Raw genomic sequence first — 72,089 nt, 5'->3', positions numbered from 1 at the left:
CACATCCAAATAAAACCTAGCAACAACAAAACGGATAATTTGTTTGAGGTCACGAAATATTTTGTGTTACGATCAGAGATACCGTGAACAGGTGATACAATCCGTAAATAACAGTGTTCATGGGGATTTGAGTTGCACAAGAGGAAGAAGGAAAACGGCTTTTGGGTAAGATAATGGGCTTTGAATTCCAACATTTAATGCCTATTTCACCAGGCCCAACCCAAAATTACGGGATATGGATCAAACATGCTGAAAAACTGATTGCAATTTGCATTGATGCATCTTTGGGAGAAGAACTCGCATACAACTAACATGCTAAAGTGATGATGTTTTAAACTAATCATGAAATGTTATGTCAGTAAATTAAAGCACATGACGATGCATGAGGGATTGGGACACTGCCACTATGTAGTCCCATTTCTCTGAAGTTTTATGTTTTCATGAGTTTAATCTAATACTCCGAATGAGCAAAATGCTAAATCATACGTATAATAGTTATGATTTTATACATGCACCCGCAAATTATGGGCTGAAAATTTGCCACAAGACAAGACCGTAAATGATTGAGGTTGAACTGGGAGACACGATATGTTGAATTGTTGTTTTATTAATAACTGCATCCCCAAATTATCGAACCATCAACAAAAAAAGGTCACGACAGTTAAATTGAAATAGCAAGTCAAAACCAAGCCTTAACATGATGCCATCTTATTAATGGAAGGAAGATCAAAATTACACTAATACACACTCTCCTGCTACAAGTATGGGCTGAAAATGTGCCACCAGACAATCCCCCACCAAGTACTCACCTGAAATGCAGAAAACACCCAAAAAACATACAAACCTTCAACCTCATACAACCATGGTTGGACCACGAAGAAGCAAAACCCTAGATAAACCAAATCAGTAGAAGTCACCCGTTTTGCACCCAGGAAAATGGGCCCCTCCCACCCATATGTTTCCCTCGATCGATTTTCTCACGTTCAAACCAAACAATTTTGGATTGTCCCTCAAAAGATCAGCTGCTTCTTGATTCAAGGGGTCCTCATGGTTAGGTTCCTGCATGAAGAAATGCAGGATTTGAGTTCACAACAGGTACACATCCAAATAAAACCTAGAAAAAACAAAACGGATAGTTTGTTTGAGGTCACGAAATATTTTGTGTTGCGATCAAAGATACCGTGAATAGGTGATACAATCCGTAAATAACAGTGTTTATATTTAAGACAGGTTTCCAGTCTTCCCGAAGAATGTTAAGGCAAGTGTTTCCTTCTAAGTCGATGTTGGGATGGTAGATCTGCACATATGGTATGCATTATACAACACCAGATATATATTATGGTTTGGATCGTAACCAATATACACGAAAGTTAAGTTCTGATATAACTAAGGTTTCGTTACCTTGGTTTTGCACTTGACCTTCGGAGGCTCATGATGGTAGACTGCGGGAACTTTAAACGTGAAGACAAACCCACTACCCCTGCGACAAGAGGTACAAAATGTCGGTGTCAGCAAGATGACATCGAAGTTGCAAAATCCAAACAACGTATAGAGAGCCAAATGAAGCTTCAGATCAAAGGTTACTTACATATAATATCCCCGATAAGGTGTAATGGTAATCTCAAAGTCCATCAAATCAACCTTTCCATTGGGGAATGAAATCTTGCATTCTTCTGGCATGTTCAACTCACTTATATCTACAAGACAACATCATAATACAATTGAAGGACGACAACAACAACAACAAAGCCTTTTCTCACTAAATAGGATCGGCAATATGAATCCTAAAATGTCATTGCGTTGATTTCTGTGTCATAATACAATTGAAGGACTGGTTGAAGGAATTAAAATAAACACAGAAACCTTGCCTTTACGTACGTTGGAGTTAAACGTGTATTTAGGAACTTAATATGCATGTAAGCGTATAACTTTGTACCACATTGCAACAAATCATAACATATATACATCCTAAAATCATATTTACCTCTATGAAGACGCAATTCTCCTGCACTTTGCTTCTTTACGAGACCATTCTCCTTTGCGTTTTCAGCTGTTTCCTTTTGCTTTTCTTTCACTTTAAACAATCTGATCATGGTTTCTGTAATTAAAAGAAAAGCACAAATTTAAAACGGGTAATAAGATGAACCATACATGTCTGTTGTAAGTGTTAACAATTTGTGAACAAAAACATCAAAGAAAACCTGCTCGACGAAATGCCGCAGAAAAGCAAAAGGAAAGGAAATGGAATGGGAAAGCAAAGATAGGAGAGGCACAATGAAGACGGCCAAGGAATGAAACGGATTTATAATCTTCCTTTCTTCTCTATTCTTGTCTTCCTGCTACTGGTTCGTGCGGCCATAGGCTTCTCTTTCCAAAAATACAAATCATATCAACATGCAGTCGACTGTATTTGGAAATAAAAAATAAAAAATGTATTCGAAAACTAAAAATACAAATCATATCAACGACATGTCGTCGGCTGTATTTGAAAAAAAAATTCCAAAGTACAAATCATATCAATGACATGCCGTCAGTTGTATTTGAAAAAATAAAAATAAAAATGTGTTCAAAAATTAAAAATACAAATCATATCAACAACATATCCTTGACTGTATTTGATAAAAAAATAAAAATGTATTCGAAAACTAAAAATACAAATTATATCAACGACATAACATTCTAACTTCCGTTTACGGAGGTATTTTTCTGCTTTTTATCCTATATGCTTGTATTATTTACTTAGGACAACCTGCGGAGGAGGAGAATGACGCTCAAGGACAACCTCCGGAGGGGGAATGACGCTCAACTGAGCAGCATTCCCCCTCCGCAGGTTGTCATCCTCTGCAGGTTGTCCTAAGTAAACAATACAAGTATATAGAATAAAAAGCAGGATAATACCTCCGTAAACGAAAGGTAGAATGTTAGCCAACTCGGGATGTTCCATTTCAGAAAGGTGGAAGAGAGAAGAGGGAGAAAGAAGAAGGAGAGAGAGCGAGTTTACAGAGAAGAGGGAGAGAGGAAAGAGATAGAGGGAGCGAGTTTACAGAGACGAGGGACAGAGGAATGAGATAGAGGGAGTGAGTAAGAGAGAAGGGAGGGAGGGAGTGAGTGAGTGACTATAGCTGTAAATATAGGATTTCAAACGCAGCAGCTGGTAGGAATAGGTACTAAAAATTCCTTTGGACAAATAAAAAAGGAAAACAGAAAATCAAAAAACATGTAGCCATTGTGACCGCAACTGTATACTGGTGCAAAACCTCCTTAACCTAAAACTTAATCCCACCAACCACTATCCCTCTCAGTCCACTGATATCCAGAATACCATTATGCCATTTCATTCCTTTTGCAATTAACTTTATACATTTTATCGATACTATTACTGTTTTTGTCCATGTAGTCATGCAAGTATGTAAAGAAGCTAAATTTTTAAACCCGATCACTTATATACATTTTACGTAAAATGTTACTGTTTTTTTTCATGTATCGTACAAGAATCATAAGATCGGTCATGCAAGTTGAAATAACATATTTGGATATGTTCTAAATTCACTTAACTTGTGGAAAGAGAAACTTTAAGAAGTGGAGATAATTAGTAAGTGATAATCGTTTGACACAAACAATAATATTATATGTAAAACCTTTATTTGGATTCTGGCAATAACAAAATTCTTTGTTTCCACATTTTTTTTTTGGAAACGCCAGTTGAACCTATGAACTTATGAAAGATGTGACAAGCTATGACTGATTGACCGCAGGCTGAGGGAGGGATGACTGATTGACCGCAGGCTGAGGGAGGGCCACAACTTTCATTTACCTATGGTAAGGACTCTGTCACGCATTTTTCTCTGGTGAGGGTGGGAGTGGTTGGGTCATGGTGTTTAAGTGGGCTTGGGAGGGAAGGGAAGAGGCTGGCTTTTCTGCTGCTTCTGGTTTTGATGAATTTACCAAATTAGCCTTGTTTTTGGACTGGTGTGTAAGACCAAGCAACGACCAAGTTAATTTAAAATTATATATATACAATAATTTTGGTGACCCAGAAAATTACTGAAATATTGTGATGGTGTGTCGACAACACAGACCCAGCACTTCTCCCCTCAGTACACACCAAGCACGGCAACGCAGACCCTGTCTCATTCCAGACTGATTTTATCGTAGCACGATATTATCTGCTTTAGGCTCATCTTGCACGATTTTGTTTATGGAAAAACACAAAAACTTCTTAGTGGATCATCCATCTTTGGATTGTTCTCGCTCGAACTCATTTAACTTCGGTGTTCCGATGAACTTCGAAGCCAGTGAGGTTTCAAAAGGTCTCGTAGTAAATGGAGGAGAACATGTATATATAAGGAATATCACTTTCTCTCTGTTGATCGATGTGAGATGTTGCAGACCCAACATAGAACATATATACCCACTGAAATTTTTGGCCTTTTGCTGGGTTTTGGGTTGGAAGAGAAGTAAACAGAGCCTATGGGAGGAACCAATAAATTTGCAACTCGAAAACGAGTTTATCGAAATAATAAATATCATACTATTCTCATATAACAAGTTTGGGATGCAACTGTAACACAGAATACAGTCTATGACCCGTCAAGTCAGAGACAAAAATGGCGTCACTCGGATTAAGCTATGGTTGGATGCTCATTTACTCTGGTCTAGCTCACCCCGCCAGTTTCATAAAACAAGGTTGATGTTTTTCTTTTTTGTTAATAAAGTTACACGAGTGTAACAACGGGAACTAGTTTTTGAATTTGTCGTATCATTTTGTATTCAAAGCTATGGAACTAAAATTGTGAACCCATATTGTTCCAAGAATACATGAAGCATATAAGCTAATTAATAAACACTATTTTTACAAATAATTATCTATAAGCAACAATTAAGCTTAGACGGGCTTGGCCCCAATGGCCCGAAGACATAACAGTTCACCTAAATTCAAGCATTCAATTCAACCAACGATGGACTTGTAGCTTATTTAAGGGTACCCCTTATTTAATTAAGTATTCAACATCTTGAGTTTGATTCTCACCCTTAAATATCGCCCGTCTCGATCTCTATCTCTCCCTCTCATCCATGGCTGCTGAATAATTGCTGGAGGATATTGAGACGTAAAGTAAAGAGGGGAAGTGAAACATGCAGGAAACTTCCATCTAAAAGAAAAAAAATTATATTTTCAATTTTAACTTTGATCTTTATATTACGACCATGGGATTTTTATCAAACGGATAAGAACAGAAGCTCAGGTAAGTGTCCGAGGAAGATAATTAGGACTACACAATTCTTTCCCTATATGGTATTCGTTGACCACAATCAATCTTCAATGTTTCACACGGTAATGTCCTCTGTTCAATTTTTGACGCTTGTGCATACACAATAATGGCTATGGAGGCTAAAATGACTCGGTAAGTCTTTTTGGACTCCAAAAAAATAGACTACCTTGACGAAGCAACCAGATGCTTCTTAATTTGAAAAATAAAATAAAAATAGTGGAACTTTTTAATTTTCCTATTTATGTCCCATCCTCTAATATATGAATATATATTTACGCAAAATATCATTATACCCTTGCATTCCTTTTGCAATCAACTTTATACATTTTATGGATACTCTTACTGTTTTTGTCCATGTAGTCATGCAAGTATGTAGACTAGCTAGATTTTTAAACTCGGCCACAAATATACATTTTACGCAAAATGTTACTATTTTTATTCATGTAGCTAGTGTGCATCACAAGTTTGACTTTCACAATTGTACATGTGCACGCTTTTTTTGTGTCGTACAAGAATCATAAGACTGGTCATACAAGTTGAAACAACATATTTAGATATGCTCTAAATTCAATTAACTTGTGGAAAGAAAATTTTGAACTCGAACATTCCAGACTCATTTACATAAACAAATATCGTAAGACCGACCATACAAGTCGAAACAACATATTTTCGCAGGCAATATTAACACCAACATATCTACTATTCTTGCAAACCAAACACCAGCTTCTCCCTCACATTTGCCCGGCACCTTGCTCTTTCACAATACAAACCAAAACAGCGAAGCAGCCACCTATTGCTAGACCAAAATTGTTGGAGCAGGTTTGGTGTTGTTATTGAAAACAATTCCCAAAAAAAAAAAGCCGTATGAGGCGGCATTGAATCGGAACCCGAGATCGTCGTGTTTGTCATCTCCGGGCCATGACCTGTTTTGTACCCCTTTGGACAAACAGAAAATGAAAATAGAAAAACAAAAAACAAGTGGCCAACCTCCTCCTCACACCTCAGTTGGAAATTGGGATTTCAATTCAACTTTTTTTAAGTATATATGGTATTATTGTCTCGTCAAAAACATTCTTAAATTCAATCTCCGATTACGATTTTGACTGTTCTCCTATTACAATTTTATCCATCATAACACACATGATAACTTGTAGAGATTTTTGAAAATCTATCAGGAACAATGTTTGGTATAACAAAATGTAATAAAAGAAAACTAATGAAACAAGTTTAAAAATTTTGAGTTTTAATATAAAAATAAAACAAAGGGTATAATGAATAGTAACATGATTGACTTTTTAGTGTAAAAATGTGATTTTTCGTTAAAGTGAACAATACTGTAAGTTTTTCATTAAAGTTCCCATGTAATAACTTAATTAGTTGAAAAGTTAAAAAAAAAAATCTACAAATTGCATTAGAACATTTGGTGTAATGTGTGTTTGTGTATTATGCTAGACCTATTGTATCAGAGACATCAATCAATTCAAGAGCCTTCAATCTCTCTCTATATCATCTTCTTTTGAACTAATCTTTCATTTTTTGCAATGTAGCTAACAGTTCCACAATATAGATCGTGAGTACTGAATTCCATCTTCTAGTTTTAGCCTTTTAGGTTTGGTCTGTGACCGAGAGCTTGGTCTTGGAGACTTGTTAGGAGAACTCAACGAATTCTTCTCACATCTAGGTAAGACATTGGTTGGCATTTTGGCATTTTGGAGGAAGTGTTCGGTGTGCCCATTTCAAAGGAAGTGTTCAGTGTCAGGAAAATGACATGGTATACCAAGTGTTATAAGACAAATATTTGAATATTTTTTTAAGTATTCAACACTTGGTGTACCTGACATATTATCGGCACATTAAAAAATTTCTCAACAATTTGATGTTGTCTTGGTTTTTGCTCGGAGATTAGTTATTACTATAATGGTAAATCTTATTTATCTGTATTTTCATTTTTTAAGGCTTATCGAAAATTGCGACACAAGGAGACTTATAATCCATAGCGTTACTGAGCCTAGCATGGAGATTTCCAAGTGGAAGTTATGCTCAATAGGGTGGAACGATGTTCATGATCTAATGTGACAATTCTTAGGCTTCGCATAAAACATTATCCCAGTAGCCGTTTTTTCATGCAGTGTTTGATATGTCTTTGTTAGGAAAATGGACTATATGAAACGGGATTATCATTATATTGACGTCTTGCTACAATAATAAAAAGTTATTGAATCAAGACTCCACACGACATTAAATCTATTTTATATAATTTGATCCCAATGTAGTTATGTTCCGTTCATGAATGATTAAATGTAGTAATTATATTAAATATGCATGTTCACATGATTTATATATGTATTAAGTGCATATAAGTATGACTGTATGAGAAGTAAACAACTTTTATAAAAAAAAAAAAAAAGCAAATCTTTCCAACTAAAAAAGGGAAACAAAACAAAATTTAATTAAACTAACCTATCAAAGATTAGGTACGAACCATACAGGTGCAGTATGCAACTGGGATCAAGAACGACTCTTGGGGCAACTAAAATGCCTAATTCTCTTATTTGTGAAGGAAAATACTCCAAAATCACATCCGGTTGAGTCATAAATCAGGTAATCAAAGGTAAAATAAATATTGTTTCTCTCAACCTTCTGGCCATAGGATACTATATAACGGCGGAATGGTGATTAAAATGGAACTGGATCCTCTGAGGCAAACCCTAGGGATCATGCTGAGAGACAAACATGGGTCATTCAATTTCAATTCAACGGTTACAATTATTATAACTTTAAAAGGAACTCCCTGTTTGTAGTGTTTGTCGCTCAACAAGATCCCGAGGGTTTGCCTCGGAGAGAATCCAGGTCCGACTAAAATTACCTTTTTATCTTTTTGTAGTATCTTTCACTACGGCTTTATTTGTTTTTTTTTTCATTATTTTTTTTTTTTTTGAATTTTATTTTAATTTTTCTTATGAAAAATCATAAACAACTCCATAAATGCAGAATCCTTTGCTAGGTGAACGAAATCACAGCTATTGTAATGCTCTACTATTGATCCATCATAATCAATTAATTTGTACCGATTGGACGTCTCCACCCATCAGCCACAGACCTGAGGTCATAGTCTGTGGAGATAAGCTGCCTACATCGTACCAAAATCGTAGGAGATAAGCTGATCTTGTCCAGTCTTAGCTAGGGGGTACCTACCCCTCCACCCAATCAATAAATTCGGATCTTGAAATTTGATCAAACGGTTAAAAACTGGAGATTCCTTTAAAAGTTATAATAACTTTAACCGTTAAATCAAATTTCAAGGATCCAAATTTATTGATTTAGTGAAGTCGGTGAAAGAAATCCGGAGATGGTCAATTTCCCAAGTTTTACACCCATTGACAGGGTCACTAGGTACCACCTCCTCTTCACTCCTCAATTGGAAATCTGGAATTCAATTCAACCTTGTTCAAGTAGATATGGTATTATTGTCTCCTTAAAAACATTCTTAAATTCCATCTCCTATTATGATTTTGACTGTTCTCTTATTACGATTTTATCCGTTATAACACACGTGCTAACTTGGAGATATTATTGAAAATATAACGAGAACAATGTTCGTACATTACTCTAGCTACCTTAGCCACACCATGTTTCATAAAAAATAACATACAACTTAGATCAATCACTTGAGTTACAAACATGCATGTTGCATCTAATCCTAACTTTTTATTTTCTCAAGTACCGTTGTGTGAAAGCTTTGAGACAACCCACGTTGAGGCCCATCAACTTTTTACAAGATCCAGCCCAAGTCAAGAGACCTAGTGGGCAGTCATAGCTGACTAAACCTCTGGTTACCCACTGAGTTGAGAGTGCTGATGTGTCCACTTTTAGACGTGGGACTTCAGGTTCTTTCGTTTCATTTTTTTTTTTCTATGTCCTCTGGATTCATTTACGGAACCGCCATGTCACAAAAACGTAACCATGCCACATAAAATTTTCATTGTATCAAAAACACGGTCTGGCATACTAAATATCATATTATAAACAAACAAAAAATCATTTTGAAGTGCTCAATTACTTATATAATAACACTTGGTTATCAATTTATGTTTGCGGTACAATAAAGTATTCTCTATTCAACTATTCACACACCCTAAATATCCAAAAACCCATTTCCTGCCTCCCGGCTAAGTTGCAGGTTGTTCTATCTTGAATATCCAAAAAACCAGTATTATTTTCCCTAACTTAAGTAGGATGGTGCATGTAGTGTTACCGCACAAGACCTCCAATTTTCTAAAACCCTCAAGTTTTTAGTCTAACAGAGACAATGAATCTAAATCCAATGATGTATGTACAGTCTGTGAATGGTGTAACCATTTTTATTCATGTAGCTTGGGAGCATCAAAATTGACTTTAATACACAATTATACATGTACACTTTTTTATTTATGTCGCACAAGAATTATAAGACCGACCATGCAAGTTGGTGAATACTCCACTTTCATCTAACTTATGAGAAAAAAGATTTGAACTCGAACGCAAGTGACATAAGTGACATATCCCAAACCTACGACATGCTTGGGGATTCAAACCTGCGCATATAGATTTTCAAAGATTTAATTCACAAAACTGTAAATTCGAAAAGTGCAAAAGAACAATATAAGGAGCAAAAGTAAATTAATTGGTGCTATGTTCAATTAATATAGCGGATGCAATCTGCGATTATATTAATTAAAGCCCAAATAATGAGGAGTAAATATTAAAGGACATTTTTGTAACTATTCGAGATTTATTTGTTTAATACATAGTTCTATTATATTTAATTAAAGTGCTTTGTTAATTTTTATTTTTTCATAAATCAATGAAACATTATAATTAAATTCTATTTCTCAAATAAAAACGGGTACATCTTAAAAATCTAATAAGATAACCTGATAATTATATGTACCCAGACCAATTTGTGGTGCTAGGTTCGTCTTCACTAAGATTCGAGATGCCATGTCCGTCATCATGGAAAAGATTTCTTCTTCTTGTCACTTTCCTTCATTTGTGCGTTCAAAAAGCTTGTGTGTTTGGTGATGCTTTGTCGTCAACCTTCATGAACATAGCTTTTCGATCTTTTTTATCAATCTCAAGTTCCTTGCATACTCAACTTGACTTCTATAAAATGAACCACTCTCCCTGTCAGTCTCACCTCTTAGCGTCGTCTTTTGGGAACAACATTAGAAACAAGCTTAATAATTCAGTATTTTAGGCAAAATTTTCACAACTTTCCAACATTTGTGATGGTTGAACCTTGTGATGAATTTGGGCAAAATTAGGTACCAACTGTTTGCTTGCATCAACTAAAACAAATAAAGTGGGAAAAAATTAATTATTTCAAAAAAAATAAAAGTAGGTGCTAATAAAAAAATTAGAAATTTTTTTACCTCATCCCCAATATTTGTGTCCCCTTGATAAATTTTCACCGCTTTTGTCTGAGCATCTCTATATTTGCCTAATGCAAAACTCAAAATTTTTATCATATTAGTAACTAGTAAGTGCACTTTTCCTACGACTAGTTCCATACCGACTGCTATAATTTTCATGAAATTTCTTCCACACAAGAAAACATCTTTCAACGATTAACCATGCAGTTTCGGTTTCGACTCTACCGTCAACGGGATATGCCATTTTCGTAAGCACAAACAAAATAGGAATGTAATCAATAAAATAAGAATGTAATAAAAGATTGTACATAATTTCACGTGCTTGCTTTCATTTCTTGATCGAGCTATCATTAGTTGATGAAATTTTAGACTAATAAGATGACCTATTCCAACTAGTACTTAGAGATTATTTAATGACAGAGACTTAGATAATCAGTCCGTCTCAAAGCAATGCTGTTTATCTAAATTGAAAGTGCTCATTGGTCGGCTAATTCTATGACTTCAGTGTTGTTTATCGAAATTGAAGATATTGCCGGTTGCCAACACCCTCACAGATTTCAACTGGTGTTTAGTTACAAATTTTGATTACATCAAGTAAAATCCCTGATCTACTCAGGCCAAACCCTAAAAATCCTTGCAAGGTGGTTATTAAATCCTAGTCATGCGTCATAAAGAACTTGTGAGTTCAAATCCCATCATGCTTCTATCCTATGCATCGGATTCTTCAAAACCATTTTCGTACATTTATGGGAAGTATAGGTTACTTGTTTAATTTAAATAACAGTCAATCAGCCACTCAGTATTATGATTTGGTGATATTCATCATAAGTAAGATGTTTTAGGTTCGAATTGCGTGGATGGTGAATTTGATGCCAAATTAGGTTTATCATTGTGTGGTTTAGCCAAACTCCCCTCCATTTAGTATAAAAATAGAGTGCTACTAAACTCACCCCATTTCTCACCCACCTTGTAATCAAAATGTTATTGACATATATTCATTTTAGAAAAATACTTTTAAACCCTTGTTTATAATTGGGCAGCTGACATGTAAATACTGCGCCACCATCAACTACTATAACCACTTCAATGGAGAAACTTTTGAACACCCACAGATTTGAACCAAAAAAAAATTGTTGGGTTCTAGGGTTTAGGTTGGATGACATTCATTGAAATCCCAAATGAGGATAGGGGTTGGGGGCTATCTAGAGTAATTATTATGGGTTGGCCATGTAGTTGGAGAAGGATTTGGTTATGGCGTGAAAAGGGGGACAGGTTTCGGTGGCAGAGGGGTAGGTATCAGGAGAGAGTGTGGTGGTGGGTAGGGGACAAAGATATTGATTATTGAGAGGTGGTGGTGGATGGGTTGCGAGATGGGGATGAGTGGGCAGGCGGGTTGGGGCTTCGGCTGCACCGTGAATGTGGTGCTGCGATTAAGGATGGGATAGATTAAAAAAAATGTATAAAATTTTTAATATATATTAAAGGTTACTTTAGAAATAATAAAGGGTGAGAAAATAACATTTCAATTTTTTAATTTTTTAAGGTGAGTGAAATTAGAATGTTGCTGGAAAAATAGGACAATGAAGTTGGTCTATCAACACTCTAAAAATAAATCGATGTGCTAAAAAATAATAATAATAGCAGTCAACCATTCTAGATTTCATATTTGGGAGAGAAAAACTGAATATGGCACATGAGGAGGGAAAAATAATGAAAAAGAAATAAATAAAAAAATAGCATACAGATTTTGAAAGAAATAAAAAGAACGAGTAAGAAAGAGCTATAAATTAAAAATGTAAATTGTTATTAGCACTCCACAAATTATATTTTTCATTCCAAATTTTTTATGATTAAAAAAAAAAAATATATATATATATATATATATATATATTTGTGAAGAATGTAGAATAAGATTTTTGAAGTACTAATAACAGTTTTTATTCAATTCAAATTACGTGATTCTGTAATTTTGGTTATGTTTATGCATTTAATTATTTATTTTGGAGAAAAAAAAACTTACCATTTACTCTTTGTTTAATTTCCTATAATCGAGGGGAATCAATACCATTTTCTCCTTCTCTTGACATAGCTGCAAAATTTGGAAAATAGAGCTAATTCACCGGGAGCATAAAAATATCTTCCAATAAGTTGACGGTGTTAAACCATAGAGATACCTTCCAATAAATTAGAATACATATTCTCAAATATCTTCCAAATTGTTGAGGTCGTTAGTGTGAAACCAGTTGGCTAAATCCTAGGCTAGGCTGTTGACAAACGAGAATTAAATTTACAATTTTAATTACGCTTTGACACTAAAAAAAATGAAAGACAATAAGTAACTTAGCATTTTCAATGTGTAATGAAGAATGCTTATTATATTATTAGCCTGAAAACTGAAAAATTATAGGGAAAATTAGAAATAGGTCCAATTTTATAAACATATTTTTGAAATAGGTCTAATTTTTAGTGACTTTTGACTTTTGAAATAGGTCCAATTTTTAGTTACTTTGGACCCATATCAAAATACCCCAAAATTATAAGGAAAATATGATCAAGTAATTAACATATTTTGAAGACCGATTTGTATTCCCAACAATAAAAAGATTGAACCCAGATATAAGAGCTTTGATTTACTTTGCATTTCGGTTATGGATGGTCTAGAGATACATCTTGTTTCATTGATCTTAATGAAAAGAAATTTCAATCGAACATGTAATTAGTCATCAGTACGCGCTAATCACTAGTCCTCGATATGTTGATATACTGAGGTGGGTGCAAGCTCTGGGCACAAGAAAGAAGATGGACAGATATGAGATGACCTTCATCTACAAATCATTATTATTACTTTCCTTGTTGATCGAATGTTTAATTTCTTCCTAGAAAGCAATTGAGCAAGCAAACTGAAAAAATACAATGGATGTAGCTAGGTTACCAGAGAGGAAGAGAGAGGACAAAAAGTTGAATTGAATGGGCATGTCTATTGGGGGTTTGTATGCTATGCAACTTTCATGTGCCCCAGAAAGTGAAGGGCCTGTTTCTGGGATGGTGACAACTAACAAGGCCGAGCCCTCTCCTCTCTATCTTTCCAACCCGAAACGCATTGATGTGAATAATGCAGTAGATAAAAAAAACAACAAAATAGTACGTACTGAATAAGATATCCCCATTACTCTCACCTACCAACCTCACCTCTTTTCTTTTACCAAGGTATCCCCACTACTCATGCCAAATTATGCGATCACACAACATATTTTAGCGGATATTCATAGGTCATTACAAGGTTAATTTGGGAAGTGAGAGTCAGGTAATTTGAGACATGAAAACCCTAAAACCTTTCGCTTCTCTAACACTATATAATAACACTACCACCTTCCCAATTCCAAATCATTTCATACTTCCTTGAGACCCTCATCTTTTCCCAATTCATTCTGCAATCTTCACGCCTCACTCTCTCTCCCTTCTCAATTCCTCCTAACTCTCATCACTGCAAGGATATACTTCCTTCTGAAACACAAGAGGCTTTAGCATCATTTTCCAACTATGAAAATGTATTTTATCCCATATCTGAAATGTCGTAATTGCTTCTGTTGATCCTAGACTCAATAATTTGTAATTTATTTTAAGATTTATGTATAAGATTTGCTAGTGTGATAAGAAATTTAAAGTCGGTGAAAAAAAAAATGCAGAGCACAAAAATAACAGGATTAATGGTATGCGGACTCTTTCAGGATCCTTTATGATATGTCGACAACAGTGGTCAAGAAGGGGACCAATTGCTGAACAAGATATTGGCGGCAGTGGTCAAGAAGTGGGAGCTGTTGCTGAACCGGAAATCAAATTCACCACCGCAACAGTATGCTTCCATGTCTTTCAATGCTTCTTTATAGCACCATCTATTTTATTAATTCTAGCTTTCGCGGCCATCACGTCCCCTATAGATTACCTTTGTACCACAGTTCAATATGTGATTTGTGATATAATTATGGTGGAGATCATTTGTCGATTTAAGTAAAAAATCACCCCAAAGATTGTCAAGTTCTTAGGAATAAGATGCATCAGGGAAGCAATAGCGATATTTTTATAGGCTCTGGGTCTTTATTTACAAAATATTATAGATCCCGAATGCATAATTTGTGTTTTTACCCTAGCATGTTGTTCCTACTACCTGATTTCCTATGTCTTATTTTTGAGACATAGTGGAGCCCTAAGTTTTCTGGATTTTGCCCTAGGGATATATGCTGTAATTCCAGTGCGTTTTATAAAATTGATGGACGGTGGAAAAAATCTTTAAGGTTATGAATATGCATTATTCGTTCTTTCAATTACAACTTGCATTTCTCTATTTTTATTTAGAAGTCATTAGGAGAATGTAATTGAAGCGATTGTGAATCCACAAAACTTTGTTCTTCTTTTCATTTTTAGGTGTATCATAATGTTTTTATTTTTAATATGTACCATTTTAATTCGCAACCCTAATAATGAGAAAATATATGATACACCTAAAAATGAAAAAAGGTCTATGGATTCTCAATCCCTTCAATTACAGTCTCCTGATCACTTTTAAATAAAAGTAGAGACATGCAAGTTGTAATTGAAAGCCCGAATAATGCATATTCATAATCTTTCAGATTTTTTCCACTGTCCGTTAATTTTATAAAATGCATTAGAATTACAGCATTTATCCCTAGGGCAAAATCCAGAAAACTTAGGGCTCTACTATGTCTAAATAATAAGACAAAGGAAATCAGGTAGTAGGAACAACATACTAGGGTAAAAAAACGCACATTATGCATTCGAGATCTATAATAATATGTAAATAAATACCTAGAGCCCATAAAAATATCTCTGTTGCTTCCTTGATGCATCCTATTCCTAAGAACATGACTATTTTTTGGGATGATTTTTGACCTAAATCAATGAATGATTGCCCCCATAATTATATTAGAGATGGAGCTGTGTATGAAGGTATTCTATGGGGGACGTGATGGTTGCGGTAGCTGTAATTAGTAAAATAGACAATGCTATAAAGAAGCATTGAAAAACACTTAAACCCTAAACCATACTGTTGTTGTGGTGAATTTGATTTTCGGTTCAGCAACAACTCCCGCTTTTTGCCACCCTTGCCGACATCTTGTTGATCTCGTCTACGACGACCGCGTGCTTGTTGATGACGGCCACGGTCGCCCCGCCCCTGTTGATCGCGGCTTACTTGTTGACCTTGCTGACCATTCCCCTCCATATTCTCCAGTGGTTCTACGGTAAGAATAACAGGCGTACAAGACAAACAAGAGCAAAATAGCTCCGTAAATAGAATGGATAATGATAACTAACTTATGAATTGTTCGTGTCAAATGATTATCACTTACTAATTATCTCTATTTTTTTTTTATGTTCCAACCATGAATAGCTAATGGTGGATACAACATTCGGTTTGTGATAAAGATGAAATTATTTATTTCAGGTAAGCTAGAGTTCAACTCTTATGATATCTTTATGATTTAAATAATAAGATTCAACTAGGAGTTAAGTCGGAATGGATTTCTAATTTTCGACAATAAATTTTTTGAATCTGTACACAAATATTTTGAATCTGTACACAAATATTTTGAATATGTACACTGAAAATCGTAAGAGGGGTATATATTAAACAACATTAAATTAATTTAATGATTAAAATTTTAATCATTCTTACCTCTCTAACCGAACACCAACATATCTACTATTCTTGCAAACCAAGCTCCAGCTTCTCCATCACATTTGGCCGGCACCTTGCTCTCCCACAATACAAACCAAAACAACGAAGCAGCCACCTATTGCTAGACCAAAATTGTTGGAGCATGCTTGGTGTTGTTATTGAAAGCAATTCCTGAAAAAATAGAGAAAAAAAAAAAGAAAAAAAATAAGGCGTATGAGGCGGCATTGAACCGGGAGCCGAGAACGTCGTCTTTGTCCTCTCCAGGCCATGACCTGTTTTGTACCCCTTTGGATAAACAAAAAATGAAAATAGAAAAACAAAAAAACGTGTAGCCAACCTCCTCCTCCCACCTCCTCTTCACACCTCAATTGGAAATTTGGATTTCAATTCAACTTTGTTTAAGTATATATGGTATAATTGTCTCCTTAAATACATTGTTAAATTCAATCTCCAATTACGATTTTGACAGTTCTCCTATTACAATTTTATCCATCATAACACACATGATAATTTGGAGAGATTTTTGAAAATCTATCAGGAACAATGTTTGGTACAACAAAATGTAATAACTCAATTAGTTGGAAACTTAAAAAAAAAAAAAGAATCTACGAATTGCATTATAACATTTGGTGTAATGTGTGTTTGCATATTATGCTAGACCTATTGTATCATAAAGATCAATCAATTCAAGAGCTTTCATTTTTCCTTTTCAATCTCTCTCTTGTTTCTCTCTATATCATCTTCTTTTGAACTAATCTTTTATCTTTTGCAACGTAGTTAACAGTTCCATTAGATAGATTGTGTGTACTGAATTCCATCTTCTAGTTTTAGGTTTGGTATATGATCGGGGGTTTGGTCTTGGAGACTTGTTAGGAGAACTCAACGAGTTCTTCTCACGTCTAGGTAAGTCATTAGCTGGCATTTTGGAGGAAGTGTTCAATGTGCCCATTTCAGAGGAAGTGTTCAGTGTGTCACGAAAACGGCACAGGATGCAAAGTGTTATAATATAAATTGTTAAATTTTTTTTACGTATTCAACACTTAGTGTACTTGACATATTCTCATGACACTGAAAATTTTCTCGACAATTTGATGTTGTCTTGGTTTTTGTCTTTGAGCTCGGAGATTAGTTATTACTATAATGGTAAATCCTATTTATCTGTATTTTCGTACTTTTAGGCATATCGAAAACTGCGACAGAATGAGACCTATAATCCAAATGGTTACTGAGCCTAGCATGGCGATTTCCAGGTGCAAGTTACGCTCAATAGGTGAAACGATGTTTCATGATCTAATGTTACAATTGTTGGGCTTCGCATAAAATATTGTCCCAGTAGCCGTGTTTTCTTGCAGTGTTTGATATGTCTTTGTTAGGAAAATAGACTATATGAAACATGATTATCATTACATTTACACAAAACAGTAACATTATCCATCAAGGTTGCACTAGGTGTTAGTCAGACGGAGGCTAAGAAAAATTACACAAAAACAGTAACATTATCCATCAAGGTTGCACTATTTATACAAAATTGCAATTGTATATGAATATATACATGATCCTCAAAACAGCAAATAATGACTTCATCTCTCAATTATTTACACAAAATTGCAATTGCATATGAATATATATATATATATGCACATATATATGTGTGCGTGTGTGTTTGTGTGTATATATATATCAATGCATAATACATAACATTACTACAGGTACGCAAATTTAAATTGCCATGATCGATGTCGCTGTTGTGAGATCTCAAACCAATTATTTATTATCGTGAAGAAAAATTAAACAACAAAATAATATGTAATTAATTCAAAATACTATTATAACTAATGACATCTTAACGTTTAATATGCAAGTAAGTCTCTCTTCGCTCGGTATAAATAATGGCGAATGATGATCTCCTTATTTAGGTGTGAATTGGAATTTCTATTGCTTTATCATTTCTCTTTCAAAATTTAAGCTGTGCTTTAATTGGACAATGGGATGCATGCCTACTCGGTACTAAATCACACATATAATTATGTAAATGCGATCTCTATCCTGCCTAATACTTTCGTGGCTTTTTAGCCAAAATGGTCTATGAAATTTGTATAACTTCTCACTTTGGTCCTTGAAATTTGAAATCAATAAAAGTGGTCCATGAGTTTGTCTACCATCAATCATTTTGGTCATTTCATGAAAAAATTTCATTAAATAATGCTAAAATGACAAAAATACCCTTACTTTTTGTCAAATCATTTGGTCATTGTTATTAAATTGAGAGTATTTTTGTCATTTTGCTCCTTATTTAACACAATTTTTCATGGAATGACCAAAATGATTGCTTGTCGACAAACTCAAAGACCACTTCTATTGATTTCAAATCTTAGGTATCAAAGTGATGAGTTATGCAAATCTCAGTGATCATTTTAGCTAAAAAGCCTACTTTTGTTGGGATCTCATTAATTTAAGTCCATTTTTGTATGTTTGGCTGCTAGAAAAGAGTACAAAGACTACATCTCTCATGTACCTCATTTTATATATGAAATCAGGAATGGTTTTGCTAGAACAGAGTGCAAGGCTCTTTGACGTTTTTGCATTGTACTAAACGCTACTGTATTCTATATTTTAATCCGGTCACATATATACAGTTTGTCTAGAATTTTATTATTTTGTTTCATGTAGCTCGGGACCATCACAATTCGACTTCCACGATTGTACATATACACTTTTTATTTATACCGCACAAGGATTATAAGATCAACCATGCAAATTAATATAATATCTGGATGCTCTAAATTTTTCTAGCTTATAAAAGAGATTGTATTAAATACATATATTCACATTAGTTATATATGTATTAAGTGCATATAAGTATAAGAAGTAAACGATTTTCATAAGAATAAGAATAAAAAAGCAAATATTTCCAACTAAAAAAGGAAACAAAACAAAATTTAATTAAACTAGCCTATCAAAGATTGGGTACGAACCATAAAGATGTGGTATACAACTGCGACCAAGAACGACTTTTGGGGCAACTAAAATGCCTAATACTCTTATTTGTGAAGGAAAATATTCCAAAGTTACATCCGGTTGAGTCATAACACGAGTAATCAAAGTCAAAATAAATATTGTTTTTTTTTCTACCTTTTGACCATAGAGTACAATATACGGCGGAATGGTGGTTGCTCACAAATAATACCCGACCACCAAGTTCAACAACCTCCATCCATTGTGGACCAGCATCAATATCACACTCCAGTTTGAACACTCGAAATCCTTTAGTCTTAGGTGGCTCAGTGTAACTAAGGGCTGATTTGGTATTGTTGTGCTTTGACAAAAAGCTGCTGTGAGAATAAGCGGCTGTGAAATAAATCAGCCGAGTGTTTGGTAAATTTTTTTGTAAAAGTGCTTTTGGAAAAAAAAAGCAGTCTGATAGTGGGTATTTTCATTAAAGGAGCACTGTAACTCTGTGTGCTTTGAAAAAAAACTAGTTTTCCAAAGCTGTAAATAGCTGCTTCAGCTTTTTTCTTTGATTTCAGCTTATTCTCACAGCAGCTTCCAAAATAAGCCTTTTTTTTTAGTTTACCAAACACCTAAAACCCTTACAGCTTTTTTTCATGAGTGTTTTTTTTTTAAGCACCTCACTCCCAAACCACTCCTAAAGGTCTTTCCAAGCATGACCTTATGCCAAGGATCGGCTATTAAACATGTTTCTTGTTTAGGCTTGTAGTTTGGATTGAGGAGCCTCCAAATGTTATTCTGGACCTTCTCATTCAACAAACAATATAATTTTAGGAAAACTAATGAAAATGACTTGAAAACTTTGAGTTTTAACGATAAAGACAAAATAAAGGGTAAAATAAATAGTATCAAGTTTGACTTTTTAGTATAAAAATGTGAATTCTCGTTAAAATAAACAGTACTATGATCTTTTTGTTATAACTCTTTATAATTTTTCAAGTTAATGATGTCGACTTTTCCTTCCAAAAAATAAAAAAGCAACTCTATAGATGCAAAATCTTTTGGCAGGTGAACGAAATCACGGCCATTGTAATGCTCCACTCTTGATCCATCATAGTCAACGAATTTGTATCAATTGGACGTGTCCACCCATCAGCCACAGACCAAAGCAATGAGGTCATAGCCTACATCGTACCAAAATCGTAGGACAAAAGCTGATATTTTCCAGTCTTAGTCTTAGCTAGGGGGTGTCTACCCCTACCCCCAAACAACAAAAACAAACAAATTTTAGAGAAAACCTCTCGGTACTGTATATTTTAACGAAAAATTACATTTTTACACTAAAATATCAATTATGATATTATTTATTTTACCTTTTATTTTGTCTTTATGATTAAAACTCAAAGTTTTCAAACATTTCATTAGTTTTCTTAAAAAACAAAGCTCCAAAAAAAGGGTTTAGGACATCTATAGCCTGCAGCATGGCATATCTGAGGGATAAGGATTGTCTGCCCTCCACTTCTGATGCCCTCCCCGTGCTCTTCTGTTTTGTGTGGTCATGGTTAAGCCACGTCAACATTTTATATTGTTTTTTTTTATATATATAATAAGACAAAAAATGAATAGTAATATAAAATGTTGACGTGGCTTAACCGTGATTACACAAACAGGAGGGCACGGGGAGGGCACTGGAAATGGACGGCAGACAATCCTTGTCCATATCAGAGCCAGACACGCAGTCTGCGCCTGAGCCTATAAAACAAAGACAAGTCCGGCTTCTAAGCAGTCGGTGATCTGCCATCAACAATTGTTGTACAGGCGTGACATTTGCTGAGTCCAAGTTTTATGGAGTAGGAACTCCCCTCCTAATCTCTCACCCCTTCCATCACCTCTTATTTAAAGGGTTGCAATTACGCCATGTTTATATCTTGTTTTGAAAATTTTATATAGAAAATAAGGCAAAAAGAAGAGTGAGAGGAGGGGATGTAATGGGATGGTAATAGGAAGGGAGAAAATCCTATACCCATTGGCAGGGTCACTGGGACCCACCTCCTCCTTACTCCTCAATTGGAAATCTGGAAGTCAATTAACCCTATTCAAGTAGATATCGTATTATTGTCTCCTTGAAAACATTGTTAAATTCCATCTGCTATTACGATTTTATCCATCATAACACACGTGCTAACATGGAGAGATTTTTTAAAATATAACGAGAACAATGTTTGTACATTACTCTAGCTACCTTAAGCCACACCATAGTTCATAAAAAAAATAACATACAACCTAAATCAATCACTTGGGTTCCAAACCCGCATGTTGCATCTAATCCTAACATTTTATTTTCTCAAGTACTGTAGTGTGTAAAAGCTTTGACACAACCCACGTTGAGGCCCCATCAACTTTTACAAGATCCAGCCCAAGTCAAGAGGCCTAGTGGACCGAGTCATATAGCTGACTAAACCTCTGGTTACCCACTGAGTTGAAGTGCTGATGTGTCCAATTTTTTTTTTTTTTTTTGAGAAACTGGATAAATTCATAACCAGGGCCGGAGCTAAAACACAAGGAAGCCTACCAGGAGGCAACAACCAGAGGAGAAAAATAGAAAGCAGTGAAGATGGGAGTACAGACTAAAGACACAGCACCAAGTGCCAAGCGTCACCCCTTTCACTACCAAAATACAATTATGGGGGACAAGGGAGACCATCCTTGTTCAAAATATGAACCAACGACGATGGGGGACGGCTAATCCAAGTAGACCCGCACATCTCCGTGTTTCTTCTCGACGCCAAGCGGTTCGCCGCCAGATTGACCGATCTCGGAACCCAAGACCAGCGGCATGATTGGAATATATCCTTAAGCCTTAAGATTTTAGTCAACGTAGGATAAGCCTCCTAGCGGCCAGAGGACATATCATGAGCCAAAGCAGAAATGTTCTCTTTAGAATCTGATTCAACAATAATTCTATGCAAGCCCATAGACTTAGCAAACTCACAACCATACCAAATGGCAAGTGCCTTGAAGTGTTCATTTACTTATATAATAACACTTGGTTATCAATTTATGTGTGCGGTACAAGAAAGTATGGGATGTGCTATCCACACATCTCATTTTACTTCTCACACACCCATTGATAAATTATGTCAGTTGATATTCTTCAATTCATCCAATCTTACGGTTGAAAATTAAAAAGGTATGTGTGAGAAGTAAAATGGGGTGTGTGAATATCACACCCCTAAAGTATTCTCTGTCAACTATTCACACACCCTAAATATCCAAAAACCATTTCCCGCCCCCCGGCTGAGTTACGGGTGGTTTTATCCTGAATATCCAAAAAACCAGTAATACCTTTGCACTCCTTCTATAATCAACTTAAAGCAAGACCACCCATGAACCTCGAACCTACTTCATTAGGCTTAATCCAAAGGTATTAGTATTATTTTCCCTAACTTAAGTAGAATGGTGCACGTAGTGTTACCGCACAAGACCTCCAATTTTCTAAAACCCTCAAGTTTTTAGTCTAACAGAGACAATCTATGAATCTAAATCCGATCACTTATGTACAATCTATGAATAGTGTAACTATTTTTGTTCATGTATCTTGGGAGCATCAAAATCTCGACTTTAAAACACAACTGTACATGTACACTTTTTATTTATGTCGCACAAGGATTATAAGACCGACCATGTAAGTTGATGAATACTCCAAATTCATATAACTTACGAGAAAAAAGATTTGAACTCGAACGCATATACCAAACCTACGACACCATGCTTGGGGATTCAAACCGGGGCACATATATTTTCAAAGATTTAATTCACATAACTGTAAGTTCAGAAAGTGTAAAAGAACAATATAAAGAGCAAAACTTAATTAATTGGTGCTATGTTCAATTAATATAGCGGATGCAATCTGCAATTATATTAATTAAAGCCCAAGTAATGAGAAGTAAATATTAAACGGCATTGTTGTAACTATTCGAGATTTATTTGTTTAATATATAGTTCTATTATTTAATTAAAGTGCTTTGTTAAATTATGTTTTTTTCATAAATCAATGAAACATTATAATTAAATTTTATTTCTCAAATAAAGTGGGAAAAAAAATAATTATCTCAAAAAAATAAAAGTAGGTGCTGACAAAAAAAAAATAGAAAATTGTTACCTCATCCCCATTATTTGTGTCACCTTGATAATTTTTCACCGCTTTTGTCTGAGCATCTCAACAACTGCCTAATGCAAAACTCAAATCTTTTATCATACTAGTAACTGCACTTTTCCTACGACTAGTTCCATACCGATTGCTATAATTTCATGAAATTTCTTCCGCACAAGAAAACATCTTTTAGCGATTAACCATGCAGTTTCGGTTTCGACCCTACCTTCAACGGGATATGCCTTTTCGTAAGCACAAACAACATAGGAATGTAATCAATTAAATAAGAATGTAATAAAAGATTGTACATAATTTCGCATTCTTGCTTTCCTTTTTTATTTTATTTTTGAGACATAGTAGAGCTCTAAGTTTTCTGGATTTTGTCTAGGGATAAATGTTGTAATTCTAGTGCATTTTATAAAATTGATAGACAGTGGAAAAAACCTTAAAGGTTATGAATATGCATTATTTGGTCTTTCAATTACAACTTGCATCCTGTACTTTTATTTTAAAGTCATCAAGAGACTGTAATTGAAGGGATTGAGAATCCACGAACCTTCTTTTTTTTTTTTTTTACATTTTTGGGGTATCATACCTTTTTCATTTTATGTATGATACCCGAAAAATGAAGAAAAAAAAGTCCATGGATTCTCAATCCCTTCAATTACAGTCTCTTGATGACTTTAAAATAAAAGTACAAGATGCAAGTTGTAATTGAAAGACCAATAATGCATATTCATAACCTTTAAGATTTTTTCCACTGCCTATCAATTTCATAAAATGCACTAGAAATACAGCATTTATTCCTAGGGCAAAATCCAAAAAACTTAGGGCTATGTCTAATAAATAAGACAAAGGAAATCAGGAGGTAGGAACAGCATACAATGTAAAAATGCAAATTATGCATTCGGGATCTATAATCTTCGTTACATAAACCTAGAGGACATAAAAATATCTCTATGGCTTTCCCTGATGCATCATATTCCTAAGAACCTGACTATCTTTAGGGTGATTTTTGTCCTAAATTGACAATTGATCGCCACCATATCATCTCACAAATGGAATTAGAAAAATAAACGGTGCTATAAAGATGCATTGAAAGACATGGAAGCATACTGTGATGAATTTGATTTCGGTTCAGCAACAGCTCCCGCTTCTAAGTCGATGTTAGGTTCCTGCATGAAGAAATACAGGATTTGAGTTCACAACAGGTACACATCCAAATAAAACCTAGCAACAACAAAACGGATAATTTGTTTGAGGTCACGAAATATTTTGTGTTACGATCAGAGATACCGGGAACAGGTGATACAATCCGTAAATAACAGTGTTCATGGGGATTTGAGTTGCACAAGAGGAAGAAGGAAAACGGCTTTTGGGTAAGATAATGGGCTTTGAATTCCAACATTTAATGCCTATTTCACCAGGCCCAACCCAAAATTACAGGATATGGATCAAACATGCAGAAAAACTGATTGCAATTTGCATTGATGCATCTTTGGGAGAAGAACTCGCATACAACTAACATGCTAAAGTGATGATGTTTTAAACTAATCATGAAATGTTATGTCAGTAAATTAAAGCACATGACGATGCATGAGGGATTGGGACACCGCCACTATGTAGTCCCATTTCTCTGAAGTTTTATGTTTTCATGAGTTTAATCTAATACTCCGAATGAGCAAAATGCTAAATCATACGTATAATAGTTATGATTTTATACATGCACCCGCAAATTATGGGCTGAAAATTTGCCACAAGACAAGACCGTAAATGATTGAGGTTGAACTGGGAGACACGATATGTTGAATTGTTGTTTCATTAATAACTGCATCCCCAAATTATCGAACCATCAACAAAAAAAGGCCACGACAGTTAAATTGAAATAGCAAGTCAAAACCAAGCCTTAACATGATGCCATCTTATTAATGGAAGGAAGATCAAAATTACACTAATACACACTCTCCTGCTACAAGTATGGGCTGAAAATGTGCCACCAGACAATCCCCCACCAAGTACTCACCTGAAATGCAGAAAACACCCAAAAAACATACAAACCTTCAACCTCATACAACCATGGTTGGACCACGAAGAAGCAAAACCCTAGATAAACCAAATCAGTAGAAGTCACCCGTTTTGCACCCAGGAAAATGGGCCCCTCCCACCCATATGTTTCCCTCAATCGATTTTCTCACGTTCAAACCAAACAATTTTGGATTGTCCCTCAAAAGATCAGCTGCTTCTTGATTCAAGGGGTCCTCATGGTTAGGTTCCTGCATGAAGAAATGCAGGATTTGAGTTCACAACAGGTACACATCCAAATAAAACCTAGAAAAAACAAAACGGATAGTTTGTTTGAGGTCACAAAATATTTTGTGTTGCGATCAGAGATACCGTGAATAGGTGATACAATCCGTAAATAACAGTGTTTATATTTAAGACAGGTTTCCAGTCTTCCCGAAGAATGTTAAGGCAAGTGTTTCCTTCTAAGTCGATGTTGGGATGGTAGATCTGCACATATGGTATGCATTATACAACACCAGATATATATTATGGTTTGGATCGTAACCAATATACACGAAAGTTAAGTTCTGATATAACTAAGGTTTCGTTACCTTGGTTTTGCACTTGACCTTCGGAGGCTCATGAGGGTAGACTGCGGGAACTTTAAACGTGAAGACAAACCCATCACCCCTGCGACAAGAGGTACAAAATGTCGGTGTCAACAAGATGACATCGAAGTTGCAAAATCCAAACAACGTATAGAGAGCCAAATGAAGCTTCAGATCAAAGGTCACTTACATATAATATCCCCGATAAGGTGTAATGGTAATCTCAAAGTCCATCAAATCATCCTTTCCATTGGGGAATGAAATCTTGCATTCTTCTAGCATGTTCAACTCACTTATATCTACAAGACAACATCATAATACAATTGAAGGACGACAACAACAACAACAACAACAAAGCCTTTTCTCACTAAATAGGATCGGCAATATGAATCCTAAAACGTCATTGCGTTGATTTCTGTGTCATAATACAATTGAAGGACTGGTTGAAGGAATTAAAATAAACACAGAAACCTTGCCTTTACGTACGTTGGAGTTAAACGTGTATTTAGGAACTTAATATGCATGTAAGCGTATAACTTTGTACCACATTGCAACAAATCATAACATATATACATCCTAAAATCATATTTACCTCTATGAAGACGCAATTCTCCTGCACTTTGCTTCTTTACGAGACCATTCTCCTTTGCTTTTTCAGATGTTTCCTTTTGCTTTTCTTTCACTTTAAACTATCTGATCATGGTTTCTGTAATTAAAAGAAAAGCACAAATTTAAAACGGGTAATAAGATGAACCATACATGTCTGTTGTAAGTGTTAACAATTTGTGAACAAAAACATCGAAGAAAATCTGCTCGACGAAATGCCGCAGAAAAGCAAAAGGAAAGGAAATGGAATGGGAAAGCAAAGATAGGAGAGGCACAATGAAGACGGCCAAGGAATGAAACGGATTTATAATCTTCCTTTCTTCTCTATTCTTGTCTTCCTGCTACTGGTTCGTGCGGCCATAAGCGTCTCTTTCCAAAAATACAAATCATATCAACATGCAGTCGACTGTATTTGGAAAAAAAAATAAAAAATGTATTCGAAAACTAAAAATACAAATCATATCAACGACATGTCGTCGGCTGTATTTGAAAAAAAAATTCCAACGTACAAATCATATCAATGACATGCCGTCAGTTGTATTTGAAAAAATAAAAATAAAAATGTGTTCAAAAATTAAAAATACAAATCATATCAACAACATATCCTCGACTGTATTTGAAAAAAAAATAAAAATGTATTCGAAAACTAAAAATACAAATTATATCAACGACATAACATTCTAACTTCCGTTTACGGAGGTATTTTTCTGCTTTTTATCCTATATGCTTGTATTATTTACTTAGGACAACCTGCAGAGGAGGAGAATGACGCTCAAGGACAACCTCCGGAGGGGAAATGACGCTCAGCTGAGCAGCATTCCCCCTCCGGAGGTTGTCATCCTCCGCAGGTTGTCCTAAGTAAACAATACAAGTATATAGAATAAAAAGCAGGAAAATACCTCCGTAAACGAAAGGTAGAATGTTAGCCAACTCGGGATGTTCCATTTCAGAAAGGTGGAAGAGAGAAGAGGGAGAAAGACGAAGGAGAGAGAGCGAGTTTACAGAGAAGAGGGAGAGAGGAAGGAGATAGAGGGAGCGAGTTTACAGAGACGAGGGACAGAGGAATGAGATAGAGGGAGTGAGTAAGAGAGAAGGGAGGGAGGGAGTGAGTGAGTGACTATAGCTGTAAATATAGGATTTCAAACGCAGCAGCTGGTAGGAATGGGTACTAAAAATTCCTTTGGACAAATAAAAAAGGAAAACAGAAAATCAAAAAACATGTAGCCATTGTGACCGCAACTGTATACTGGTGCAAAACCTCCTTAACCTAAAACTTAATCCCACCAACCACTATCCCTCTCAGTCCACTGATATCCAGAATACCATTATGCCCTTTCATTCCTTTTGCAATTAACTTTATACATTTTATCGATACTATTACTGTTTTTGTCCATGTAGTCATGCAAGTATGTAAAGAAGCTAAATTTTTAAACCCGGTCACTTATATACATTTTACGCAAAATGTTACTGTTTTTTTTCATGTATCGTACAAGAATCATAAGATCGGTCATGCAAGTTGAAATAACATATTTGGATATGTTCTAAATTCACTTAACTTGTGGAAAGAGAAATTTGAACTCGAATGTTCAAGATTTCTTTGCATAAGCAAATATCATAAGATCGACCGTGCAAGTCGAAACAACATATTTTACAAGTATGATTAATATAAAAATCAATGAACAAACTATATCTAAAACTAAAAGACAGAGTTGACAACACATTTTATAATTTAATAGAAAACTATCAGAAATCAAAACATGTTGGTATCGACATAAGTTAGGTGCACACTTTGAAAAAAAGATTATATCGAAAATTCCTAGTTATCAGAATCTCTCAATCCATTCAAATTTTCATTTCAACTTTTGAAAAAACATCAAATTCGAAATTTTTGTGTAGAGATTCAAAAAAATTTATTGTCAAAAATTAAAATCTCATTCCGACTTGGACCCCTAGTTGAATCTTATTATTTAAATCATTAAGATATCAAATGAGCTTTGAAACTTTAAGAAGTGGAGATAATTAGTAAGTGATAATCGTTTGACACAAACAATAATATTATATGTAAAACCTTTATTTGGATTCTGGCAATAACAAAATTCTTTGTTTCCACATTTTTTTTTGGAAACGCCAGTTGAACCTATGAACTTATGAAAGATGTGACAAGCTATGATTGATTGACCGCAGGCTGAGGGAGGGATGACTGATTGACCACAGGCTGAGGGAGGGCCACAACTTTCATTTACCTATGGTAAGGACTCTGTCACGCATTTTTCTCTGGTGAGGGTGGGAGTGGTTGGGTCATGGTGTTTAAGTGGGCTTGGGAGGGAAGGGAAGAGGCTGGCTTTTCTGCTGCTTCTGGTTTTGTTGAATTTACCAAATTAGCCTTGTTTTTGGACTGGTGTGTAAGACCAAGCAACGACCAAGTCAATTTAAAATTAGATATATACAATAATTTTGGTGACCCAGAAAATTACTGAAATATTGTGATGGTGTGTCGACAACGCAGACCCAGCACTTCTCCCCTCAGTACACACCAAGCACGGCAACGCAGACCCTGTCTCATTCCAAACTGATTTTATCGTAGCACGATATTATCTGCTTTAGGCTCAGCTTGCACGATTTTGTTTATGGAAAAACACAAAAACTTCTTAGTGGATCATCCATCTTTGGATTGTTCTCGCTCGAACTCATTTAACTTCGGAGTTCCGATGAACTTCGAAGCCAGTGAGGTTTCAAAAGGTCTCGTAGTAAATGGAGGTGAACATGTATATATAAGGCATATCACTTTCTCTCTGTTGATCGATGTGAGATGTTGCAGACCTAGCATGAAACAAATATACCCACTGAAATTTTTGGCCTTTTGCTGGGTTTTGGGTTGGAAGAGAAGTTAACAGAGCCTATGGGAGGAACCAATTAATATGCAACTCGAAAACGAGTTTATCGAAATAATAAATATCATACTATTCTCATATAACAAGTTTGGGATGCAACTGTAACACAGAATACAGTCTATGACCCGTCAAGTCAGAGACAAAAATGGCGTCGCTCGGATTAAGCTATGGTTGGATGCTCATTTACTCTGGTCTAGCTCACCCCGCCAGTTTCATAAAACAAGGTTGATGTTTTTCTTTTTTGTTAATAAAGTTACACGAGTGTAACAACGGGAACTAGTTTTTGAATTTGTCGTATCATTTTGTATTCAAAGCTAAGGAACTAAAATTGTGAACCCATATTGTTCCAAGAATACATGAAGCATATATGCTAATTAATAAACACGATTTTTACAAATAATTATCTATAAGCAACAATTAAGCTTAGACGGGCTTGGCCCCAATGGCCCGAAGACATAACAGTTCGCCTAAATTCAAGCATTCAATTCAACCAACGATGGACTTGTAGCTTATTTAAGGGTACCCCTTATTTAATTAAGTATTCAACATCTTGAGTTTGATTCTCACCCTTAAATATCGCCCGTCTCGATCTCTATCTCTCCCTCTCATCCATGGCTGCTGAATAATTGCTGGAGGATATTGAGACGTAAAGTAAAGAGGGGAAGTGAAACATGCAGGAAACTTCCATCTAAAAGAAAAAAAATTATATTTTCAATTTTAACTTTGATCTTTATATTACGACCATGGGATTTTTATCAAACGGATAAGAACAGAAGCTCAGGTAAGTGTCCGAGGAAGATAATTAGGACTACACAATTCTTTCCCTATATGGTATTCGTTGACCACAATCAATCTTCAATGTTTCACACGGTAATGTCCTCTGTTCAATTTTTGACGCTTGTGCATACACAATAATGGCTATGGAGGCTAAAATAACTCGGTAAGTCTTTTTGGACTCCGAAAAAATAGACTACCTTGACGAAGCAACCAGATGCTTCTTAATTTGAAAAATAAAATAAAAATAGTGGAACTTTTTAATTTTCCTATTTATGTCCCATCCTGTAATATATGAATATTTATTTACGCAAAATATCATTATACCCTTGCATTCCTTTTGCAATCAACTTTATACATTTTATGGATACTCTTACTGTTTTTGTCTATGTAGTCATGCAAGTATGTAGACTAGCTAGATTTTTAAACTCGGTCACAAATATACATTTTACGCAAAATGTTACTATTTTTATTCATGTAGCTAGTGTGCATCACAAGTTTGACTTTCACAATTGTACATGTGCACGCTTTTTTTGTGTCGTACAAGAATCATAAGACTGGTCATACAAGTTGAAACAACATATTTAGATATGCTCTAAATTCAATTAACTTGTGGAAAGAAAATTTTGAACTCGAACATTCCAGACTCATTTACATAAACAAATATCGTAAGACCGACCATACAAGTCGAAACAACATATTTTCGCAGGCAATATTAACACCAACATATCTACTATTCTTGCAAACCAAACACCAGCTTCTCCCTCACATTTCCCCGGCACCTTGCTCTCTCACAATACAAACCAAAACAGCGAAGCAGCCACCTATTGCTAGACCAAAATTGTTGGAGCAGGCTTGGTGTTGTTATTGAAAACAATTCCCAAAAAAAAAAAAGCCGTATGAGGCGGCATTGAATCGGAACCCGAGATCGTCGTGTTTGTCATCTCCGGGCCATGACCTGTTTTGTACCCCTTTGGACAAACAGAAAATGAAAATAGAAAAACAAAAAACAAGTGGCCAACCTCCTCCTCACACCTCAGTTGGAAATTGGGATTTCAATTTAACTTTTTTTAAGTATATATGGTATTATTGTCTCGTCAAAAACATTGTTAAATTCAATCTCCGATTACGATTTTGACTGTTCTCCTATTACAATTTTATCCATCATAACACACATGATAACTTGTAGAGATTTTTGAAAATCTATCAGGAACAATGTTTGGTATAACAAAATGTAATAAAAGAAAACTAATGAAACAAGTTTGAAAATTTTGAGTTTTAATATAAAAATAAAACAAAGGGTACAATGAATAGTAACATGATTGACTTTTTAGTGTAAAAATGTGATTTTTCGTTAAAGTGAACAATACTGTAAGCTTTTCGTTAAAGTTCCCATGTAATAACTTAACTAGTTGAAAAGTTAAAAAAAAAAATCTACAAATTGCATTAGAACATTTGGTGTAATGTGTGTTTGTGTATTATGCTAGACCTATTGTATCAGAGACATCAATCAATTCAAGAGCCTTCAATCTCTCTCTATATCATCTTCTTTTGAACTAATCTTTCATTTTTTGCAATGTAGCTAACAGTTCCACAAGATAGATCGTGAGTACTGAATTCCATCTTCTAGTTTTAGCCTTTTAGGTTTGGTCTGTGACCGAGAGCTTGGTCTTGGAGACTTGTTAGGAGAACTCAACGAATTCTTCTCACATCTAGGTAAGACATTGGTTGGCATTTTAAATTGCATTAGAACATTTGGTGTAATGTGTGTTTGTGTATTATGCTAGACCTATTGTATCAAAGACATCAATCAATTCAAGAGCCTTCAATCTCTCTCTATATCATCTTCTTTTGAACTAATCTTTCATTTTTTGCAATGTAGCTAACAGTTCCACAAGATAGATCGTGAGTACTGAATTCCATCTTCTAGTTTTAGCCTTTTAGGTTTGGTCTGTGACCGAGAGCTTGGTCTTGGAGACTTGTTAGGAGAACTCAACGAATTCTTCTCACATCTAGGTAAGACATTGGTTGGCATTTTGGCATTTTGGAGGAAGTGTTCGGTGTGCCCATTTCAAAGGAAGTGTTCAGTGTCAGGAAAATGACATGGTATACCAAGTGTTATAAGACAAATATTTGAATATTTTTTTAAGTATTCAACACTTGGTGTACCTGACATATTATCGGCACATTAAAAAATTTCTCAACAATTTGATGTTGTCTTGGTTTTTGCTCGGAGATTAGTTATTACTATAATGGTAAATCTTATTTATCTGTATTTTCGTTTTTTAAGGCTTATCGAAAATTGCGACACAAGGAGACTTATAATCCATAGCGTTACTGAGCCTAGCATGGAGATTTCCAAGTGCAAGTTATTCTCAATAGGGTGGAACGATGTTCATGATCTAATGTGACAATTCTTAGGCTTCGCATAAAACATTATCCCAGTAGCCGTTTTTTCATGCAGTGTTTGATATGTCTTTGTTAGGAAAATGGACTATATGAAACGGGATTATCATTATATTGACGTCTTGCTACAATAATAAAAAGTTATTGAATCAAGACTCCACACGACATTAAATCTATTTTATATAATTTGATCCCAATGTAGTTATGTTCCGTTCATGAATGATTAAATGTAGTAATTATATTAAATATGCATGTTCACATGATTTATATATGTATTAAGTGCATATAAGTATGACTGTATGAGAAGTAAACAACTTTTATAAAAAAAAAATAAAAAAGCAAATCTTTCCAACTAAAAAAGGGAAACAAAACAAAATTTAATTAAACTAACCTATCAAAGATTAGGTACGAACCATACAGGTGCAGTATGCAACTGGGATCAAGAACGACTCTTGGGGCAACTAAAATGCCTAATTCTCTTATTTGTGAAGGAAAATACTCCAAAATCACATCCGGTTGAGTCATAAATCAGGTAATCAAAGGTAAAATAAATATTGTTTCTCTCAACCTTCTGGCCATAGGATACTATATAACGGCGGAATGGTGATTAAAATGGAACTGGATCCTCTGAGGCAAACCCTAGGGATCATGCTGAGAGACAAACATGGGTCATTCAATTTCAATTCAACGGTTACAATTATTATAACTTTAAAAGGAACTCCCTGTTTGTAGTGTTTGTCGCTCAGCAAGATCCCGAGGGTTTGCCTCGGAGAGAATCCAGGTCCGACTAAAATTACCTTTTTATCTTTTTGTAGTATCTTTCACTACGGCTTTATTTGTTTTTTTTTTTCATTATTATTTTTTTTTGAATTTTATTTTAATTTTTCTTATGAAAAATCATAAACAACTCCATAAATGCAGAATCCTTTGCTAGGTGAACGAAATCACAGCTATTGTAATGCTCTACTATTGATCCATCATAATCAATTAATTTGTACCGATTGGATGTCTCCACCCATCAGCCACAGACCTGAGGTCATAGTCTGAGGAGATAAGTTGCCTACATCGTACCAAAATCGTAGGAGATAAGCTGATCTTGTCCAGTCTTAGCTAGGGGGTACCTACCCCTCCACCCAATCAATAAATTCGGATCTTGAAATTTGATCAAACGGTTAAAAACTGGAGATTCCTTTAAAAGTTATAATAACTTTAACCGTTAAATCAAATTTCAAGGATCCAAATTTATTGATTTAGTGAAGTCGGTGAAAGAAATCCGGAGATGGTCAATTTCCCAACTTTTACACCCATTGACAGGGTCACTAGGTACCACCTCCTCTTCACTCCTCAATTGGAAATCTGGAATTCAATTCAACCTTGTTCAAGTAGATATGGTATTATTGTCTCCTTAAAAACATTCTTAAATTCCATCTCCTATTATGATTTTGACTGTTCTCTTATTACGATTTTATCCGTTATAACACACGTGCTAACTTGGAGATATTATTGAAAATATAACGAGAACAATGTTCGTACATTACTCTAGCTACCTTAGCCACACCATGTTTCATACAAAAATAACATAGAACTTAGATCAATCACTTGAGTTACAAACATGCATGTTGCATCTAATCCTAACCTTTTATTTTCTCAAGTACCGTTGTGTGAAAGCTTTGAGACAACCCACGTTGAGGCCCATCAACTTTTTACAAGATCCAGCCCAAGTCAAGAGACCTAGTGGGCAGTCATAGCTGACTAAACCTCTGGTTACCCACTGAGTTGAGAGTGCTGATGTGTCCACTTTTAGACGTGGGACTTCGGATTCTTTCGTTTCATTTGTTTTTTCTATGTCCTCTGGATTCATTTACGGAACCGCCATGTCACAAAAACGTAACCATGCCACATTAAATTTTCATTGTATCAAAAACACGGTCTGGCATACTAAATATCATATTATAAACAAACAAAAAATCATTTTGAAGTGCTCAATTACTTATATAATAACACTTGGTTATCAATTTATGTTTGCGGTACAATAAAGTATTCTCTATTCAACTATTCACACACCCTAAATATCCAAAAACCCATTTCCTGCCTCCTGGTTAAGTTGCAGGTAGTTCTATCCTGAATATCCAAAAAACCAGTATTATTTTCCCTAACTTAAGTAGGATGGTGCATGTAGTGTTACCGCACAAGACCTCCAATTTTCTAAAACCCTCAAGTTTTTAGTCTAACAGAGACAATGAATCTAAATCCAATGATGTATGTACAGTCTGTGAATGGTGTAACCATTTTTATTCATGTAGCTTGGGAGCATCAAAATTGACTTTAATACACAATTATACATGTACACTTTTTTATTTATGTCGCACAAGAATTATAAGACCGACCATGCAAGTTGGTGAATACTCCACTTTCATCTAACTTATGAGAAAAAAGATTTGAACTCGAACGCAAGTGACATATCCCAAACCTACGACATGCTTGGGGATTCAAACCTGCGCATATAGATTTTCAAAGATTTAATTCGCAAAACTGTAAATTCGGAAAGTGCAAAAGAACAATATAAGGAGCAAAAGTAAATTAATTGGTGCTATGTTCAATTAATATAGCGGATGCAATCTGCGATTATATTAATTAAAGCCCAAATAATGAGGAGTAAATATTAAAGGACATTTTTGTAACTATTCGAGATTTATTTGTTTAATATATAGTTCTATTATATTTAATTAAAGTGCTTTGTTAATTTTAATTTTTTCATAAATCAATGAAACATTATAATTAAATTCTATTTCTCAAATAAAAACGGGTACATCTTAAAAATCTAATAAGATAACCTGATAATTATATGTACCCAGACCAATTTGTGGTGCTAGGTTCGTCTTCACTAAGATTCGAGATGCCATGTCCGTCATCATGGAAAAGATTTCTTCTTCTTGTCACTTTCCTTCATTTGTGCGTTCAAAAAGCTTGTGTGTTTGGTGATGCTTTGTCGTCTACCTTCATGAACATAGCTTTTCGATCTTTTTTATCAATCTCAAGTTCCTTGCATACTCAACTTGACTTCTATAAAATGAACCACTCTCCCTGTCAGTCTCACCTCTTAGCGTCGTCTTTTGGGAACAACATTAGAAAAAAGCTTAATAATTCAGTATTTTAGGCAAAATTTTCACAACTTTCCAACATTTGTGATGGTTGAACCTTGTGATGAATTTGGGCAAAATTAGGTACCAACTGTTTGCTTGCATCAACTAAAACAAATAAAGTGGGAAAAAAATTAATTATTTCAAAAAAAATAAAAGTAGGTGCTAATAAAAAAATTAGAAAATTTTTTACCTCATCCCCAATATTTGTGTCACCTTGATAAATTTTCACCGCTTTTGTCTGAGCATCTCTATATTTGCCTAATGCAAAACTCAAAATTTTTATCATATTAGTAACTAGTAAGTGCACTTTTCCTACGACTAGTTCCATACCGACTGCTATAATTTTCATGAAATTTCTTCCACACAAGAAAACATCTTTCAGCGATTAACCATGCAGTTTCGGTTTCGACTCTACCGTCAACGGGATATGCCATTTTCGTAAGCACAAACAAAATAGGAATGTAATCAATAAAATAAGAATGTAATTAAAGATTGTACATAATTTCGCGTGCTTGCTTTCATTTCTTGATCGAGCTATCATTATTTGATGAAATTTTAGACTAATAAGATGACCTATTCCAACAAGTACTTAGAGATTATTTGCTGACAGAGACTTAGATAATCAGTCCATCTCAAAGCAATGCTGTTTATCTAAATTGAAAGTGCTCATTGGTCGGCTAATTCTATGACTTCAGTGTTGTTTATCGAAATTGAAGATATTGCCGGTTGCCAACACCCTCACAGATTTCAACTGGTGTTTAGTTACAAATTTTGATTACATCAAGTAAAATCCTTGATCTACTCAGGCCAAACCCTAAAAATCCTTGCAAGGTGGTTATTAAATCCTAGTCATGCGTCATAAAGAACTTGTGAGTTCAAGTCCCATCATGCTTCTATCCTATGCATCGGATTCTTCAAAACCATTTTCCTACATTTATGGGAAGGATAGGTTACTTGTTTAATTTAAATAACAGTCAATCAGCCACTCAGTATTATGATTTGGTGATATTCATCATAAGTAAGATGTTTTATGTTCGAATTGCGTGGATGGTGAATTTGATGCCAAATTAGGTTGAGATCATTGTGTGGTTTAGCCAAACTCCCCTCCATTTAGTATAAAAATAGAGTGCTACTAAACTCACCCCATTTCTCACCCACCTTGTAATCAAAATGTTATTGACATATATTCATTTTAGAAAAATACTTTTGAACACCCACAGATTTGAACCAAAAAAAAATTGTTGGGTTCTAGGGTTTAGGTTGGATGACATTCATTGAAATCCCAAATGAGGATAGGGGTTGGGGGCTATCTAGAGTAATTATTATGGGTTGGCCATGTAGTTGGAGAAGGATTTGGTTATGGCGTGAAAAGGGGGACATGTTTCGGTGGCAGAGGGGTAGGTATCAGGAGAGAGTGTGGTGGTGGGTAGGGGACAAAGATATTGATTATTGAGAGGTGGTGGTGGATGGGTTGCGAGATGGGGATGAGTGGGCAGGCGGGTTGGGGCTTTGGCTGCACTGTGAATGTGGTGCTGCGATTAAGGATGGGATAGATTAAAAAAAATGTATAAAATTTTTAATATATATTAAAGGTTACTTTAGAAATAATAAAGGGTGAGAAAATAACATTTCAATTTTTTAATGTGAGTGAAATTAGAATGTTGCTGGAAAAATAGGACAATGAAGTTGGTCTATCAACACTCTAAAAATAAATCGATGCGCTAAAAAATAATAATAATAGCAGTCAACCATTCTAGATTTCATATTTGGGAGAGAAAAACTGAATATGGCACATGAGGAGGGAAAAATAATGAAAAAGAAATAAATAAAAAAATAGCATACAGATTTTGAAAGAAATAAAAAGAACGAGTAAGAAAGAGCTATAAATTAAAAATGTAAATTGCTATTAGCACTCCACAAATTATATTTTTCATTCCAAATTTTTTATGATTAAAAAAAAAAAAATATATATATATATATATATATATATATTTGTGACGAATGTAGAATAAGATTTTTGAAGTACTAATAACAGTTTTTATTCAATTCAAATTACGTGATTCTGTAATTTTGGTTATGTTTATGCATTTAATTATTTATTTTGGAGAAAAAAAACTTACCATTTACTCTTTGTTTAATTTCCTATAATCGAGGGGAATCAATACCATTTTCTCCTTCTCTTGACATAGCTGCAAAATTTGGAAAATAGAGCTAATTCACCGGGAGCATAAAAATATCTTCCAATAAGTTGACGGTGTTAAACCATAGAGATACCTTCCAATAAATTAGAATACATATTCTCAAATATCTTCCAAATTGTTGAGGTCGTTAGTGTGAAACCAGTTGGCTAAATCCTAGGCTAGGCTGTTGACAAACGAGAATTAAATTTACAATTTTAATTACGCTTTGACACTAAAAAAAATGGAAGACAATAAGTAAATTAGCATTTTCAATGTGTAATGAAGAATGCTTATTATATTATTAGCCTGAAAACTGAAAAATTATAGGGAAAATTAGAAATAGGTCCAATTTTATAAACATATTTTTGAAATAGGTCTAATTTTTAGTGACTTTTGACTTTTGTAATAGGTCCAATTTTTAGTTACTTTGGACCCATATCAAAATACCCAAAAATTATAAGGAAAATATGATGAAGTAATTAACATATTTTGAAGACCGATTTGTGTTCCCAACAATAAAAAGATTGAACCCAGATATAAGAGCTTTGATTTACTTTGCATTTCGGTTATGGATGGTCTAGAGATACATCTTGTTTCATTGATCTTAATGAAAAGAAATTTCAATCGAACATGTAATTAGTCATCAGTACGCGCTACTCACTAGTCCTCGATATGTTGATATACTGAGGTGGGTGCAAACTCTGGGCACAAGAAAGAAGATGGACAGATATGAGATGACCTTCATCTACAAATCATTATTATTACTTTCCTTGTTGATCGAATGTTTAATTTCTTCCTAGAAAGCAATTGAGCAAGCAAACTGAAAAAATACAATGGATGTAGCTAGGTTACCAGAGAGGAAGAGAGAGGACAAAAAGTTGAATTGAATGGGCATGTCTATTGGGGGTTTGTATGCTATGCAACTTTCATGTGCCCCAGAAAGTGAAGGGCTTGTTTCTGGGATGGTGACAACTAACAAGGCCGAGCCCTCTCCTCTCTATCTTTCCAACCCGAAACGCATTGATGTGAATAATGCAGTAGATAAAAAAAACAACAAAATAGTACGTACTGAATAAGATATCCCCATTACTCTCACCTACCAACCTCACCTCTTTTCTTTTACCAAGGTATCCCCACTACTCATGCCAAATTATGCGATCACACAACATATTTTAGCGGATATTCATAGGTCATTACAAGGTTAATTTGGGAAGTGAGAGTCAGGTAATTTGAGACATGAAAACCCTAAAACCTTTCGCTTCTCTAACACTATATAATAACACTACCACCTTCCCAATTCCAAATCATTTCATACTTCCTTGAGACCCTCATCTTTTCCCAATTCATTCTGCAATCTTCACGCCTCACTCTCTCTCCCTTCTCAATTCCTCCTAACTCTCATCACTGCAAGGATATACTTCCTTCTGAAACACAAGAGGCTTTAGCATCATTTTCCAACTATGAAAATGTATTTTATCCCATATCTGAAATGTCGTAATTGCTTCTGTTGATCCTAGACTCAATAATTTGTAATTTATTTTAAGATTTATGTATAAGATTTGCTAGTGTGATAAGAAATTTAAAGTCGGTGAAAAAAAAAATGCAGAGCACAAAAATAACAGGATTAATGGTATGCGGACTCTTTCAGGATCCTTTATGATATGTCGACAACAGTGGTCAAGAAGGGGACCAATTGCTGAACAAGATATTGGCGGCAGTGGTCAAGAAGTGGGAGCTGTTGCTGAACCGGAAATCAAATTCACCACCGCAACAGTATGCTTCCATGTCTTTCAATGCTTCTTTATAGCACCATCTATTTTATTAATTCTAGCTTTCGCGGCCATCACGTCCCCTATAGATTACCTTTGTACCACAGTTCAATATGTGATTTGTGATATAATTATGGTGGAGATCATTTGTCGATTTAAGTAAAAAATCACCCCAAAGATTGTCAAGTTCTTAGGAATAAGATGCATCAGGGAAGCAATAGAGATATTTTTATAGGCTCTGGGTCTTTATTTACAAAATATTATAGATCCCGAATGCATAATTTGTGTTTTTACCCTAGTATGTTGTTCCTACTACCTGATTTCCTATGTCTTATTTTTGAGACATAGTGGAGCCCTAAGTTTTCTGGATTTTGCCCTAGGGATATATGCTGTAATTCCAGTGCGTTTTATAAAATTGATGGACGGTGGAAAAAATCTTTAAGGTTATGAATATGCATTATTCGTTCTTTCAATTACAACTTGCATTTCTCTATTTTTATTTAGAAGTCATTAGGAGAATGTAATTGAAGCGATTGTGAATCCACAAAACTTTGTTTTTCTTTTCATTTTTAGGTGTATCATAATGTTTTTATTTTTAATATGTACCATTTTAATTCGCAACCCTAATAATGAGAAAATATATGATACACCTAAAAATGAAAAAAGGTCTATGGATTCTCAATCCCTTCAATTACAGTCTCCTGATCACTTTTAAATAAAAGTAGAGACATGCAAGTTGTAATTGAAAGCCCGAATAATGCATATTCATAATCTTTCAGATTTTTTCCACTGTCCGTTAATTTTATAAAATGCATTAGAATTACAGCATTTATCCCTAGGGAAAAATCCAGAAAACTTAGGGCTCTACTATGTCTAAATAATAAGACAAAGGAAATCAGGTAGTAGGAACAACATACTAGGGTAAAAAAACGCACATTATGCATTCGAGATCTATAATAATATGTAAATAAATACCTAGAGCCCATAAAAATATCTCTATTGCTTCCTTGATGCATCCTATTCCTAAGAACATGACTATTTTTTGGGATGATTTTTGACCTAAATCAATGAATGATTGCCACCATAATTATATTAGAGATGGAGCTGTGTATGAAGGTATTCTATGGGGGACGTGATGGTTGTGGTAGCTGTAATTAGTAAAATAGACAATGCTATAAAGAAGCATTGAAAAACACTTAAACCCTAAACCATACTGTTGTTGTGGTGAATTTGATTTTCGGTTCAGCAACAACTCCCGCTTTTTGCCACCCTTGCCGACATCTTGTTGATCTCGTCTACGACGACCGCGTGCTTGTTGATGACGGCCACGGTCGCCCCGCCCCTGTTGATCGCGGCTTACTTGTTGACCTTGCTGACCATTCCCCTCCCCATCCTCCAGTGGTTCTACGGTAAGAATAACAGGCGTACAAGACAAACAAGAGGAAAATAGCTCCGTAAATAGAATGGATAATGATAACTAACTTATGAATTGTTCGTGTCAAATGATTATCACTTACTAATTATCTCAAGTCGGAATGGATTTCTAATTTTCGACAATAAATTTTTTGAATATGTACACAAATATTTTGAATCTGAATGTTTTTTCAAAAGTTAAAATGAAAGTCAGAATGGCATTTTGCAATTCTGATAACTAGGAATTTCTGATATAAATTTTTTCAAAGTATGCACCCAACTTATTCGGATACCAAAATGGTTTGATTTCTGATAGTTGTCTACTCAATTATAAAAATGAAAAGTTAATTCTCGTTAGTCAAAAGCCTAGCTCTAGCCTAGATTTTTTAACTCAGTCACGTATATACATTTTACGCAAAATGTTACTGTTTTTGTTCATGTGCTCGTGCGCATTACAAGTTCGATTTTCGCAATTGTACGTGTGCACGTTTTATTATGTCGTACAAGAATTGTAAGACCAATCATGCAAGTTGAAATAACATATTTGGATATGCTCTAAATTCACTTAACTTATGGAAAGAGAAATTTGAACTCGAACATTCCAGATTCCTTTGCATAAACAAATATCATAAGACCAGCCATGAAAGTCGAAACAACATATTTTCGTAGGCAATATTAACACACTAGAAAACGTATGATAAATATTGAGCGAAGTAGGTTTGATTACTAAATGTGAGTTTATTCATAAATTTTAGTTTTGTTGTTAATTCCAACTTTTACTTGATGATAATTATGAAATAATTACAAACAAAAAAATAACAAAAAAACAATCCACATTTAAAGTTGGTTTTAAGTCATATGAAGTTATTTGAGCTCCAATAAAATTTCTCTTCTTAAAATCTAGGGAGTTTTGTTAAAACACTGAAAATCGTAAGAGGGGTATATATTAAACAACATTAAATTAATTTAATGATTAAAATTTTAATCATTCTTACCTCTCTAACCGAACACCAACATATCTACTATTCTTGCAAACCAAGCTCCAGCTTCTCCCTCACATTTGGCCGGCACCTTGCTCTCCCACAATACAAACCAAAACAACAAAGCAGCCACCTATTGCTAGACCAAAATTGTTGGAGCATGCTTGGTGTTGTTATTGAAAGCAATTCCTGAAAAAATAGAGAAAAAGAAAAGAAAAAAAAAAGGCGTATGAGGCGGCATTGAACCGGGAGTCGAGAACGTCGTCTTTGTCCTCTCCGGGCCATGACCTGTTTTGTACCCCTTTGGATAAACAAAAAATGAAAATAGAAAAACAAAAAAACGTGTAGCCAACCTCCTCCTCCCACCTCCTCTTCACACCTCAATTGGAAATTTGGATTTCAATTCAACTTTGTTTAAGTATATATGGTATAATTGTCTCCTTAAATACATTGTTAAATTCAATCTCCAATTACGATTTTGACTGTTCTCCTATTACAATTTTATCCATCATAACACACATGATAATTTGGAGAGATTTTTGAAAATCTATCAGGAACAATGTTTGGTACAACAAAATGTAATAACTCAATTAGTTGGAAACTTAAAAAAAAAAAAGAATCTACGAATTGCATTATAACATTTGGTGTAATGTGTGTTTGCATATTATGCTAGACCTATTGTATCATAAAGATCAATCAATTCAAGAGCTTTCATTTTTCCTTTTCAATCTCTCTCTTGTTTCTCTCTATATCATCTTCTTTTGAACTAATCTTTTATCTTTTGCAACGTAGTTAACAGTTCCATTAGATAGATTGTGTGTACTGAATTCCATCTTCTAGTTTTAGGTTTGGTATATGATCGGGGGTTTGGTCTTGGAGACTTATTAGGAGAACTCAACGAGTTCTTCTCACGTCCAGGTAAGTCATTAGCTGGCATTTTGGAGGAAGTGTTCAATGTGCCCATTTCAGAGGAAGTGTTCAGTGTGTCACGAAAACGGCACAGGATACAAAGTGTTATAATATAAATTGTTAAATTTTTTTTACGTATTCAACACTTAGTGTACTTGACATATTCTCATGACACTGAAAATTTTCTCGACAATTTGATGTTGTCTTGGTTTTTGTCTTTGAGCTCGGAGATTAGTTATTACTATAATGGTAAATCCTATTTATCTGTATTTTCGTACTTTTAGGCATATCGAAAACTGCGACAGAATGAGACCTATAATCCAAATGGTTACTGAGCCTAGCATGGCGATTTCCAGGTGCAAGTTACGCTCAATAGGTGAAACGATGTTTCATGATCTAATGTTACAATTGTTGGGCTTCGCATAAAATATTGTCCCAGTAGCCGTGTTTTCTTGCAGTGTTTGATATGTCTTTGTTAGGAAAATAGACTATATGAAACATGATTATCATTACATTTACACAAAACAGTAACATTATCCATCAAGGTTGCACTAGGTGTTAGTCAGACGGAGGCTAAGAAAAATTACACAAAAACAGTAACATTATCCATCAAGGTTGCACTATTTATACAAAATTGCAATTGTATATGAATATATACATGATCCTCAAAACAGCAAATAATGACTTCATCTCTCAATTATTTACACAAAATTGCAATTGCATATGAATATATATATATATATATGCACATATATATGTGTGCGTGTGTGTTTGTGTGTATATATATATCAATGCATAATACATAACATTACTACAGGTACGCAAATTTAAATTGCCATGATCGATGTCGCTGTTGTGAGATCTCAAACCAATTATTTATTATCGTGAAGAAAAATTAAACAACAAAATAATATGTAATTAATTCAAAATACTATTATAACTAATGACATCTTAACGTTTAATATGCAAGTAAGTCTCTCTTCGCTCGGTATAAATAATGGCGAATGATGATCTCCTTATTTAGGTGTGAATTGGAATTTCTATTGCTTTATCATTTCTCTTTCAAAATTTAAGCTGTGCTTTAATTGGACAATGGGATGCATGCCTACTCGGTACTAAATCACACATATAATTATGTAAATGCGATCTCTATCCTGCCTAATACTTTCGTGGCTTTTTAGCCAAAATGGTCTATGAAATTTGTATAACTTCTCACTTTGGTCCTTGAAATTTGAAATCAATAAAAGTGGTCCATGAGTTTGTCTACCATCAATCATTTTGGTCATTTCATGAAAAAATTTCATTAAATAATGCTAAAATGACAAAAATACCCTTACTTTTTGTCAAATCATTTGGTCATTGTTATTAAATTGAGGGTATTTTTGTCATTTTGCTCCTTATTTAACACAATTTTTCATGGAATGACCAAAATGATTGCTTGTCGACAAACTCAAAGACCACTTCTATTGATTTCAAATCTTAGGTATCAAAGTGATGAGTTATGCAAATCTCAGTGATCATTTTAGCTAAAAAGCCTACTTTTGTTGGGATCTCATTAATTTAAGTCCATTTTTGTATGTTTGGCTGCTAGAAAAGAGTACAAAGACTACATCTCTCATGTACCTCATTTTATATATGAAATCAGGAATGGTTTTGCTAGAACAGAGTGCAAGGCTCTTTGACGTTTTTGCATTGTACTAAACGCTACTGTATTCTATATTTTAATCCGGTCACATATATACAGTTTGTCTAGAATTTTATTATTTTGTTTCATGTAGCTCGGGACCATCACAATTCGACTTCCACGATTGTACATATACACTTTTTATTTATACCGCACAAGGATTATAAGATCAACCATGCAAATTAATATAATATCTGGATGCTCTAAATTTTTCTAGCTTATAAAAGAGATTGTATTAAATACATATATTCACATTAGTTATATATGTATTAAGTGCATATAAGTATAAGAAGTAAACGATTTTCATAAGAATAAGAATAAAAAAGCAAATATTTCCAACTAAAAAAGGAAACAAAACAAAATTTAATTAAACTAGCCTATCAAAGATTGGGTACGAACCATAAAGATGTGGTATACAACTGCGACCAAGAACGACTTTTGGGGCAACTAAAATGCCTAATACTCTTATTTGTGAAGGAAAATATTCCATAGTTACATCCGGTTGAGTCATAACACGAGTAATCAAAGTCAAAATAAATATTGTTTTTTTTCTACCTTTTGACCATAGAGTACAATATACGGCGGAATGGTGGTTGCTCACAAATAATACCCGACCACCAAGTTCAACAACCTCCATCCATTGTGGACCAGCATCAATATCACACTCCAGTTTGAACACTCGAAATCCTTTAGTCTTAGGTGGCTCAGTGTAACTAAGGGCTGATTTGGTATTGTTGTGCTTTGACAAAAAGCTGCTGTGAGAATAAGCGGCTGTGAAATAAATCAGCCGAGTGTTTGGTAAATTTTTTTGTAAAAGTGCTTTTGGAAAAAAAAAGCAGTCTGATAGTGGGTATTTTCATTAAAGGAGCACTGTAACTCTGTGTGCTTTGAAAAAAAACTAGTTTTCCAAAGCTGTAAATAGCTGCTTCAGCTTTTTTCTTTGATTTCAGCTTATTCTCACAGCAGCTTCCAAAATAAGCCTTTTTTTTTAGTTTACCAAACACCTAAAACCCTTACAGCTTTTTTTCATGAGTGTTTTTTTTTTAAGCACCTCACTCCCAAACCACTCCTAAAGGTCTTTCCAAGCATGACCTTATGCCAAGGATCGGCTATTAAACATGTTTCTTGTTTAGGCTTGTAGTTTGGATTGAGGAGCCTCCAAATGTTATTCTGGACCTTCTCATTCAACAAACAATATAATTTTAGGAAAACTAATGAAAATGACTTGAAAACTTTGAGTTTTAACGATAAGGACAAAATAAAGGGTAAAATAAATAGTATCAAGTTTGACTTTTTAGTATAAAAATGTGAATTCTCGTTAAAATAAACAGTATTATGATCTTTTCGTTATAACTCTTTATAATTTTTCAAGTTAATGATGTCGACTTTTCCTTCCAAAAAATAAAAAAGCAACTCCATAGATGCAAAATCTTTTGGCAGGTGAACGAAATCACGGCCATTGTAATGCTCCACTCTTGATCCATCATAGTCAACGAATTTGTATCAATTGGACGTGTCCACCCATCAGCCACAGACCAAAGCAACGAGGTCATAGTCTGAGGAGATAAGCTGCCTACATCGTACCAAAATCGTAGGACAAAAGCTGATATTGTCCAGTCTTAGTCTTAGCTAGGGGGTGTCTACCCCTACCCCCAAACAACAAAAACAAACAAATTTTAGAGAAAACCTCTCGGTACTGTATATTTTAACGAAAAATTACATTTTTACACTAAAATATCAATTATGATATTATTTATTTTACCTTTTATTTTGTCTTTATGATTAAAACTCAAAGTTTTCAAACATTTCATTAGTTTTCTTAAAAAACAAAGCTCCAAAAAAAGGGTTTAGGACATCTATAGCCTGCAGCATGGCATATCAGAGGGATAAGGATTGTCTGCCCTCCACTTCTGATGCCTCCTCGTGCTCTTCTGTTTTGTGTGGTCATGGTTAAGCCACGTCAACATTTTATATTGTTTTTTTTATATATATAATAAGACAAAAATGAATAGTAATATAAAATGTTGACGTGGCTTAACCGTGATTACACAAACAGGAGGGCACGAGGAGGGCACTGGAAATGGAGGGCAGACAATCCTTGTCCATATCAGAGCCAGACACGCAGTCTGCGCCTGAGCCTATAAAACAAAGACAAGTCCGGCTTCTAAGCAGTCGGTGATCTGCCATCAACAATTGTTGTACAGGCGTGACATTTGCTGAGTCCAAGTTTTATGGAGTAGGAACTCCCCTCCTAATCTCTCCCCCCTTCCATCACCTCTTATTTAAACGGTTGCAATTACGCCATGTTTATATCTTGTTTTGAAAATTTTATATAGAAAATAAGGCAAAAAGAAGAGTGAGAGGAGGGGATGTAATGGGATGGTAATAGGAAGGGAGAAAATCCTACACCCATTGGCAGGGTCACTGGGACCCACCTCCTCCTTACTTCTGACGCACTAGCGTACGTGGTTACTAAAACGACAGGAGTGGGAGGCAACGCAACAAGGCATGCACTATGAATCAAAAAAAAAAAAAAAACACACACACAAACATATATATGAATAGATCCGATTCTATCCTCTTCTATTTTTCTTTTTCTTTAGTCCTATTCTATTTGGACGTTTACGATTAAGCTATGTCAACACCTTGAGTTGAATTCTTTACATAAAAAATATATATATAAAAAAGAAAAGAAAAGGAAGAAAGTGAAAAAAGAGAGGAGAGGAGGAAATTTAGAAGGAAGAGAATCCTACTCCTATATGGAATGGAATATATCAGATAACCAAGCAATTAAGTTAACATCTTTTGGATATAAAGCACTCTCACAAGAATCAGCTTCAGCTTCAATAGAAGTAGCAATGGGAAATATAGTCTCATCGAGGTTTTGATGCCTCAATCCGGATAGATTTAGGATTTGATGCCTTCAAAATTTTTTATACGATATAAATTATCAGCCAAGAAAATCTTCTCTAGACACGTTATGAGCTTTCGAAAAGTTATGCCAGCTCCAGTTTAAGAATATTGACTGAAGAATTTGGCCTTAAAAAAATTGGTGTTGACTTGAATGATTGAATACTAACTGGGCCTTCCAAAAGACTAGTGTTGGCTCCGGTATAATGGCTTGATCAGTTATTGGTGTGGAAATTGGTTTCTTTTGTGACCTCGTGCGAGGACACTCGTGAGGGGGTTGTTGGGTTTTTAGGCATATAATTGCAATTTCTATTTAACCGAATAATTAAATACACAGTGGAAAATAAATAAATAAACATAATATGTAATTTCAATTACATATCCATTTGGTTGTCATTCAATAATACGTGAAGAGATTTACTTAATCCTTAGACATGTGTGCACCACTTTGTAAGATCATTTTTATGCTTGTGTTCTTCCTCTTCATGATTAATCATAAGAAGCTCTTCAAGTGTTCAGCCTCTAAGAGTATTCACACTTATACATGAACGGCGGATGATGGAGTGAACCATTCAATTGTGCTAATAAGATCACTCACCTGCACCAATAGAATGGGCGGGGCACATTAGGTGGCTTTCTGCTAGGTTTTCTCCTTCTCTTTTTTGTGTTTTTTTTTTTCCTTTCGTTCTGAGGTACAAATCTAATCGCGTTCACAATAACATTAGGGATATATGAGAAAACGCATGGATATTTATGAAATCCCATGCCACACCTCATAGGGTTTGACGCCATGGGCTTTGTCCCATGCGTCTTGTTCAATCACTTCTTACTTTGGGCTTGTAGTTTGGATTTCTTTTAATTAAGGAATATGATATTCACACACCTTATTTTATTTTTTATACATTTTTTTAATTTTTGGTCGTCGGATTAGATGAATTGAAGAAAATCAACGGATAGAAATTAACAAGAAGTGTGTAAGAAGTAAAATGGGGTGTGTGGATATCACACCCCTTAATTAAATAAATCTTGATGCGTATTTTAATTAAATCATGTCGAATAAATTCAAATAATTAATTTCAACATGGGCGTGTTTGAGAATAGGATCTCACATCATGCATATGATAAATAATATACAATTAATATATGTGAGATTCCATACTTAATATCACTTCCTACTTTGTCCCATGCGTCTTGTTGAATCACTTCCTACTTTGGGCTTGTAGTTTGGACAATTTTTAATTAAATAAACGTCAGTGCGTATTTAATTTAAATCATCTCCAGTAGATTCAAATAATTAATTCAACATGAAAGTGTTTGAGAATAGGATCCCACATTATACATATGATAAAATAATATATAATTAATATATGGGAGATTCCATACTTAATATCACCAGGACTTTTTGTGATAAAACACACCTAGCAATAGCTGATTAAGTTGAAACAATGTCGGTGATATTAGTAGTGAACATATATGGGCCTGAAAAGTTTATCAATTTGCATACGTATCACATAAGTTCTTACGACTTGTACGTATTCTAAATATCTTCACAATCGAAGTGAATCATCTTATATTTATATCTCTAATCACGTGATGAATACACAGAGTAGTTATAGATGACGGGATACAAGAATCTACCATTTCGGTGGAGTGGGGTGGTTGATGATAAAGACATATGGATGCTATCTTAGTATATATATATATATATGTTGGTTGGCATATATATATACGGTGTCTGAGAATTGTGATCAAGCTGGGGTGAAAAAAGTAGCCATTGATTCCATAGTTTACATTATTATTAGGGAATATACTAAAATTTGATCAACTCGTAGTAAATGACGCTCTATCGTTGGGATAAATATTCATGCTTGCATACCTTCTCATGTATGTACGGATCTTTATGTTCCTTAGCTTCCTATGTACACACACACACACACACACATATATATTGATTGTCTTCGTATTGAAGCTTCAAATCTTTGTGTAACCAAAACTTGTGGGTAATGCAGCCCCATACCTAGGTTGAATATTTTCCTTTTCTTTTCGAATACCAAAGCTACGTAATTGTTTAGATTTGTATCGGATAAAGGACATGAAATGCAGGCGAAAAGAACAGATGCAAATGCCAACACACAAAAGAATCAGTTTTGAGTGAACTTCTTGAGAATAGGATTCGCCCTGTATCTCTGTGCTAGGAGTCAGTGAACCGAAAGATCCTGATCACTCAATTAAAAATTTAAATGACCTGGATCTCTTTTCTTATATATCTCTTCAACAATACAAACCAAACATTAAAATCCGAAAAGAATCTCAGTCCCTCTTCTCGGGAGTTTGATAAGATGCTGTTCATCATATTGTCAGCGTATCATATGCTGGCTTATAGATGGGTAAAATGTGGCCCAATTAAACGTTTGGATGTACAATCATCTGGCATAGGAGTACTTTTTCCCCTAATTTATTTGTCAATGGTAGATTTTATTAGATTAGATATTAGATTAGCTATTGACGGAATTTAAACCCATGTCGTCATGCAATGACTTAACACCGTTTAACCACTATGGTAAATGATCACTTACCTCCTAATTTCTTTAATTGAAATTACACGAATTAAAAATTCAATACTTAGTAGTTGGAACATATATAGATTTACGTTCGCCATCATGAGGATTCTCTATGGATCCTCTTCATGGGGATCATAGGGATTCTCATATCCTAAATGTTCATCGTATATCATGCTGCTAATTTTCGTTAGTTACTATTTGTGTTTAATTTTAAATAATAAAATTCAAATGATTTCTGACTGCATAATGTATGATGAATGACTAAGATGGAAGAATTCTATGATCCCCACAATTTAGATCCAGATGGGATCCAAATCCCTTGCTTACAACCACGAATATCATACTATTTTTGTAACTCTCTAGGGACGTCATGAGTGCTATGAGACAATATAATTTGGGGACAACCAAAATTCTCCCGATCACTGAATTAGCCAAGTGAAGTACAATTTTAATATTGCAAAGGTTCAAGATTTTCTAAGATACCGTTTGATAACTATTTTTGTTTTAGTTTTTGGTTTTTAGTTTTATTTTTATTTTTTGAAAACTCAAATTTTAGTTTGGTACCTATTTGCAGTTTTAAATAAAAAAAATAAAAACTAAAAATACAAAACTAAAAACTCAAGACCAAGTTTTGAAACTCAAAAAAGTAGTTTTTAATTTTCAGTTTTCATGTTTTTGAAAACTGGGAGTACCTATCAAACAAATTTTTAGTTTCCAAAAAAGTGAAAACAAAAATTGAAACTGAGAACAAAATGGTTATCAAATGAGTCGTAAATTTCTTGGGTGGATGACAAGCCAATAACTCGATCAATGCTTGAAATTGCACGCTTCGCCATCACAACTACTCAATTGGCTCGTTTGATAGGGAGGATTAATTTGGATGGGACCATTCAGTACATTGAAGACATTTGAAGGAAGAAATAGATGAGAACTTTCCTATTTTGTCCAAGCTGAAGTTACTCATAGAAAAAACATATCCCTACTAGTCCCCACAAAATAGTAAGATTGAAAGGGCCAACTTTTCTTCACGAGTGATCTTCAATTTTGACCAAAAATGAAAGTTTTCATATGTTTCTCCCTTCAAAATGCCTTTAATAAAATGAATAGTCATATCAAAACTAACCAACGACGTGAATAAGTCTTTGTAGTTAAGCAAATTAGTAGACAGTTTACGGCGGCTTTGGAATGCTATCACATATGAGTTAAAACTTAAAAAGGACCAAGATTTTTTTCCCTTCCCTTCCTCCTATTTGAATGATCAAGAATTCATCTTGTTTTTCATCTTCGTAGGGAGAAAAGGAGAAAGGAAAAAAATTGTGAGAAGGGCAGGGAGGGGAGGGGAGGGTAAAAGGGAGGAGAGAATCCCTATCCAGTTAAAATGGCTTGAATTATAATGGCTGCTTTTGCTGAGTTCCGCTTTTGCGTGACTGGAAACAAGAGTTAAAATCTTGCTTGCAATATTACCGATAAAAGAGGTGACAAGAACTAAAAGATCAAACATATCTAATACACGGATTAAGAATTAACTGGCAGTCTGATTGGATCAAATTGGCCACTTCCTACTCAGATTCTTTTCTTCCTGACCGCTTGTTTGTATTATAATGTGTGTGAAAAGATAGTGGCAAATGCCTTCTTAATTAAACCGCGAAGCTATAAAAATTATCTATTTGAATAATATTTTGTAGAATACATAATTTGACGACTGACGGTTGAATTTCTTGTTAAAATCATTAAATAAAGCACTCAACCATCAACCGTTACATTATGTGGTCTCTAAAATATGGTCTAAAAACATGGTCTTCTTAGCATTACTTTTAATTAAATTATAATTAGCTGATATAATTAAGTGGAGTTTTGGAATAAGGCCGATATAATTTAGTGTTGATTTACCATTATCATGTTGGATTAATGCACGCGAGAGGGCAAAAGCTGTATCAAGAGGAAGCTGATTGAACACAAAAGACCTCACACATTGTGGCATTTGAAATCAACACTGGACTAAAAGGGCGAGACATAAATAGTTTGTCGGGAAACAGTTCGATATGTCAAGTGTCATAATACAATTGTTTGAATTTTTTTTAAATCTCAACCAATTATATTATTATCCTTACTGTACTAGGTCGTCTTCCTAATACACTAAAAATCTCTCCAAAAAGCTCTCATCTCCTAAAATATATGGCTTTATTTATAATCACTCCATTGAAACTTATAGCTTTCCTAAAACCATATGGACGGGGTATGGGATCACATGACAATATATACTCATATTATATCTGAAATGATTGAGTGTGCTTTTGATCCGATCAAAGACAAGTTTCAACAATTTAAAATATGAGTTATGATTTTTTTTTTTTTTTTTTTAGAAAGTATATGCCTCGTGCTTCTTCAAAAAACATTTGAAATGTCAACAATAGTTTGTTTGGAGAAACATATGCCTCAGTGCTTCTTAAAAAAAACACTCGAGATTTCAATGGACATGATCATAATAAAATATACCCCACAAAGAAATCGCTTATGATAAGAGAGATGATGGCATGCATCAGCAGCATCACTGATTTTTATGGAATAAAAAAAAAATAAAAGTCTAATTAAAATTTTGGGATTAAATAAAACCGAAAAAAATGTCTGAGCTGAATGGGCCAGTAGAAATGACATAAGGCCCAGCTAGAAGAAAACAGTCAATGTCCACGTTCATTATGATATTTAGTATACTAAACCATATTTTTGTTACACTGAAATTTTTGTGTGGAATTGTCACGTTTTTGTGACGCGGCGGTTCCGTAAATGAATATAAGGTATATAGGGAAAAAAAAGAAACGAAGAATCCAAAGTCCCACACCTAAAAGTGGACACATCAGCACTCTCAACTCAGTGAGTAACCAAATGTTTAGTCAGCTATATGACTCCATCCACTAGGCCTCTTGACTTGGGCTGGATCTTGTAAAAAGTTGATGGGCCTCATCGTGGGTTGTCTCAAAGCTTTCGCACACTACGGTACTTGAAAAAATTAAAAATAAAACTAATGAAAAGAGTTTGAAAACTTTGAGTTTTAACGATAATGACAAAATAAAGGGTAAAGTGAATAGTATCAGGTTTGACTTTTTAGTGTAAAAATGTGGTTTTCGTTAAAGTGAACAGTACCGTGGGCTTTTCGTTAAAACTCCAAAAAATAAAAGGTTAGGATTAGATGCAACATGCGGGTCTGTAACCCAAATGATGGCTCTAGGTTCTATGTTATTTCTTTTATGAAATTGGTATCGTTATATTTTCAAAAAGGCCAAATTGGATTATTCATCCCCGTGGTCATAGGAAACTTGCATGATGACCCCCGTGATGAAAAAATTAGGAATTAAACCCCTGTGGTCAAGAATGTTAGCAAATTTAGTCCAAAAGTAAGATTTCTGTTAAATGACTGTTAAAAGTATAGGTAAAACTGTATTTTCAGTTCAAATTGACATTTAAAATAAATAATTTTTTATAACAATTAACAAAAAAAATAATGCTTAATTTTTTAAATAAAAAAAAAGACCCAATTCAATGTCAATTGGAACTGAAAATACAGTTTTACCCCAACTTTTAACAGTCCTTTAACATAAATTTTACTTTTGGACTAAATTTGCTAACATTCTAGACCACAGGGGTTTAATTCCTAGTTTTTTCACCACGGGGATCATCATGCAAGTGTCCTATGACCACATGGATGAACAATCCAATTTAGCCTTTCAAAAATCTCTTCAAGTGATCGCTCTAGTCTAATACAATACTATTCGGATCACCGGCTGCTTAGATGTCGGAGAGGCTCAGGCGCAGACTGCATGTCTGGCTCTGATATGCCATGCTGCAGGCTAGAGCTGTCCTAAACCCTTTTTTGACGCTTTGTTTTTGTTGTTTAGGGTCAGAGGTAGGGGTAAGGGTAGGCACCCCCTAACTAAGACTAAGACTGGTCAAGATCAGCCTATCTCCTCCGATTTTGGTACGATGTAGACAGTACCAAGGGCCTACCCCCTCAGACTCTGACCTCATTGGCCTGGTCTGTGAATGATGTGTGGAGACGTCCAATTGGTACGAATTCTTTTTTTCTTTTTCCTTTTTTTCACCAATATTACCGTTGGCTACATGCTTTTTGTTTTTCTATTTTTCCATATTTGTTTGTTCAAATGGGTACAAAATCGTTTAGAGACTCTGGGAATCTTTAGTGCGCCATTCGTGGCACATTTGCAAAGCCACATACGGTGGACAAACATTCGGGTCCATAAAAATTGGCATGTGTTATAATAAGAAGTCGTACTTAAGATACATATTTATGCAAATGTGTCGGTTTTTTATGTGGTAAAATATAATTCATATAGTATTCGAGTCTATAAAATAAGCATATACTAATTTATATATAATTCACCTAAGCAATAAGCCCTAGTTCCCGTTCCACAAGCACCTAGTGCAACCTTGATGGATAATGTTCCATGTAGTCATGCAAGCACGCAGACAAACTATATATTTTAGTGGTTTTAGACACACCCTATTTTTCTAATTTCCCACCTACCATAAAACATTAAAATAAACCCTACTATTTTCCCACCGACTTTATCTTCAAAATTCCCTTAATGTGACAATATAATCTGGTTACCCGGGCCAACGCAGCTCATCAGCATGACCTCCCATCGCGGTCCCCATTCCTGATAGCTCCGAAATTGTTAAACACCTCAAAAATCCCCGCCCAAAACCCCCAAAAACGGCTGGGATCCCAAAACCCAAACTACCAAGAAAGCACCCCACTCCCCCTTTCTCCTCCCAACCACCACCACCACAAAAAGTCCCAGCCCCTTGATTCCTCCTTCATTTGGTTTTTCACTTTTGCAAAATATAATTTCACTATTAGAAGTTACAAATGATAATTTGCCTTCAAGTCTAAATCTCTCTTCTATAAGCTAGATAAATTTAGAGCATCTAGATATTATATTAATTTGCATGATTGATCTTAAGGAAACTAACGAAAAGTGCTTGAAAATTTTAAGTTTTAACGATAAGAACAAAATAAAGGGTAAATTTAATAGTATCAGGATTGACTTTTTAGTGTAAAAATATGATTTTTCGTTAAAATGAACAATACTAGAAGCTTTTCATTAAAATTCCTTGATCTTATGATCCTTGTGATATACTGCTATACAAATAAAAAAGTGTACATGTACACAGGGCCGGTCCAAACATTTTGGAGGCCCTGGGCAAAAATAAAAAAGGGGCCCACAAACCTACAAGTACGCACAAGAAAATTTACGTTTTTATGTGATTTTTTTCCCTTTTTCGACTAGGTATTTGAAGGATTTTCAATAATTTGAATAAATATTTTTCTTTGTCAGAGAATAAGTATGTCATACATAAAAATACAAAGTTACATCGTAAAATTTGGTCAAGTGATCATAAAGAAAAGATGATTATCATATGGTAAAAAAAAGTACTAGTCTCTCTGTTAGTTTGTGTGAGAGGCTATTTTCTTATATCGTCCTTACGTGCTCCCTTCAAGATGATATTCCTTGGTGTATGCTTTTCGCAGACGATATAGTGTTGATAGATGAAACTCAGGAAGGGGTAAATGCAAAGCTTAACCTTTGGAGAGAAGTGTTGGAATCTAAAGGTCTTCGCCTAAGCCGATCAAAGACAGAATATATGGAGTGCAAGTTCAGTGCAAATGGAGGCCAAAACGAGTTAGGGGTGAGGATCGGAGATCAAGAAATACCAAAGAGCGACCGTTTTCGTTACCTAGGATCTATCTTACAAAAGAACGGAGAATTAGATGGAGATCTCAACCATAGAATACAAGCTGGATGGATGAAGTGGAAGAGTGCATCCGGCGTGTTGTGTGACCGCCGTATGCCACTGAAGCTCAAGGGAAAATTTTATAGGACGGCAATAAGGCCGGCGATGCTGTATGGCACAGAATGTTGGGCGGTGAAACATCAACACGTACACAAAATGGGTGTAGTGGAGATGAGGATGCTTCGTTGGATGTGTGGGCACACGAGAAAGGATAAGATTAGGAATGAGGATATCCGGGGTAAAGTAGGAGTAGCCGAAATTGAAGGAAAGATGAGAGAAAATCGGTTACGGTGGTTTGGACATGTGCAAAGAAGGCCTACTGACGCTCCGATTAGAAGATGCGACTATGGGACAGAGGTTCAGGGCCGAAGGGGTAGAGGAAGACCTAGGAAAACTTTGGAAGAGACTCTAAGAAAAGACTTAGAGTACTTGGATCTAACGAAGGACATGACACAGGATCGAGCACAATGGCGTTCTAAGATTCATATAGCCGATCCCACTCAGTGACTTGGATTTTCCAAGTCTCCAACCAAGAAGTTTTCCTCACTCGGGAAATTAAGGGAACACTACCCCAACCTACATGCTCCACTCAGAAAGCTTCAACATACAAGCTTCAACAAAAGAAAATTCAAAGAACTTAGCGAAGAAGGCTTTGGTGTATTTAACACAATACGTTGAAATGAAGGAAAGCTTATTTATTGATATCCCCGATAAGCTACAAATATGTACATATACATGAGTCAAAATAAACACACAAGAGGGAGCCTTCACAAAGGTTGCTTAGGAGAAGTCTCAGCAGTCGGTAGAGCCCCAGAAAGAGAAGGCACCGGAGGGGGATCATTTGGAGCCTCAGTACTGGACAGAACCCTAGAAGGAGGAGGCATCAGAGGTTGATCATTTGGAGCTTCATTACGCGGTACAGCCCCAGAAGACGAAGGCAATAAATGCCTTTGGAACAAACCCACAAATCTCTGATGATCAAGTAAAACCTGACCATCAGTTTCCTTCATCTGGTCAAGCTTCCTCTTCATGTTTGTAGCATAGTCATGTGCGAGCCGGTGCAACTGTTTATTCTCATGCTTGAGCCCTCTAATCTCCTGTTTGAGACTCATCACTTCAGCCGCCAATGATTCAACTTGGCGGGTTCGAGCAAATAGGCGTTGGGCCATATTAGACACAGAACCTGCACACTGAACACTAAGAGCCAGCGAATCCTTAACAGCTAACTCATCAGACCGTTTGGAAAGTAGTCTGTTATCTTTGGGAGTGAGAAGGTTCCTGGCCACCACCGCAGCAGTCATATCATTCTTCATCACGGAATCCCCAACGGTAAGAGGACCAGTTGGGGAGACGAAGGATGGGCGCCATATGTTGTCTGGAGAAGGCGGGGCTGCCTCTTCAACAAGGTTCAAGTCAAAACGACGGTCGGAGGGGCCAGACATTTTCAAAGGTGTTGAAGAGAGAAGAGGTCGGACAAATCAAGATCTTAGAAGTGCAAGAATGAAGCTTCTACTGGTGGAGATTCAAGTGTGCTTTGGAACTTAATGCCAGCCTCTATAAAAATCTGCACTCGACGGAGCTTCAGAAATCAAAGAGGCGCCTGCTCAGAAATCGAAGAGGCGTTTGCTTTCTCAAAAGTTGGGCTGCTTAGAGATCACGAGGGTTGATCTCAGAAATCGAAGAGCCGTTTGCTTTCTCAAAAGTTGGGCTGCTCAAAGACCACGAAGGCCGATCTCAGAAATCGAAGAGGCGCTCGCTTTCTCAAAAGCTGGGCTCCCTAGAGACCACGAGGGCCGATCTCAGAAATCGAAGAGGCACCTACTTTCCCAGCCTTGTCAGCACCTGTCACACGCACACTCAGCTTTGCGGAAATTATGGGCATTCTGTCAAAGACTTCTGGGGAAGTAGAAAACACAGGAATCTTACTGTTCAATCACCCACTTCCCACACGCAACAATAGCTCATGGGTACCACAGATAACTTTGCCAAAGTTCTCTGCCAAAGTTGAGCACGTGAAGCTTGCAGCTCCCACTACATCGCTCTGACCAAGAAGGGTAAAAGAATAGCAAAGAAACAGCACTAACAAAGTTTAGACCCATAAATTTTGAAGGTCTAGCTACCATATTATTACCCACAAGGGTAAAGGAACAGTACCACTGCTGGATAATTGGAAAGTCCATGTATGTCAACCTCTGTGCTTCGTGGCAAGGTAGACTAGCAAACATGTCCAACCTTTACTCACATTCGAGAAAACACTCCCAATAAGATTGCTTGCTCCAAAATCGAAGAGGCACCGTCCTCCGAATCTAAAGAGCCAGACTCCCAACATGACTACTTTCTTAAAAATCGAAGAGAGGGTAAAGGAACAGTACCATTGCTGGATAATTGGAAAGTCCCTGTGTGTCAACCTCTGTGCTTCGTGGCAAGGTAGACTAGCAAACATGCCCAACCTTTACTCACATTCGAGAAAACACTCCCAACAAGATTGCTTGCTCCAAAATCGAAGAGGCACCGCCCTCCGAATCTCGAGAGCCACTCTCCCAACATGATTACTTTCTCAAAAATCGAAGAGACACTGCTCCCCGAATCTCGAGAGCCAGACCCCCAGCATGATTGCTTTCTCAAAAATCGGTGAGGCACCGTTCTTCGAATCAATCGAAGAGGCGCTCGCTTTCTCAAAAGCTGGGCTGCTCAGAGACCACGAGGGCCGATCTCAGAAATCGAAGAGGCATCTACTTTTCTAGCCTTGTCAGCACCTGTCACACGCACACTCAGCTTTGCAGAAATTATGGGCATTCTGTCGAAGACTTCTGGTGAAGTAGAAAGCACATGAATCTTATTGTTCAATCACCCACTTCCCACACGCAACAATAACTCATGGGTACCACAGATCACTTTGTCAAAGTTCTCTGCCAAAGTTGAGCACGTGAAGCTTGCAGCTCCCACTACATCGCTCTGACCAAGAAAGGTAAAAGAATAGCAAAGAAACAGCACTAACAAAGTTTAGACACATAAATTTTGAAGGTCTAGCTACCATATTATTACCCACAAGGGTATAGGAACAGTACCACTGCTGGATAATTGGAAAGTCCCTGTGTGTCAACCTCTGTGCTTCGTGGCAAGGTAGACTAGCAAACATGCCCAACCTTTACTCACATTCGAGAAAACAGTCCCAACAAGATTGCTTGCTCCAAAATCGAAGAGGCACCGTCCTCCGAATCTCGAGAGCCAGACTCCCAACATGACTACTTTCTCAAAATCGAAGAGAGGGTAAAGGAACAGTACCATTGCTGGATAATTGGAAAGTCCCTGTGTGTCAACCTTTGTGCTTCGTGGCAAGGTAGACTAGCAAACATGTCCAACCTTTACTCACATTCGAGACAACACTCCCAACAAGATTGCTTGCTCCAAAATCGAAGAGGCACCGCCTTCCGAATCTCGAGAGCCAGACTCCTAACATGATTACTTCCTAAAAAATCGAAGAGACACTGCTCTCCGAATCTCGAGAGTCAGACCCCCAGCATGATTGCTTTCTCAAAAATCGAAGAGGCATCGTTCTCCGAATCTCGAGAGCCAGATACCACAGACCACTTTTTCAAAGTGCTCTGACAGAGTTAAAACATGTGAAACTGGCAGCTCCCACTACCGTGCTATGACCAAGCAGGGTAAAGGAATAGCATTACTACTTGTTATTAGGGAGACTCCTATATATGTCGACCTCCATCCCCAACGGACAGGCAGACCTGCAAAAATGCTCAACCCTTCATCATATCTGAGAGGGCACTCCCAACAAAGCCTTTCGAAATATTCAGCTTTCTTTCCCCCCGATAATACCTCTGCAAACAAGCTATACTAGAGCAAGAATATCTCATATCATCAGGGTTAAAAGCAAGAGTATCCCATATCATGCTTTTTCCCTGTTTTTTCTTTTGGCCTTGTTTTTACCTGCAAGACAAGGAGAAAGAGAGCAATCAGTCAGCACTTGGAATCAAGCTTCCAGCCAGGAACTGACTGCCTGGAACCCCTTACCTGATTACTTACCTGGCATTGCTCTCGAGTACTCATCTTCATCATCTTATGTTTCCAGGGAAGATTCCGCATCTGCTTGAGGAACAGATAGGGCAAGTGCGAAGGATACAAGGAAGCATGTGGAGACAAGCGTAACAGCACACGTGCCGATACATCCATTACTCTGTCAAAAGCAAAAGTATCCCATATCAGCAGGGTGGAACGTACTCTAGATTTGATGGACTTGTTTTGACCCTCAAATTCTTCAGTCGGCCTTATACTCTGGAGGAAACCAGAAAACCCTCCAGCTCAGTTCAAGAATAAGCCTGTGGAAAGTTACTTCTTCAAAAGCAAAAGTATCTCATATCATCTCTTCTCATTTTTCTTCTCTTTATCCTTCATGCTGCTGCAAGATGGGGAGAAGGTGAACAATCAGTCGGAGCTCTGATTGCTTACCTTGTCTGTCACCTCTTTCAGCAGACCCCCTAGCTCGGCGACTTGGGGGACTCCTACTACATGGTTTGTATCGCGCTTGACCAAGCCTGAAACTACAAGTAAGCTTCAAGTGAAATTGATACATTACCTTGTGCATCTCCACCAGTTAAAGATACCACCCCTGGATGGAGGAAGAGTATTTCCAGAGAAGATGCCACATCTACCTATGAGACAGATAAGGCAAGTCAAGACGACACCACACTCCGATACTTAGAAGTTTCGTGATTACGAGATCATTCTCCCACAATATTTCCTAATGTCATTTGTACTAAATCATTCACTCGTACTCACTAAAGGAGAGCTTGAACCTATGTACTTGTGTAAACCCTTCACAATTAATGAGAACTCTTCTATTCCGTGGACGTAGCCAATCTGGATGAACCACGTACATCTTGTGTTTGCTTTCCTATCTCTATCCATTTATATACTTATCCACACTAATGACCGGAGCAATCTAGCGAAGATCACAAAAAGCGACCGTTTTCGTTACCTAGGATCTATCTTGCAAGAGAACGGAGAATTAGATGGAGATCTCAACCATAGAATACGAGCTGGATGGAAAGAGTGCATCCGGCGTGTTGTGTGACCGTCGTAGGCCACTGAAGCTCAAGGAAAAATTTTATAGGACGGCAATAAGGCCAGCGATGTTGTATGGCAGAGAATGTTGGGTGGGAAGCATCAACACGTACACAAAATGGGTGTAGCGGAGATGAGGATGCTTCGTGGGATGTGTGGGCACACGAGAAAGGATAAGATTGGGAATGAGGATATCCGAGGTAAAGTAGGAGTAGCCGAAATTGTAGGAAAGATGAGAGAAAATCGGCTCTGGTGATTTGGACATGTGCAAAGAAGGCCGACTGACGCTCTGGTTCGAAGATGTGACTACGGGACAGAAGTTCAGGGCCGAAGGGGTAGAGGAAGACCTAGGAAAACTTTGGAAGAGACTCTAAGAAAAGACTTAGAGTACTTGGATCTAACGGAGGGTATGACACAAAACCGAGCGCAATGGCGTTCTAGGATTCATATAGCCGACCCCACTTAGTGGGAAAAGGCTTTGTTGTTGTTGTTGTTGTTTGTCCTTACGTGCTCCTAAAATTAAGGTATAAATAAAATTACATTCTTCATCCTTAATATTAAAGTATATAGAATAAGACAATAAATAAACAAAGATTATTTCCAAAGGTTATTTTATTTGTCTGCAATATAGATGAGTAAAATTTTCTTTCTCTTCCTTCACACAAAAAGAGAAAATCAAACCGTTCAAGCAGGCAAAACACATAACAGCGAATGATAAACAAGCCATCTAATAGATCAGTATTTGCATCGTTCTCTTCTTTTTCTACTTCTTATTTTCCACTCTTACCAAATTAAATTGGTAAAGACAAATATTAATTTGTTGAAAGTTGAATTGGAATGAATGTCAAAAACTTTTTTTGAATAATTTACAAATAAAAAGGAGTGCAGGGCCTAGTTCGAACACGGGACCTTAATGTTATTGAGGTGCAGTGAAACCAACGCCGTTACCTAAACTTCTTCGGAAGTTAACCAAAATTTTTTAAATTTATATGCTTACAAAAACATATATAAAAACACTATCCTAATAATTTTTGTGCCCCCGATTTTTTGAGGCCCTAGACGGTCGCCCTGGTAGCACTGGGCTAGGGCCGGCCCTGCATGTACAAGCATGAAAGTCTAATTGTGATGCTCCCGAGCTACATGAAACAAAACAGTAACATTATACACAAAATGCATATAGGTGACCGAATCGTTTAGGATAATGCTAATAACGTCAAAGAGCCTTGCACACTTTTCTAGCAAAACCATTCTTGATGTCATATATATATATATATATATATATTGTTATCCGACACTATCATCAAATGAGGTATGTCATATATATATATATATTGTTATCCGACACTATCATCAAATGAGGTACATCAGATGATATAGTCTTTGCACTCTTTTCTAGTAACCAAACATGCAAAAATGGACCTAAATTATTGAGACCCCAACAAAAGCATTAGGCAGGATAGAGAGCATGTGCATAATTGTATGTGTGATTTAGTACGTAGCAGGAATGCATCCCATTGTCCAATTAAAGCACAGCTTAAATTCTGAAAGAGAAATTATACAGGAATAGAAATTCCAATTCATACCAAAATAAGGAGATCATCTTTCGCTATTATTTATATTGAACGAAGAGAAACTTACTTGCATCTTAAACATTAAGATGTTACTAGTTATAGCAGTATTTTGAATTAATTACATATTGTTTTGTTGTTTAATTTTTTCTCGTGATAATATATAATTGGTTTGAGATCTCACAAAAGTGACATTGATCATGGTGATTTAAATTTGCATACCTATAGTAATGTTATGTATTATGCATTGATATACAAACACACACATATGTATACATATTCATGTACATTGCAATTTTGTGTAAATAATTGAGAGATGAAGTCATTATTTGTTGTTTTAAGGATTACGAACCAGGAAATGAATTCAGTTTTATTTATTAAATTGATTGGTGTACAATATTCATGTCCATCTGGAGAAATTCTTCATTTGCAACTAGGGCCTAGCGCAACCTTGATGGATAATGTTACTGTTTTTGTCCATATAGTCATGCGAGCACGTAAACAAACTATATATTTAAATCAGGTCACGTATACATATTTTATACAAATTGTTAATTGTTTTTTGTCCATGTAGCTCGGGCGCATCACAAGTTTGACTTTCACAATTGTATATGTATAACTTTTTCTCTTTATTGTACAAGGATCATAAGACTGGCCATGCAAGTTGATATAACATATTTGGATGCTCTAAATTCATTTAACTTATGAAAGAGAGATTTGAATTCGAATAAAAGCGACATATTTAGTATACTAAACCATGTTTTTGTTACAGTGAAAATTTTATGTGGAATTGTCACGTTTTTGTGACGCGGTGGTTCCGTAAATGAATTTAAGGTATATAGGGAAAAAAAAAGAAACGAATAATCCAAAGTGGACACATCAGCACTCTCAACTCAGTGGGTAACCAAATGTTTAGTCAGCTATATCCTATATGACTCCGTCCACTAGGCCTCTTGACTTGGGCTGGATCTTGTAAAAAGTTGATGGGCCTCATCGTGGGTTGTCAAAAAGCTTTCGCACACTACGGTACTTGAGAAAATAAAAGGTTAGGATTAGATGCAACATGTGGGTTTGTAACTCAAGTGATCGCTCTAGGTTCTATGTTATTTCTTTTATGAAATATGGTGTGATCAAGGTAGCTAGAGTAACGTAAGAACATTGGTCTCGTTATATTTTCAAAAATCTCTCCAAGTTAGCACATGTATTACGATGGATAAAATCGTAATAAGAGAACAGTCAAAATAGGAATAGGAGATTGAGTTTCAAAATGCTTTAAGGAAAATTGTATGTGAAGTGACACATTTATTTTATCAAAATAGTGTAACACTACTAAAGTATACCACTATAGTCTAATAGAGGAGTGAAGAGGAGGTGGGAGGAGGAGGTGGGTCCCAGTGACCCTGCCAATGGGTGTAAAACTTGGACTCCGCAAATGTCGCGCCTGTACTACAATTGCTGATGGCGGATCACCGGTTGCTTAGACGTCGGAGAGGCTCAGGCGCAGACTGCATGTCTGGCTCTGATATGCCATGCTGCAGGCTAGAGCTGTCCTAAACCCTTTTTTGACGCTTTGTTTTTGTTGTTTAGGGTCAAAGGTAGGGGTAAGGGTAGGCACCCCCTAGCTAAGACTAAGACTGGTCAAGATCAGCTTATGTCCTCCGATATTGGTACGATGTAGGCAGCACCAAGGGCCTACCCCCTCAGACTATGACCTCATTGGCCTGGTCTGTGAATGATGTGTGGAGACGTCCAATTGGTACGAATTCGTTTTTTCTTTTTCCTTCTTTTTCACCAATATTACCGTTGGCTACATGCTTTTTGTTTTTCTATTTTTCCATATTTGTTTGTTCAAATGGGTACAAAATCGTTTAGAGACTCTGGGAATCTTTAGTGCGCCATTCGTGCCACACATGCAAAGCCACATACGGTGGACAAACATTCGGGTCCATAAAAATTGGCATGTGTTATAATAAGAAGTCGTACTTAAGATACCTATTTATGCAAATGTGTCGGTTTTTTATGTGGTAAAATATAATTCATATGGTATTCGAGTCTAATAAAATAAGCAAATACTAATTTATACATAATTCACCTAGGCAATAAGCCCTAATTCCCGTTCCACAAGCACCTAGTGCAACCTTGATGGATAATGTTCCATGTAGTCATGCAAGCACGTAGACAAACTATATATCTGAGTGGTTTTAGACCCACCCTATTTTTCTAATTTCCCACCTACCAAAGTATACCACCCACCATAAAAATTTAAAATAAACCCTACCATTTTCCCACCGACTTTATCTTCAAAATTCCCTTAATGTGACAATATAATCCGGTTACCCGGGCCAACGCAGCTCATCAGCACGACCTCCCATCGCGATCCCCATTCTTGACAGCTCTGAAATTGTTAAACACCTCAAAAAGTGCCCGCCCAAAATCCCCAAAAAGGGCTGGGATCCCAAAAACCCAAACTACCAAGAAAACACCCCACTCCCTCTTTCTCCTCCCAACCACCACTGTAACGCCCCATCCCCATTAAACGTGATTCCTTAATTAATGGCTTAATTCCACATAGTAGGAAGCTAACCATTTATTTCTATTTCTCAGAAAAACTACAAAATAAATCATTTCAATCTGATGACGACCAAAATGTACTTTCTAGCATAAGAGTAGCTAGGTGGAAGCAAGGATTCCCATAATATTAAAAGAGCAACCCGTATGTATCATGTGCCAAATGTTTCCTCTGGCCTGCCTCTGTCCTTAGCAGCAACATTTATGTACATCTCCCCAGCACATAATGCTTATTTTTTAACCATGAATGCATTACAGAGTAAATAAACACCTCTTGAAATCTTTTCTAAGAATATGTTAAAGGCTACTAACAAGAACATATCGTCTCCATTAAATGAAAATATTGCATTTATCAAAGACTTCAATAAGTCCACCCATGATTCAATTTCAAAATTTTCTTACCAAACATCTGATCATACTTCCATTTTATCACCATTTCCTTTATAGATCAATTTCCATTCTAAAAATTTATTCTCGAATTATTTAAGGCTGCATCTAACACTGTTAGACTGCCTATGTACCCTTGAGCGGGATCAAGCCTTTCGTAGTTTACATTTCATTCTTTTATCAATTTCCAACCTATTCTAGTAGTAACCACCATATTCAACATTAGCTTTCGCAATCAATTTGACATCCAATGGTTACCAATTATAGATTCAGAATGTTGAAATTTTCATGAAAAAGGCAACGTTGGCCCACTAGCCACGCGCCGCCATAGGTGGCGGTCGACCGCCCTGACTCACCGGAAAATTTAACTATTTCTAAAATTTCTTAAATTTTGCAGAAATGTAGAGCAAGCCAAGGGAAATAACTTTTATACATGGGCCAAAGTCTAATTTGGTCAAGAAACACCTGAATTTGGCCATGAACCACCATAACCCTAGAATTTGGGTCATCTCAATCTGTCACCTCCGGTGCTCCGCCACCCCTATAGTTGTTTGGGTTTTGTTCCAGGCCTCAAGTAGAGTCTAACGGTGGTAGTAATTGGATGAAACATTTCAAAATTGATGGATCTCGAGCAAGCACCGCCGCACCCACCGGTGCGTTTTTCCCAATTTCAAGGCCAAATCTCTTGATTCTTTTGGGGTGTAATAGGAAGAGGAAAGGTCATGGAGGGTTTTCTAAGTGGTGGTTTGATGTGATTCGCCGGAAAAATGGGCGAAAACCCGCCGGAAAAAGGCAAGGGAACTGAACGGGTTGGGTCACCAAGACACGGGTCGAGGATCCCCCACTTCCCCTTTCTCTCCTTTTCCCTCCTTTCTTTTCTCTCTGATTGGTCCATTCTCTATCTCTCTCCTCTCCCCATTCGGCCAACCTTCTTCCCTCCCCTTCCTGAAACTCCTCACCCCTCTTTTTTCTCTTTTCTTCTTTTCCCTCAACCACACCCGTGGCCCTTTCTTTTTTTTTTTCCCACGACAAGCTCCCAAAATTATGGAGCCTTCTAGATTCATAGCGAAATGACCATTCTTCCCCTGCGCTCATTCGTTTATATTTTACTTGTTATATCTCCGTTTCACGAAAGGTTTTCGCCCACATGCTCATGAGATCAAACTCTATCCCAGTATGCCAAGAAAACGATAAATTATACGAGGATAGAATATGTCCTCCTATATTTCAATTTAGCCAACTAGGGCATTTTCGTCATTTCACTTATCGACAAAAAAAACCGACGAAATTTTTAAAATTCCCAAAAATAAAACTTTAAAAGCTCAATTCACTTTTTTCATAACCATAAATCGATTTATTTTCGATTTTCTCCACATATTCATAATTACAAATATCTAATTCATATATTTAAATTTTCAGGTATTACAACCACCACCACAAAAAGTCCCAGCCCCTTGATTCCTCCTCCATTTGGTTTTTCACTTTTGCGAAATCTAATTTCACTATTAGAAGTTACAAATGATAATTTGCCTTCGAGTCTAAATCTCTCTTCTATAAACTAGATAAATTTAGAGCTTCTAGATATTATATTAATTTGCATGATTGATCTTATGATCCTTGTACTATACAAATAAAAAAGTGTACATGTACAATCATGAAAGTCGAATTGTGATGCTCCCGAGCTACATGAAACAAAACAATAACATTATACACAAATTGTATATAGGTGACCGAATCGTTTAGGATAATGCTAAAGGAGTAGGATTTTCTCCCTTCCTAGTCTCTCTCTTCTTCCCTCCCCTCTTATTTGAATGGTTACGGTTAAACCACGTCAACATTTTGTGTTAATTTTTTAATATCTAGAAGAAGACAAAAAACAATTTGTAAGAAGAGGGGAGGGAAGGAGATGAGAATAAAAGGGGAGAGAATCCTACTTCAATGCTAACATGTCAAAGAGCCTTGCACTCTTTTCTAGCAAAACCATTCCTAATGTCATACATATACATATATATATACACACACACACAGGCCCCTTATGCAAAGGGATCTCCATTTTTTGAAAAAAAAATGGGGATTAGGTGTGGGGTCCACTCCACATCAAATTTTAACGATCTGAACCGTCTATTTTGTTAGTCTCGATTCATAGATCATCCTTACAAAAATTCAATTCAATCTGAAACCATTTGCCTATTTAATTATCAAGATCGAATTTCATTATTTCTTATATAACAAAGTATTCGTTCATTTCTTTGAACCCAATTAGATGCTTAAACATTTCCGATTTAGCTAATATTTTGCAAGGATGATCTATAAGGTGCAACTTGGAAAATAGACGGAAATAGACGGTTCGGATCGTTAAAGTTCGATGTAATGTGGACCCCATAACTAATCCCCATTTTTATAAAAAAATGGAGATCCTTTCCCTTAAAGATTTCCTATATATATTGTTATCCGACACTGTCATCAAATGAGGTACATCAGATGATATAGTTGCACTCTTTTCTAGTAACCAAACAGGCAAAAATGGACTTAAATTAATGAGACCCCAACAAAAGCATTAGCCAGGATAGAGAGCTTGTACATAATTATATGTGTGATTTAGTATGTAGCAGGCATGCATCCCATTGTCCAATTAAAGCACAGCTTAAATTTTGAAAGAGTAATTATACAGGAATAGAAATTCCAATTCAAACCTAAATAAGGAGATCATCATTCCCCATTATTTATATTGAACGAAGAGAAACTTACTTGCATCTTAAACATTAAGATGTCACCAGTTATAATAGTATTTTGAATTAATTACATATTGTTTTGTTGTTACTTTTTTCTCGTGATAATAAATAATTGGTTTGAGATCTCACAACAGTGACATAGATCATGGCGATTTAAATTTGTGTACCTATAGTAATGTTATGTATTATGCATTGATACACACACACACACATATACATATTCATATACAATTGCAATTTTGTGTAAATAATTGAGAGATGAAGTCATTATTTGTTGTTTTAAGGATTACGAACCAGGAAATGAATTCAGTTTTATTTATTAAATTGATTGGTGAACAATATTCATGTCCATTTGGAGAAATTCTTCATTTGCAACTAGGGCCTAGTGCAACCTTGATGGATAATGTTACTGTTTTTGTCCATATAGTCATGCAAGCACGTAAACAAATTATATATTTAAATCCGGTCACGTATATATATTTTTGTTGACCCTAAAAACTACCAAGCCTACGTGGTGCGCAGGTCGAGTAATTAGTAAGCTAACTACGTCCTTCAGTTGTATGCGGGGCGTGCCAACTCATCGGCCGAGCTGGGCCGAGGTGTAAAATTTGTTGATGTTGCGTTGGGTGCGCGGCTGACTTCTCGATCTTGCGATTGCGGCCGAGGAAGGAACACACCTCGGCCTTTAGGTTCTAGAGCTTGAAGACAAAGCTACTAGTTTTGTGAAGTTCACAAATCGTCGGCGCTGGATTCGGTCACTGTGATTATATTCGTAAGAGTATAAGCACGCTGAATCGACACCAGAGTATAAGGACACAAGTGTATACATAATCCGTAGTAAATTATAATTCATATGGTATTCGAGTTTATAAAATAAGCAAACACAAATGTATACATAATCCGTTTAGGCAATAGGCCCTAGCTCCTGTTCGATTAGTGCCTAGTGCAACCTTGATGGACAATGTTACTATTTTTGTCCATGTAGTCATGCAAGCACATAGACAAACTATATATTTTAGGGGTGTGATATCCACACACCCCATTTTACTTCTCACACACCCTCCTAATTTTCGGCCGTCAGATCGGATAAATTGAAGAAGATCAACAGACAGAAATTAACAAAGAGTGTGTGATGAGTAATTTGAGGTGTGTGGATAGCACATCCCTATATTTTAATGGTTTTAGACCCACCCTATTTTTCTATTTGCCTACCCACCAAACTATACTACCACCATACAAAGTTAAAATAAAGCCTACTCTTTTCCCACCTACTTTATATCCAAAATACCCTTAATTGACTATGTAATCCGGTTACCCGGTCCAACGCAACTTCATCAGCACGGCTTCCCATCGCGATCCCCATTCCACCGCAAAAACCCCCAAACAGGGCTGGGATCCCACCCCCTCCTCTCAACAACCGTCACCGCCACCAACCCCCAAAAGTCCCATCCCTTTGATTCCTTCTTCATTTGGTTTTTCAAATTTTCAAAAAATAATTTCACTATTACAAATGATAATTGTACAAATCGAATAGAAGAGATGGAGATAATCGCAGAGACATAAATTGATAGACACGGATTTGTTTTATTAGTTTAATTTGCTTATGATTTAGATATATTAACAGTATTGAAATACCCAAGCATGTCATAGGTCTGGAATATGTCATTTGCCTTCGAGTCTAAATCTCTCTTCTATAAGCTAAATAAATTTAGAGCATCTAGATCAATTTGCATGATTGGTCTTATGATCCTTGTGCGATACAAATAAAAAGTGTACATGTACAATCGTGAAAGTCGAATTGTGATGCTCCTGAGCTACATGAGACAAAGCAGTAATGTTATACACAAATTGTATGCAGCTGACTAGATTAAGATATAGGATACATAAGCGTTTAGGATAATGCAAAAACGTCAAAGAGCCTGCACTCTTTTCTACCAAAACCAGTCCTGATTTAATATATATATATATACATATATATATATATATATATATATATTTGTAAATAATTGCAATTCTTTGTAAATAATTGAGAGATGTAATAATTATGACCGTTGTGCCTTTTTTTTTAGTGGAAAAATGTAGACCGTTGATCTGTGATCAGACAATCCATATCAAAATTCATTTTCAAATTTTTTTAACCGTTGGAAATCCAACGGTCCAGAAAACTAGTTGTTGGAAATCCAACATCGTAGGACCAGTTAAGTGGCTTCCCTATTGGTGCGCTGAGTGCGCTTGCGCAAGTGGGCCCCGGCTGTGGATTCTTGTCAGCGACACGCGCCCAGTCGTGCATGCTTGCCATGTGCCTAGCGCAAAAAAAAATTCAAACGGTCTCTGACGCCACACTGGCGTCAACATTGCGTCAGATGGGCCGGTCAATAGGTTTGTCGATTCTGGGCCAGCCTGTGGCCTGGCTTGGGCTGGGGGTGGACCATAAATGTGGGTGGGCGGTCCATTTTTTGGACTGGGTGTCGGGCTTTGAACCCCCGGTGGAACTGCTTTTAGATCATGAAACATCGTTTCACCCTATTGAGCATAACTTGCACCTGGAAATCTCCATGGTAGGCTCAGTAACCCTATGGATTATAAGTCTCTTTGTGTCGCAGTTTTTAATATGCTTAAAAGTACGAAAATACAAATAAATAAGATTTGCCATTATGGTAATAACTAATCTCCGAGCTCATAAGCACAAAAACCAAGACAATATCAAATTGTCGAGATTTTTTTTAGTGTGCAGAGAATATATCAGGTACATTAAGTGTTGGATACTTTAAAAAAAAATCAACCATTTGTATTGTAACACTTGGTATACCATGCCGTTTTCCTGGCACACTGAACACTTCCTTTGAAATGGGCACACAGAACACTCCTCCTTGATGCCAGCTAATGTCTTACCTAAATGTGAGAAGAATTTGTTGAGTTCTCCTAACAAGTCTCCAAGACCAAGCCCTCGATCACATACCAAACCTAAAACTAGAAGATGGAATTTAGTACACACGGTCTATCTGGTGGAACTATTAACTACATTGCAAAAGATGAATGATTAGTTCAAAAGAAGATGATATAAAGAGAAACAAGAGAGAGAGAGAGAGATTGAAAAGGAACAATGAAAACTCTCGAATTGATTGATCTTTCTGATATAATAGGTCTAGCATAACATACAAACAACATTACACCAAATGTTACAATGCAATTCATGGATTTTTTTTTTAATTTCCAACTAATTGAGTTATTACATTTTGTTGCACCAAACATTGTTCCGGATAGATTTTTAAAAATCTCTCCAAGTTATCATGTGTGTTATGATGGATAAAATCGTAATAGAAGAAGAAGAACGGTCAAAATGATAATCGGATATTGAATTAAACAATATTTTTAAGGAGATAATAATACCATATATGCTTAAACAAGGTTGAATTGAAAATCCAAATTTCCAATTGAGGTGGGAGGAGGAGGTGGGTTCGGGTGACCCTGCCAATGGGTGCAAATGACAAGCCGGTTGCGGGGTGGGTACCCCATCAGACTATGATGTCATTGACCTGGTATGTGGCTGATAACGTTCCAATATATTCCCACTCGCTCTCACTCGCGGATGCCTCTATACTCTCCTTCCAGATATGCCCTACAAGTT

General features: G+C 35.9%; 1 protein-coding gene, 2 long non-coding RNA genes and 1 pseudogene across 3 annotated transcripts; 2 read left to right on the top strand and 2 right to left on the bottom strand.

The window, feature by feature from the left end:
* Positions 1-692: 692 nt before the first annotated feature.
* LOC103454845 (NEDD8-conjugating enzyme Ubc12-like) lies at positions 693-2,343 on the bottom strand. The gene is made up of 6 exons (XM_008394439.4): positions 2,202-2,343; positions 1,985-2,098; positions 1,589-1,697; positions 1,402-1,480; positions 1,181-1,297; positions 693-1,059 (listed from the first exon to the last, which is right to left on the bottom strand). The coding sequence occupies exons 2-6, from the start codon at positions 2,091-2,093 to the stop codon at positions 904-906; spliced, it is 570 nt and encodes a 189-aa protein (XP_008392661.2). The 5' UTR covers positions 2,094-2,098; positions 2,202-2,343; the 3' UTR covers positions 693-903.
* An 11,738-nt stretch (positions 2,344-14,081) lies between these two features.
* On the top strand, positions 14,082-17,795 carry LOC139193290 (uncharacterized). The gene is made up of 2 exons (XR_011577682.1): positions 14,082-14,229; positions 14,410-17,795. It is a non-coding gene; the product is annotated as an uncharacterized lncRNA (long non-coding RNA).
* A 7,589-nt stretch (positions 17,796-25,384) lies between these two features.
* On the bottom strand, positions 25,385-26,963 carry LOC114823509 (NEDD8-conjugating enzyme Ubc12-like; annotated as a pseudogene).
* Positions 26,964-39,410: 12,447 nt separating this feature from the next.
* LOC139193293 (uncharacterized) lies at positions 39,411-41,871 on the top strand. The gene is made up of 2 exons (XR_011577687.1): positions 39,411-39,558; positions 39,739-41,871. It is a non-coding gene; the product is annotated as an uncharacterized lncRNA (long non-coding RNA).
* The last annotated feature ends 30,218 nt before the right edge of the window (positions 41,872-72,089 follow it).

Source organism: Malus domestica, chromosome 17, assembly GCF_042453785.1.
Source record: "Malus domestica chromosome 17, GDT2T_hap1".
In the NCBI taxonomy this organism is placed as follows: Eukaryota; Viridiplantae; Streptophyta; class Magnoliopsida; order Rosales; family Rosaceae; genus Malus; species Malus domestica.
Note: the sequence above shows the minus strand (reverse complement) of the source record. Positions and strands in the feature narration are given on the sequence as shown.

Coding starts and splice junctions, on each gene's coding strand:
- LOC103454845 (XM_008394439.4), bottom strand. CDS start 2,093: ATGATCAGATTGTTTAAAGTGAAAGAAAAGCAAAAGGAAACAGCTGAA. Junction 1,698..1,984: donor AGAATTGCGTCTTCATAGAG/GTAAATATGATT, acceptor GTTGTCTTGTAG/ATATAAGTGAGTTGAACATG. Junction 1,298..1,401: donor AGGTCAAGTGCAAAACCAAG/GTAACGAAACCT, acceptor CCATATGTGCAG/ATCTACCATCCCAACATCGA.